Source organism: Ammospiza nelsoni, chromosome 4 (assembly GCF_027579445.1).
Source record: "Ammospiza nelsoni isolate bAmmNel1 chromosome 4, bAmmNel1.pri, whole genome shotgun sequence".
NCBI classification, from domain to species: Eukaryota; Metazoa; Chordata; class Aves; order Passeriformes; family Passerellidae; genus Ammospiza; species Ammospiza nelsoni.
This window is the reverse complement of record NC_080636.1, coordinates 32608072-32680160: the sequence shown is the minus strand read 5'-3', so window position 1 is coordinate 32680160 and position 72089 is coordinate 32608072. Positions and strand designations below refer to the sequence as shown.

The following is a 72089-nucleotide window of genomic DNA, read 5'->3' as shown; positions in this document are numbered from 1 at the left end:
CCAGAAAAAAGATGACCTGTCAGGGAAGGGGTGCTGGAACTTTCTGTAGGAGGTAGTAATTCCAGGAAGGTGGAAGAGGATGGAATATGAGTGCAGCCCAGCAGAACTGCACAGGCCTTTCAGCTACCGGTGCTTTTGTTCACCTTTTCAGTAGAATTCCTCACTCTTCCTCCCCATCAGCAGACTAAATGCACTCTTTGTCGACGTTTCCCTCTGTGTCATATGCCCAGTGACTTTTTTCCCCCCTTTTTTTTCATGTGCCCCTTTTTCCATTCCCATCTTGGAGTCCAGCACTTGGGAGATACCCTCACATCAGTTAAACCTGAGGCAAGAACTTGGGGCATTTCTAAGCTCCAGCTCAGGAATCTTTAAAGCAACATAGGGACCTAGCCATTCGGGGCTTTATCCCTCTTCACATAACATTTACTTTGGAAGCCTTGCATTGCTAGCTATCATCATCTTGACAACTTTATTTCTATGTTTTGACTTTTTTATCTTGCTTGGCTGTAGCTAATTTATTTTCTCACAGTGCAGCAGCAGTTTCCTCAGCAAAAATCAACCTGGGGTCACACAGCTGTGCCACACCTTGTGTCAGAGACAGCTAAGCCCTGGGGCCATCCATAAAGCTTCCTGTCCATGAGAGGGCAATCTGGACCGTGGTCCCCTGGGGTGATTAAAGGCCTGGTCCCCTGAGCAGACATGGGCATGTTCGAGCCTGGATGTGGAAGGAGCACACACAAATCCTGTGTGCGAGGGAAAGGCGCGAGGCTGCGTGACCGCGCGGTTGGTCCGTGCTCGGCCAGCGTCCCAGCCTGTGCAAGGCTGCCCCTGCCCTGCCCCCAGGGATGAGCTGCAGCTGCACCAGGCTGCTGCTGGAGACGTGACAGCCTGGGCACTGCTCTGGGCAGCTGCTGGCCTGAGGGATGGCACGTGCTGCCTGGCACACCTATGGAGAGTCACCGCTCTTCTCAGCCAGCTCCAGACCCCACGGGGTCTCAGCCAAGGATCTGCCACTTCATCCACGTCCTGAGGGGAATGTGCACATCCTTCTTCTGCTGCCCCTGGCTGGGCTTCCAGGATGGGAGGTAGCCCTGCAGAACTTGTGTTCGGATACAGCACTTCTACTAGTGCTCACTGTGGATTTTCACTATAGCAAAAACTGGATGTTATGGGCTCGGAGCCACCTGTAGTGTCATGTCTTGGCCAAGCCACTGTGGTAATTTATTGTGTCCATACTTATGTTGAATGAACTCAGAAACATGTCCAGAAATGGGAAGGGAAATATTATTATGCACCTCTTGGCAGACCCACGAGGTCATTCACATTGATGTCTTGGCTTGGCCTCTGATGTGTGGCCTCTGGGCTTAGCAGCAGGGCTCAGCAACAACAGCAGCTGCTGCCCATGAAGGAATGGGATAATAAAGGAGAGACAGTAAAGTGTCTGAGATGGACTCTCACCTTGAAAGGATGACCAGGTTTTTGAGGTGGTTAGACCAAGAAGGCAGGCTTCTATCATGAGATGGTACAAAATATATGTCTTCTTAACCTTGTAAGGCATTATGAAATAATGCCTTCCTTTCAAAAGGGTTGCAATCTTTTATTTAACAGCCCCTTAAGAGAAAGCTCTATCTGAGCTGACAGTGGCATGAGCAACAATTGGAGCAAGGTACCAGAGCTCAAAGTCTGCCTTCAGAATTGGAATTTACAGGTTTCCACTCAACAAATAAGAGTAAGGCCTGAGAGGGGTTAAAGGACTAGTGAGCCATGTAACCGTGATGCTGTATAATACCAACTTGTGTTTTGACAGACAATCCCCCTGAAGAGTGGGACTGGAGCCAAACAGTCTCTAGCTTGGCAGAGACAGATCCTAGCAATACATTTCATTCATGCCAAGCAATGTTGATTTGCTTTGGTTCACATTCATTTGTAAGCACCCTGTCTGCACAAAGCCCCAGATGGCCGTGGAGACTCCAGCACAACAATATTTTGATACAAATGCTCTTACAAAAGCTAACAGAGCCTGAGCTGGTGTCTAGGGAAAACAGTCCTCACTAGTTAGCTGTTAGGGTTTAGGAAGAAGCATGCATAAAGGAAAGAAAATCCCTCAACCCAAATTGAACATGAGGAGATACCCCATTGATCCAAAATTATTTGAGAAGAGATCCTCAGCCACTTAGATTGTTCAAGAAATCCTCTTGGCAGAAACTGCCTCCAGTAGTCCTTGAATCTATAATTTTTTTCCCTAGTCCTACAGAAATCACAAACATAACAATAGAAATGAAAGAAAATTCTTTGGGCTGACACCAATAACTCAATCTGCCTTGTCAGATACACCAGCCTTCCTGGCAGTGCAACTCTATCCGTGCTCTTAGGTCCAAGAGCACATGCAAGAACAACAGCTGCTAAAATAAAACATAATTTCCCTTTTCCCCAATGAACTAGAAAATCTAAGAAGAAAACTTGTCCTTCTTTCTCTTCTGAAAGAAAGAAGAGAAACCATAACATGACTCATTGACAGCTTGAAGTTCCTTTTCAATTCCTGTTCTCCTTCACACACAGTAGTAGTTGAACACTTTGGCCAATACAGCCTGACTAATTTGGTTGTTTCTTTTCTGTCATTAGAGAAGAATGCAGGCCATATCCAGACATATAAGCCTTGAGCTGCTTGCTTTTCTTTGAAGAAGAGGGTTTGTGCCAGTCTGAAGTTTTGATCCTGCTAGTCTAAGGTTCTTCTTCCTCTTCTGCCCACCAAGCCCAAGATAAAATAGTCACAGGTGGTAGTAGGCCCACTGCTGTCTTCCACAGAAGACCTCTGGCAGTATCAGCTTCTGAGCTGTCAGAAGGGCTTACCTTGGTAGAGATCTTGGGCTGCAGGGCTTTAGTATCCCTTTCTTTGCTCTCCTGCCCTGTGCCTTCTCACAAATGCTTCTGCGTGGAGGTGTGCATTAGGCAAGGCATCTGCTGTCCCTTCAGCTCTTCCTGGATGATACTTTATGTCAAGTCAGTTATTTCTGTGATCTTGTGGTATGCAGTAGTTCATCCACGAGGAATTCAAGACATAAGTGGTTTGCTCTTGCTGTCAGTCATGTACAGGTATATATGATAAAGTCACACACTTGTTAGCTACAGAGCATTTCAAAGCCAGAAACTCCAGTTTTCCTGGAGAAAATCAGGGATCTTTCCCTATTTCTTGAGGCAAAGTTTTTCCTCTGACCTAACTATCTGGTATGAGACTTGCCTTACTGAAAACATTAATGTGCTGAATAAGGAGTACATCAAAGTAGGACAGTGACCACCCTGACTGACAGCCAGGTTCTGTTTAATGTTCTTTGAAGTGCCTCAATTCAGGCAATTGTGACATTTAGAGAACACCTCTCCAAATCTCTTACTCTGTCTTTCACTACAACAGTCACAGGTCATATCAATAACTTTCCTAGTTGAAGATGATCTCCTTCTTGGGCATGAAAAAATTTAATGAATTAGTGGAGCACCCTCAATGGCTCCCAGTTTCCTTGCAAGGAGCTGCATGGGCTTGGTACATCATTGTCAGCACTGCTCTGTGCATGCTCCCTGACAATGGTGTCCTTGGGAAACAGGCTGTGCTTTCATTAATGTAACTAGAATGAACAAAGAGGGTGGCTCTTGGCACCATAGCCCTGCTCGGGTGTGCAAGGCCTTTTGCCTGGAAACCCTGACTGCTAAAACCTTAGGTGGGACAGATTCACAGGAAAAAAGGGCACCCAGGGCTGGTAAACACAATCAGCACACACTCCAGCCGTCCTAGAACTTTGTGTTCTTACAGAGGGTGAACAGGAGTATTTAATCACTGGGAGAACCTTTCAAGTGTTTTGCTTAGCACCTCTCTTAACCCAGCATTGTATGATCACTACCCAGAGCTCCAAGAGCACCTTCTCTAAGTGATTTCTCTTGGGCACTAACTGCAGCTCACTCTTGCCCACTCCACGCAGATATCTGAACTGCTGCAGTGCACAGTCATAGTCAAGAAGATAAGAGAAGGGTTCTGGGGCCAGCAGCAGGGGGGATGTGTCTCCAACAGGACTGAACCCAGCCGGTGCTGCCTGCTGTCAGCCCCTACATCAGCCAGGTGCTGCCCAGCAGGAGAGGCTGCACTTCTGCACACCTGAGGTGGGAAGGAGAGGACGCAAATATCGCTTCAAAGGAGCTCCCAAAAGAGGCCCCTAAGGAAAAGCATGTTTCATACAGCCAGTGTGGGCTGGAATAACAGTTTTGACCTGAACCCTGCAGAGCCACAGAGGGTTATGAATTACTACCTAGTGGTCGTGAAGGCAATTAAGAGAAATAAACAGTTCACCAGTGGGCTTAAACTCACTACACAGGGAACCTCTGTCACTGAAAGGTATGTAGGAGCTCAGGTCAAAAATCCCTGGGAAGCCTGCACCACCAGATGGCTGCATGTGACACAAAATCACCTCCTCCCTCAGTCTGTGATGTGGCAGCCTGAGCACAGCACTGTCCAGCTCAAGGGCACTCATTTTCTTGGACTGAAACTAGTCTTCAACCCGTCCAAAGAATTTGAGTTTTGCTTGGATATCAACCCATCTCCGCCACCACTATTTCCCCAACATTTCTAACTCACATCTCTGCAACATTACTGCTTAATTAGCCCAAGACTGTGCTTGTCTGAACATTGGTGTTCTGTAACAGGAGATAAAAACAGGAGGTTTTATCTCATTGAGGAAATCTTGTGCAATGCATTTCTCTGTTGAAATCAGAGAAGTTAAGTTTGCTAGACAGCAAAACCAGATAGTCACTCCTAAGCACCTGTATACTGTATATTTTACTTCATCTATGCTGTGTGGTCATTTCTCATACAGGGGGGACTGTGGTGAAGGTTACTGCTGTTCTAGAAACTGGTGTCAACATGTAATGGTGTGAGTGGGGATGAAAACTTGGCAAGCTAAGCAGGTAGATCAAGATTATTTTGTTTATTTAGTATAAAAATACAAAACTATGATCAGCCAAATAAAGTAGGTGTCACTAATCCTGCTGTGCAGTGACACTAACATGTTCCTAGAACTCAAACTCAACACATCCATTCACATGCCAGTGGCTCCTCCAAGAAAACAACAGGGTATTCTGCACGTCCACCAGTGCCTTGCACAGCAGTTCCTGCCAGTTTATGCTCTTGCTGGAGCATCAGCCTTAAAAGATGAAAGTATGAGATTAAATCCAACAACCTTGCACAATCTTACAGCCATCTAGTGCTAGTCAAATGTAGACCTATTCAGCGAAGTATTTGAGTTTCAGATTTTCCCATTAAATGAGGGGTAATTTGAGAGGTTAAAATATCTGGCAAATAAGTATTCCAGTGCCCACTTTCCAAGAACAAAAAAATTTCTATGTTTGATCTTTCTGCTAGATTTCTACACGGAGCACAAAGAGACTTAAAACATTGGCTTGAACTTAGTATACCTACAAAGTAAACTATCCAGGTCTAACATAAAATGTCATTTTAAAACTCAAAAAATATTTGGCATTTGGCATCCTTTGTAGCCCAGAGGTTACAGGGAGTTCAGCTTTAACTTTTGACATTAGTGTTTAAGAACTGAGGGAGTTGGGCTTGCATCATGATCTAACAAAGAAACAGGCCTTTATTCTGGCAGTAGTTATTTAAGCTAACCTGAGGATATTTATAATGAGGTGCCAAAGGCTGGTCTCTGACAGGCTGCCTGCAGCAAGCATGCCCTGTGCTGCAGAGAGTTTGCTGCCTACAGCTGCCCTCACTTTTTTGGTGTGCCACTGCAAATTGTCCATCTTGGCTTTCCTGTTTTTGATCTCACCAGTCCTGGCTTTTCATTGCTGCATCTTATTCAGTAGTAAGGCTCTGCTGGAGGTTGAAATCCTTATCTGGAGGACACAAATTAAAGTCTCAATTTTGCCCATTGTTCAGAAACTACGAGTGTCTGGTTCTCATGTTGCTGAGTGCTGAGTCACCCCTGGGGAGTTTGCTCCCAAGAGAAGAGACAGCTGTTTTACAACTCAATCACTAATCTGGGTAAATTCCCAGCTTTGGGTGTTTCTCCATCAACAGGCTACAACTTCTCAAGCAAAGCCTTATCTGCATCAGATTTCTTACAGACAAAGTCCCATCCCTGCCCAAGCACCATGGATGACGTCCTTCCCTCCAGGAAGGCAAGGTCATATCTGGGCATCAGGATCAGCTTTACTTTCTCTCACCAGCTGTGGGCTCAGGTTGGGAAATCCTAATATATTACTTATAGCTGGAGCTGGTCTCAGTGATGGCAGGAATCTTTGATCTGAGGACAGGAGCTGGAACAGCCCTCAGTCCTGGGGTATCTGATCTGATTTTTCCATCTGAGTACTCAGAAGTCTCTCTCTGAGACAAATTCCCTTGACTTCTGTCCTCATTATCTCTCACTGCAAGTCCAAGCAGACTTCAGCAGGATGTCAGTGGGATCTGGATGTTGCAGATGGGGTGTTTATTCTGCTCTGAATTCACTATGCCCCATCTGCATCCTATTTCTGTTACCTTGACTTTGTGGCTTTGTGTTACTCCACTTCTCCACAGTACTGAGATTTGTAATCACATCTTTCAATTCCAGTAGTGAAGACAGTCTGTCATTTGACATTCTTCTGCTCTCTGTCAAGGCCCTTATCATAGACTTGAGTGAAATCATACCTTTCTTTTCCCTGAAATATGCCCCCAATGTGGAGGCTCCTGTTTAGTGCTATGTAAAAATGCTTTTCTCTTTGTATGGACATCCTGAAGTTAATATGTTTTCAATCAATATCACCATTTCTAGAAAGCAACAGTTCATGCTGTCTGGAGAAACTGAAAACCTAAAGATCCCCCCCCTTTCCTTTTCTCCTTCTTTTGTAAATGACTCCAGGGGCCATCTCCTGTGTGTGGAGAGACCTCTCTGCCTCCAGCCAAGGGGATCCTGCTCATCCTGCTGTGTTACACATCCTCTGTGGCACAGCTTTTCCTCTAGCCCAGATAAGCCCATCTGGATACTGGCAAACAAGCCAAGGGGCAGCATGAGAGAAGCATGTTTGTACATGCACACTGTTGCCCCTGGTGTCTGAGTGACCGGGCTGCTCTTGAGTGCTCCCTTCAGCTGGAATGACTCAGAGAAGTTCAAGTGTAGATAGTTTTATGGTTTTCTTGGAGAAGAAGCTAAACAAAGCTCTGATTACCTGAAGTGAAGAGAAATAAACAGTAGGAAGGCTTACTTCTTCTTGGGCAACCATCATCCCAGGGGATCCCAGAAGTCACAGTGCTTTGCATTCTTTCTGAGGGGTGCTTTTCTTCTCCAACATCAGCTGCCTGATCTATCACCTGTTCAGGGGGCAAGGAAGGTTGTCATGAAGCCAAATCACTTCAGGCCCTTGTTTCCCCATACTGTTCCCTGTAGCTATACCTGAGGCTGACAGAGGGCAGGGAGGAGTGGGATGGGCTGGAAGGCACCACGCTGACCACTGACAGAGAAGCAGGTGAAAATGTGCCCTTTCCCCTGCTCAGGATAACCAGTAAAAACTTGCCATCCTTTTCATCCTTCCTCTTTTATCACCAAAACAAGTAGCCCACAAAAACGGCACATGCATCTTGACAAAATGACGTGCTCTCACTGCCACTTTAAGAGGGCACCCCAGAAAGCCATGGCAAAGTGGTTCATGTTCCCAGAGTTCATTTTCACCTTGTTTCCAGGGAACCCTGTGCTGTGCCTGTGAGTGTTGGAGGCCACAACTGTTTCCTCTGATATACTGTGTCAGAAGTAGTCAGCCCCCCACCCCACCATGCTTTTTGAGTGAAAACCTATTTGAAAAAATGGCTTCTTGTTTGCCACAGGCCAGGGCTGACCAGGACAGTGGTTCTGGGCTGCATGCTGTTAGGCATGTCCCTGGCCACCTCCTGTGCAGAGAGGAGGAAAAGCATGGCCGAGGCCACATGGGCAGAGCAGGGGCAGCTGGAGGCCCGAGATGGAGAGCGTGGGTGGCTCCTCCAGACCCAGCCCACTGGAGCAGCCTCATGCCAACCAAGCTCTTTGCTCAGTCTGTTTTAATAGCATGAGGCTCATATTTTCTGTGTTTTTCCTCCTGACATTATGCAGATGTGTTAATCCCCAGCATGGCAGCAAGAAACGTCTGAGATTTCCTGCAGCGCTCTCAGCTCCTGGAACTGGACACCCTGTAATAACCTCCAGGGCCAATGGCCCTCTGCCTCCAGTTCCCAATAAGGACTTATTTTCCTTGGCATAGCCAACACGTGCAAAACCTCATTGGAGTTTTTTTTGAAAGAGAAAATAGGTGGCAAAGTGCTTAGCTCTTTCAAGTAAGTTTGGAAACGATGGAGAGCAACCATGTGAGCACTGAGTGTGGCTGTCTGGCTTCCAGCACAGAGCTGTAAATCATCTCCTGAATGGCTGTCACAAGCACACCAGGTCACAACAAAGAGGCTATTTTTCTTTCATCAGGACTGCTCGTTCAGGATACAACACCACTGCTAGTGCATTTTGCAGGTGCAAGAAACATTTGAAATGGATATCTTTTTTCCAAGAAATAAGGTTAAGAGCTTGTTTGCTTTGCTTGTTTGGAGTTTGACTTATTTTGTTATACTTCCCCACAGCTGCAGTTTCCTCCACAAGCTGGAAATGGTCGCACCAGAGGCAGCAGAGTCCTGGGAAAACCAGGAATATTTCCAGTACCGCAGGCAGGGATTTACGACATCCTTTAAGGGAGCATCTCAAACTGTGTCCACCCTGGCTGGACTGGAGAAGTATTGAGGTCCCCACACCTGGGTGTGAAGCCCAAATCCAGGAGATGATCTTTGCTGTGGAAGCACAGCCTGTGCCAACATGCTGTCCATGCTTTGTGCACTGGAGTGCTGGAGTTATCCACTCCCTTTCCTGGGGGAAGGAGTCAGTGTCCCTGAGGCTGACACCAGCTCAGGTCTCTCTGATGTGGTTTGCTCTCATCTGGGGGCTGGCAGCTCACACTGCCCCTTGCCAGTCACTGTGCCATTCCCCAGGCTCTCCCTTGTGCCCAGCATCTCCAGCATTCCTCCTGGTTCTGGCAGGCTGGGAAGGTGAGTTCCAATTTCTGTTCTCCTTTGGGAACCATACTGCACAGGGGTCAGGCACATCCCTTGGGAGTGCTGTGGGGTACCACTCCCTGCTCGTTCAGTCCTCATCAGCACAGCACTGCTGCCAGGGTGGAATATGCCACAGGAATCACCTACAAGTTGTAGATTGGACCAATACTTTCTAAACATGAATTACAAGCATGTTATTTTAAAATGTGTGACATGAGCATCTATTAGCAAGACGCCGGATGAATAGTAATTAAAGATACATTGCATGAGCCATTAAATGTTTTCCTGCTGATGACACTTGAAGCACATCTGAAGCCAAAGAAACTGAAAGGTAAATGCTGCTCATACCCCAGCCAGTGTGAGATATTTTCCTTAGAAAACTCTCTGTGGGTGGCACAGCATTGTTGCCATCAGCCAAAAGGCGAGACTCAAAAGTGCCCTGTAAGCAAGTCAGCACTTCCAAGCAGCCAAAACACTGGACTGAGCAACTTCATCTGTGGGATCAGAGGAGCTTGGAAAAGCTCTTCTGAAGAAGAGAAGAGAAGCATTAGTCTCTGAAGCAAGTTTCATGCTGGATAGCCCATAGGGAGAAACTCATGATTACTCATCCAGAGTTGTTTTTTATGTGGCCCTTGTGCAGCTGCTAGTTTGCCTTTCCTCAAAACAAGAGCATTACATGGTTTTATGAAATGTGAAACCACTAATGCTTTACAGCACTCACTCTAAAAGAATACATTGTAAAAGAGAAGTGGATTTTGTCTTCTTCTTTTGAGCCAACACATCAGATTTAATAATTGAGGGGTGGTCTCAAAACAGCCCCTTGTGCTGCAGTTTGCCAAGGCAGAGGCAGTGTTTGCCCAAGTGGGTGCCTCCAGCAGCAGCTGGCTCAGGAATAAGGCTTATGGAAGAAAACTCTTATTCTTCAAGTGCTATAATGGCCTTGGTATCACAGAAGAGGGTTATGAAACCCCAACCTTTGCTGCTACCCTTGATGTATCTTGTTTGTGCTCTGTCAGACCATTTTCTCCCTGGAGGATGCACCATCCAAACCCCTTAGCATCATGGCTGAGCCAGGAGGAACCCTGTCACTGAAGGGTTCAGTAACTGCACGGCTTGGTGACAGGCTTGTTCCTCTCCAGAGGTTTGTTTCCAGTGGCTGTTTCTGCATGCCAAGATCAGCTCCCTGCTGTTTTGGTTTTGTGTTGGGGAGGCAGATTGCGTGTGGAGTGATGGCAGCAATGTGGCCATGAAGATAAAGAGAGGGTCTGTATCAAACATAAACAGTGCCCATAAATGCATATATTTGAATGTTTCATGAAGTAAAAGATACTGTAACTAAAACAATATGAGGGATGATTTTGTCCTTAAATGGGCCAGAGTTTAATATAAAGTATCTCTGTGTACATTCTGAAGTTCAAGTGTGTGTCAGAGCAAACAGTTTATGGTTGCACAAGATTCCCTGCTCGATCTGAACTTAAGTATGAATACCCTGGCTGTCTGAAATGGGCTATCTGATGGGAAATCTGACAAGAAAGACCACATATTTAAAGGTTAAACAGCAACAGGAAACTTCCTGGGGAAACTTCAATGGCAGGATGCCTGGTCTGTCAGGACGATAAGATCTGCTCCCTGACTGCATCTGACCCTATTAGCAAAGACAGCTCCTGCATAAACACTGTAGACTTTGACCAACAGGACCCAGGGAACCCTCTTTCACCACCCCAGTTTTCTGGGAAAAGTAGAGCACAAACACATTTTCCGCTTCCTTCACAAATTTATAAGCCTGAAGTCTGTTTCTGCAGCTTCAGATAAAATGCCTGCTACAACTTTTTTTTAATGTATCCTGTGGAAAGGTTAGAACAGGTCTAAATCAAAAACAGAAAAGTGGATGTGAAAGGTGACAGAGGGTGATAACTGTCCAGCCAGTGAACAACTGGAAGACCCCAGACCTGAAAATAACCACTGGAACAGGTGGGTAGGCTGTAAGGGTACAGAAGCCCAGGGATTCCTTTGTTTGTGGTCCCTCCCAGCAGCCCCCAGGCTGAGCTGCTCCTCTTGCTGTAGCAATCAGTTATCTCATGTTTCCCCCCTGCTGAAATCAGACCCCTGACACTGCTGCAGGAAATCTGGGCTAGAGAAATTTCCTTAACAATATTTATTTCCACTTCTGAGGGTTCTGTGATTATTTATTCTGTTATTATGATTCGGTCTTTAACGGAGCAAAGATACTCGCGAGTTTATGGGTCAGGTCTCTCACCAGATTGAAAGTACTAATGCAAGGGAAACTCCCTTTCATTCTTCCTTCCACCTGTAGGGAGGGGAGGCACCGCTCCATGCCGACGCTAGATGTCAGCCCAAACCCGCCGGAGCTTCTGCTCGGAGCCCGAGCGCCTCGGAGCTGCCCCAGCGCGGAGGGGCTGCCCGGGGATGGGGCTGGGACCTGCGCCCCGCACGGAGCGCCGGGGAAAGGAGGGGCGCTCCCGCCGCCTCGCACTGAGTCCCTTTCTAAATTAACATGCGTTTGTGCATTTTAAGGGGGGGGAAACTTGCGCCCGAAGTTCCTGCCCTTGTGCCAGGCGTGGCAGAAGGAGGCTGACATCTCCCGGAGACCATGAGCGGCGCCTTCCCCGCTGCCCGCCCAGGCTGTGCGGAGGCTCTGGCAGCCAGGGAGGGCCGAGAGCTGCGAGCTTCCCCGGCCATGGGGAGGGAAAGCGGCTGCACCGCTGCCCTGAAGGAGCTCTGGGCTGCTGTGGGCCAGAAACAGCCCCGGCTCTGGGCTCCCCTGAGCTCAGGCTGATGGGGCACCTTGGGTGTTACAGCGAGTGACAGCAGTGGCAGGGGAGCAGCACTCACCAGGGCACTTTTTGCAAGTAATTTAAAGCTCCATTAGTGTTTTTTTCCTCCTCACACGGCATTGTTATCCCAGACTGTTTAGCTCACAGACACCAGTTACCAAGGTTAGTGTTGACTGAAAACCCTGAGACAAAAACAGAAATTGCCCAGTGAAAACGCAGCATTTCCTCATATTTCCACTCTGGGGACAGAGGCAATTTCCCCTTCCCTTGTTTGGAAAACAGCCTTCCTTCCCCATTTCCCTCTCCAACTCACTCTCTGGCAGGCCAGCCTCGCAAGGGCTACGGGCTACAGGGCTGAGATGCCCTTGTGGAATCCAGGGATTAAAGGCTGGCAGTTAATACCCACTCCACACCTCTTCCTGCTTTTCCACCCTCTGTTTTTTCTGTGTTTTTTTTTTTTTTTTTTTTTTTTTAATGTGTGTTTCCCTGCGCAGCACCTGTCCTTCCTTCTGTCCTGTTGTGCAATGAGAGGCATTCAGGAATCACCCAGGCAGAACCCAGCTGAGCTGCAGCTCCATGGGGTGCAGTGCACTTCCCATATGGTTGTTTGGGACACCCCTGGCCTGGCAAGGGCTCCCCACAGCAGGGATAAGGTTGCTGCATCTGAGCTGGCTGGCACAGGAAGGGCTCAGGCATCCCTGCAGCCAGGCCTCCTGCTCCCTTGGTGAATTTGCCCCTCACAAAGACAAACCTAGAGACACCTTCAAGCTCTTGCACTTTTGAAAACCCCTCTTCTTTCAATCAAGGGATTTTCAGCAAAGCAAATGCAAACAGCTCTGGGTCAAAAGAACAAGTATTTAAGGTGCTCTGCAGCCTGGTATCCTCCAGTAGGTAGCCTGTTCTGCTGGCTTAGCTGCTCGGTAAGATGTGTTTCATTTCTGAACCACTTCCTTAAAGAACAGCTAGATGTGTGGTGGATACAATTTGTTCTTGATTATTGCTGAGGAAGAAAGAATACGGCAGCACAAACAACCACATGCGCTGGTTTGAGCAGTGACTCTTCAGCTGCTGCTCCTTGGGTCAGCAGTGGCAAGGCTGAATTGCAGGCAGCCCGTGTGGGAAAGCACATGTGACACCAGGGAGAGGGGGGACTTGGACTTCATTAGCTTGACATCATACCCTCCATGGCTTGGCTTTTTTTATTTTTCATTTCCTTTACGAAGATCTGCTCCTGGATCCTGGCAACACTTCATTACACAACAACAGTTGCCATGGCCACTGAAGCGCAGGCAGCAAACAGCACTGCTGCAGGGCTGGCAGAGATGCTGCAGGGCTGGCAGAGCTGCTGCAGGGCTGGCAGAGATGCTGCAGGGATGGCAGGAGGTTCTGCAGGGCTGGCAGGAGGTTCTGCAGGGCTGGCAGAGCTGCTGCAGGGCTGGCAGGAGATGCTGCAGGGATGGCAGGAGATGCTGCAGGGATGGCAGAGCTGCTGCAGGGATGGCAGAGATGCTGCAGGGATGGCAGGAGATGCTGCAGGGATGGCAGAGCTGCTGCAGGGATGGCAGAGATGCTGCAGGGCTGGCAGGAGATGCTGCAGGGCTGACAGGAGATGCTGCAGGGCTGGCAGGAGATGCTGCAGGGCTGGCAGAGCTGCTGTGGCTTCCTGGGCACACGGAGTCCTGGTGCAGGGGAAGGTGGGTGCATTGGTGTGCAGGTGCATGAATGCACTGCTGCATGAGTGCATGGGGTGGGAGTGCATGGATGCAAGGGCAGGCATCCCACTGGGGGCACAGCACCCTTCTGGTCACTTGCAGGCATGAGCATCCCACAAACAGCCACTAGCTGGGAGCAAGCCATGCCTCACAGCAAAAGTCTGATGTGAATGGGCTGGAATATTTTGCATGAGCTCAGTATGGGCATCTGCAGCTTCATGCCTGCTTTAGAAGTAGGCATGAGTGCTGGAAAGGGAGGGGGTGGAGCTGCAAGGATGCTCGACATGCTGCCAGCTCTCTGTGCATGTGTAGGTCATGAAGGTGACAAAACACAGGTCGGCACTCAGGAGCTCAAGGGGTGAGCTACTCTGAAGAGGCAGCCCACCCATCCTGTTGGTGCTCTCTCCTGGTGTGCACAGGGCTTGTGGAGGAGTGGGAGAGATCCTCTGAAACTGTTGGGGCTCGCTGCTCTGCTGATGCACTGCAGGCAATGCAGCCAAGGAGGAAAGCAGTGCCCAGCAGCTGCTGCTCAGGCAGCTGGAGGGAGCAGGTGAAACCGTGTACAGTCCACACTGGGGCTGGCAGCGCTCAAAAGAGGGGTTCTGGTGTGGGGCACCACATCAAGGAGTTTGCTTTTATTACCTCACCTCCATACAGATTTATTGAAGACCCCCACGGAGAAGCTGCTGCTGGGGGTTACTCACAGCAACAAGAAGCTCTTGCTGGGGTAGCTGTGGAAATTACCAATCACTGTTTCCCCTTCATCCCTGCACTACTGGAGATATTGGGGCGGGAACAATGGCAGCAGAGTGCACTGGCCACCCAAGCTCACCCAAGTTTGGCATGCCCTTCTAGCCTGGAAGAAGTGAGGATTTAAATCCTCCCTGCAGGGGGTACCAGTGGAGGGGAGGCTGCCCTGCCTGTCTTGCTGCTGCCCCTAGTGTAGCTGGGGTGCAAGAAAAAGGACTGGTAACTTAAATCAGGGCAGTGAGACAGCAAGAGTTAATTTTGCAGAGCTCTTTGTTACTCATGGCACATTAATTTTGTTTATATTCTGTTCTATAAAACTAAATAGTTCCTCTCTCAGTGGTTTTATAGTCTCTAAAGAGCTCTAGCACATTGCTCATCATTTTACATTTGTTTGCTTGTTTCTCAAGCCAGTTCTTCCAGTGTCTCCTAAATCATGTCTACTGTTGTTTGAATCCCTTCCAGTTTCTTGCCATCTTCCCAGTGCCAAATGAACAAAATATTCGTGGTTCATAGCAATATTCACTGTGACACAGAAACAGGAGCCTTGTGCATCGGAATTTCTGGGGCTCCCCAGTCAAACAGCATAAAGATAGTGCCTTTGTGGCTATAGTGACTGTACCTTTTTAAGCTTTTAACTCACTACAAGTACATAGGATTTCCTTCAGTTAGATTTTAAATCCTCTCCTTCCCTCCCCCTTCCCCTCTCCTTCCTTCCCGCCCATTCTTTTTCCAGAATCCAGGAGTTGCGCTTGTTTTGAGTTAAGAACCCACAAAGGCAAAGCTTTAGGCCTTAGCCCATTGCCTGTTCTGCCATTCCTGATCTCTGCAGCATGATCCCTTACTTGGGCAGTGGTATTGTGCTCTGCAGTCTCTTTAATGTAACACTTTTACATGGCTTCAGTTATATAGTGCCCTGAAATCTATCTCTGACCTCTGTGGTTCAAAATTCCATACGGACCTTTCAGTTGCTCTGGAGTCAGATGGGGTCCTGGTTTGCTACATTTCATATTTATTTTGCTGTCAGAGTCCCAAGAGAAGCTGTGCCCCTACAAAATCCTGAGCAGGCCACTCTTTTGATGTGTCTTCACTCACATTTTGCTCTTCTCAGATATCCTTAACATAATGTTCACGAAAATCAACCTAGCTGATCTTGCCATTCACCATTAATTCCTGGAAACTGTGAAAATAATTTTTTCTTTTAATCCAAGAGTGAGAATTCTCCCCAGGCTTTCTGTCTAATGACATGTCCCGTTGTGTTGTGAGAAACCTGCTTCAGAGCAAGACAGCCTGGGGCAGGCTCCTGGTCACCACAGCCCCTCTCCTGGGAGCATGAAACCTTCCGGGGTCGCTGCTCTTCCTTCAGGCAGCTAGGTCACACTCTCAGTGCAGATGAAGCTCCTCAGCCACACCAGCCTCACAATGCAGTGTCAGCTTTTGGCACACTGTGGGGCAGGGAAAGGCTGACCCATCAGAGACAGCAGCTTGGAGCAGTCCCTTCAAGACACATTGAGCAAAAGCTCCAGATTTTCCTTTTCTGGTAGTCTTGGGTTTCATAGCTGTTGCAGGACCAGGCAGAATTCTCTGTAAATGCTACTGTTTGCTGTGTCTGATTTATTTCACAGCAAATAAAAGTGCACATGACAGTTTTCCATTCCCTCAGAGAGTAATGTCAATTCTTAAGCCTTTCCCTCCCTTAGCCAAGACTTTTCCCCCCTGCCACTCGAAGTGTGACATTTTTCTCTGAGGTAGGTGACTTTACAGCTCTGTTGGCTAACCTTGGTGAAAACCTTTTCCCACAAGTTTGATGATGATTCACTGGCATTATCCAGAGCACAGATTCTCCTGTTTAAGCAACTCACACAATTTCTGTCAGCAGCATGTCTGAACACCAAAAATTGCCAAGTGATGACAAGCCCGAGAAGGGCTGCTGTTGGCAGAGTAGTTTTCTCCTGTCATGTTGAGGTTAAAGATACTTTAGTGTGTCTGCTGTGGGTTCACAGCTGTAGATCCCCTCAGGAAGCACCTTTTCTCCCCAGTAAGATTATATCAGAAAGAAGTATTGATCCGAATAACAGCAAAAAGATTAAAGCTGCATTGCAGAGCGGGGTGTTGAAAGAAGCCTCAAGTGAATGTCTGTGATTGTGTTCAGGTCCTGCAGTCTTCTGCTCTTGTTTCCTCCTGTCTTCAGCTCTGCAAGTGACAGCAGGGTTCAGTGCAAACATTGGACACTTTGTTCCACATATAGCTTCACATGTAGGTGGGGAAAGGGCCAAGGCTGAATTTTTTCTCTGCTAGTCTCTATAAACAACCTGAACATCTTGCAGCTGTCAGAGCTCAGACCATCACATCTCATAAACCATCTGCAAACCTCTATGTGATATGGAAGATTGAAAGAACAGGCGGTGTCTGTGAGTCGTTCTCATTAAAAATATCTAATTCAAGTCAGTCTGATGCAAAGTTCAGTTTTTCCAAAGTATGTACTGGCTTTGGTGGATGCCAGTGGGTCATGGGGTAGTCTCACACTGCCCTGGCAAAACAAGTACTCTTTGATAACCTTCCCATGGGGACATGCACTGCAAAAATTATCTTAACACTCTCAGCCTGCTAGGGAACACTAAGACAGCCTTGGGCTATGGGACAGTGACTTGGTTTCTGCAAAAGTTTGAGCAGCACAGCCTGAAAATAGAAATGGTGAAAATGCTTTGGTGGAGAGGGAGATGGAAATGCCCCCACCTCAGGACAGCTGTACCTGATTCTTCCTTACACCTCATCCAAGCACTCCTGTGGAGGAGCTGTTGCTGCTGGCGCTGTCTCTGCTGATCAGTGTCACTTTCATTTCTGTATACTCTGGTCCAGGCTGTGGCACACCTAATTTGCATCCAAGTCCACTTTGTCAAAGAGCTTGCAATAGTGGAGATCCCAGTGTTTCTTCTTCCCTCTACCCTTTTGTTAGAGATAAATTTCAGTTCCAAAATATAGACGAAACAAAACCCCAGCAACAACTTCACTGGCACCCTCCAATGTATCTGCAGAAGTGAGCTAGAAAAGGTTGCTCAGTTCATGTTCTACTGAGCAAAGCTCTTGCCTCCATGGCCATCACAGCCAGACTCAGACACACATCAGGGGATGGAAAGCTTGGGCTGGCACCAAGAAACCTATTTTTAAACTGTCTCTGCTGCATAACGTAATATGAGACTAAACTGCACGATGGTTCCTCCCTGATTGTTTGGGGTGATGGCACAGGAGGCCACAGGGGTGGCCCTGGAGCGTTCTGCCCCCCTGCATCTCCCCCTGCCTCCCAAGGGCTGCGGGAGGTGCCTCGCCCCCGAGCTTTCGGCGCTCACAGTCAGGCGTTCAGGGCTGCCCAAGAGCAGGCTTTTCACTTTCTCAGGCATGCAGTGACTTCTCAGCAAGATTTTCTGCATGGCTTGTACTTTCTAAGAAAGGAGCTGAAGCGAAGCCCAAGAGTGAAGAAGCAGCTCTGCTTACTGGCCCCAGGGACAGTAGGCGCTTTGCACACGCCCGGAAAGAATGCCTGCAGATCAGACAGAGATGTAAAACCCCATCAAACCACTTGAGAGAGGGAGTGAGAGGTGTTTTACACCATCAACTTGGATGAGATCTCTTTTAAACTTAGCTGAAATGAAAGGAGGGTGGGAAGTTTTTGTATTGCTACTGGAAGCATTTTTCAGTCTGCCCTAAAAATGACATGAAACTGCAACCTCAAAGTAGTTTATTTACAGGCTTGGGTTTAAAGAAATCTCTCTGTGAGGGGGAAAGGTTATTCCTCAGCCAGCAGGCAGAACTGGAGCTGGGGCATGGCTGATGGTTCTGGCTCCTTAGGTTTGAAGTAGGTGGGGTTGCTGTTGGTAACTAGAGCCAAGAGGAAATATTTGGGTGAGGGAGCTATAACTAGGCATGCCATCTAACCAGTCATAGGCTGGGTCTGGACAACAGAAAATGAGAGATTTGGTGTCTAACTTCCCATGAATGCCGGGGGGATATAACTGCTTTTTAAAATGAAGAGATGGTATTACTGCTTTAAAAATGTATAAAAAGTCAATGTGGCAGCAGGCTTGGAAAGCTAAAGATGGGGTAAGGCAGGGTCTTATGGTGGTATGACCTTCCATAGAACTAATAATAAAATTGGGGTTTTGGACTGACATACTCTAATGTCTATACCAACTAAGGGGTAAATGCTCCAGGATAATGTCTGGACCTGATGAAAAAAAATCAGCAGCATTTTTCACGTATACTTTCATTTAAATGGAGGTAAAACTGTGTAAGAACAAGGCCCCAGGGCCCTCAGCTGAGCACACCAGATGAAGCAGGTGCTGCCCCAAAATTGTGGGATTGGACTGACACCATGCTCATAGAGCCACCATCATCCCTGCCATGCTTGGCTGCCTATGTCTCTCTGTGTTCATGTGTTTACATTTCTATTTAAATTTACCTGCAAGTCTGATTTTTCTGGAGTTTTAACATACTTTGTTTTGATAGATAATTGCTAGTCATGTAGTATATTTTACTTTTGAAGTTTATTAATCTGCTTCCAGCTATAATTCCATCTTAGCCTAGTTTTGTCTAAGAAATAGGAAATGTTTCCTCATTCCTAGAGTAACAGATGTGAATATCATCTTAAGGATGGGAAGCTTATCAAGTGCCCAGTACAGTATTTTTCAATGATATTTCAAGAAACTCTTTATCCTGAGTCTCTCTGAGAGGAGACATTGCTTTTTGATCCCTGGATCACAATGAAGTTTTACTTTATGGAAGTTGTGGGGGAGCATGCCATAGTTTTCATTTATTTTCCCATGGAAATTGTAAATCTGTACATATTTCATGGCTTAGTCATATACATTACAGAACAATGCTTGTGGTTATCCCATTTTTTTTCCTTTGCAATCTGAAATAAAAGGTTACCTCTTTCGATCAAAACTGGTTTTGACCACATCTGGAACATGCAGTGATGAAACAAGAAGAAATGTCAGGGTCCTTTTCACACTGGAGCAGAGTTGGCAAGTGCCTGGTGATACCTGTGGGGTCACTGGTACCTGCTAACATGTTGTCTTCCTAGAGTTTAATAGGATTACAAGCTAGATTTGCACTAGAATCGATGCAAAAAACTTCCTGACCTGCCATTCAACCTTACCACCCACTTTTGAAAGTCCCACTGGGTTGAGCTCCCACTCTGCTGCTCTCAGCCTTCAGAACTGAAAATTGTATGAAGATCAGGCCCATGCTTCTCCTGTGCCAGAGTTTTGTGAGAGATGCAGGCACTGAGGAATAGTCAAGGTGCTGTTTCTTTTTTGGGCTAAGCTAAGGATGTGATATGTCATGCTAACCACAGTGGGTGTAGAAAGCTGCTCCTACATTCATCCAATGCTTCCCTAGTAACTCAGAAACTAAGACTTTAGTACTTTTTGCTAAATTTCACTCTAGAGATAGTCTGAGATTTCCCTCCGCATCGGAAGACACAAGAGAATGTTTCATATAATGCCAGCTGGTAATTAACACAGATTAGTGACAGGAAATATGGAGCTGGAAATGTTGCGCTGAATTAAGCCATGCCTCCAAGGACTGTAGCATAGGAACTACTCACTGTGAGGTTAGGAAGTTCAACAGCCTCTGTTAAAAACAGTCCCTTTTATTTAACTTTCGCTTCTGCTCTCAGTTTTGGGCTGATGTGATTCCAAAGAGAAGTTCCTGTTTCTCTTCCCTCCTCCCTTCCATTCAGAGGCCTGTGCAGTGGCTGCAGGAGGGGAAGGAGGGCGAGCAGGCTGTGCCTGTGCCGTGCCATGCCCAGGCTGCCCTGGCACTGAGCAATTCCAGCCCTGGGGTGCTCAGAGGGAACCAAGCCCCGCTCCTCACCCCGTGCTGGCCTTGCCCCGAGGGTCACTTGTCACAGACAGCCTGGGAATAGCTGATGGTCAGGGTGCTCCTTCCCACTGACACTTCCCAAGGCCACACAGAGCATCCACGTGGGCGCAGACATCACGGACACCCTGGCTCAGCACACACACAAACCACTGTCACAGAAGGGGAGGGTGGGTAGTGGGACCTCTCCCCACGTTTGGGAGTAATTCCTGTGTGGTGAAGCAGCATTTCATCCACAGCTGCTCTGAAATGGTCAAAGTATTGGTGGGACAGTGAGATGAAATAAATCTCTGGTTAAAACTGATCACCTGTCTTTATTTCTTTGAAAAGCCTGTGAATAAGAAGAAAAAATAAATGTATTCTGCCAGATTTGTGGAGAAGCAGGTGGCATAGCAGTTAGTAAATCCTGCCAAAAGCTTCTCAACCCAGTGGCCACTTTCATTCAAGTAGGAAAGAAAGGGTAACCAAAGAAAAGGACAGAGAAACAAGTCAGTATTACCTTCTTCCCCTCTCCTCCCCTTCCCATCCCAGTCAAGTCTAGACTTTTGGATAAATCTTGTGGGACTCCCCAAGTACAGGGTGCCATGTACAGCCTGTGACTGACAGTGACACTTGTTTCCAGGCCCGTTTTGTCACCACAGAAATGTCTCTTTTATCTCTGTTTTCGATTAGGCACTAAAGGTTGAGGAGAGCCTGCTGCCCTTCCCAGGGCAGGGGCAGCCTGTGTGCAGGGACACGAGGGCACGGGCACACACTGTGCCCCTCGCCCTGGGCTGCCAGGGGAAGGGGCTGCTCCTGCTGCCACCCCGCAGGCTGGGAGGCTGTGGGAGCCCAGGACATCCCTCTGGCTGGCCAGGATGGCCAAGACCTCTGCCAGGGGGCTCAAAGCCCTGGCACGGAGCCCAAACCACCTGTGGTTTTGATTATGATCAAATTACCAACCTGATATGAAGATCAGCAAGCCACAACGGTTTAAGTAGAATATTAGTGAAGTTATCACAAGGTGAAAAAGTAGATTTTTGGGTTTCTAGAATGGGGGTTCAGGGGACAAAATGGAGGGATCTGGGCATGTCCAGCCTTTCTCCTTCTTCTTCTTGGCCTCCATCTTCTGCTGTGATGTTGGCACTTTTGGATTGGTTTAGAGTAGAAGCTCACTGTCTAACATAGGTGGTAGGTATTGGAAAGTAATTGTAAACATGTTATATGTAGTTTTTAGTATAAAGACAAAACATCGCCCCAGGGGCAGCCAGAGTGCCTGGAACTGTCCTGCTGGACGGACCTGGGCAGGGCAGGAGAAAAATTTTTATAGATAAGATACAATAAACAACCTTGAGACTGAGAAATGAAGAGGTCTGACTCTTTCTTCAAGCACTCAGGGTGGGAAAAGAGACTTTTAGTATTCTTGGGGTCATGGAGACCAGCAAAGATCCTGAGAAGAGGGGTGCTCAGCACACACAGCTCTGCTGAAGGCTTTCTGAATCAGGCAAAGTGGGGCTGAGCTATGTCCCAATGTTCCTGCAATTCCCCCTCACTGCAAAAACAAATCCTTTCTAAGCACCTGCTTCCTCTTTGAAAGAAAGTAACACTCCTCAGTGAAAACCAGACAGCGGTCTGAAAGAAAAGCTTTTTGAAAAACCTCAATTATAGGTTTGTTGATCGCACACAATGGGCTATTTTTTTTGCATAGGTGGAAATACAGATGTACAAGACATTTGCATGCACTGTCTCTTTGCAGAGTGCCCTAGCCCATGGTCAGGCAGGGAGCTCAATGGCAGGCAGCTCCAGAATGCTTCCAGAGCAGCAGGGATGGGTGACACAGTGGCTGTGTAACCCATCTGAGAAATGTGAACATACAGGCATGTCATCACTTTCCTAGCCTGTATATCTGACAAAATCAGAATGCTTGTTTGATGGTTGAATTGTCAGGCAATTGCTCTGAAGCAGTTGAAGAGCAGTACTTTTTTACACAATGTATATCTGGATGAAGAAACTCATTGTCAGGGAACATCAGAGTGCCCATCTGTGCAAGGTGTGTCCATTGGGATTAAATAATCATTTGGATACAACCTCCAGCTCACAAACTCTTCAAAATGCTGATTAGCAAATGGCAGGGGGATTTACCAAGGACAAATTCACTTGCCCTGGCTCCAATAATCTTGTCCAAATACTTATCCAAAATCCTGGGGACAGGATACCGGTCCATTCAGGCCAGCAATCTGACGCACATCCCCGTCCTCCTGTTGTAAAAGCCACGGCATGGCTGTAATAATTAATCATCTGGAAAGAGCCCAAGCCCAAAGAACAATGTCATGGCACTGAGTACATATTTACTCAGTCAGGGAAAGCAATGAAAAAAGGAGTTTGACTCCAAGCACAGCAGAAACACCTACCAGAGATTCACAAAAGCAGAATGAGGGTGTGGTCTCAGTGGAAGATAGGGTTGGACTTCTGCGAAACTGCAGCCCAATTGTGACAAAAATGGAGTTGAGCTCAATGTTGTTGGGCAGGACTGCCCATCTGACAGTAACTGCACCCATATTTACAGGAGACAACCAGTTTGGCAGGATTTTAAACAGAAATGGGGTCAAAGCAGAATAATATTTCATTTTTAAAGAGTTTCTGAAGTATTTATACTGGGTTTTTTTGTAAGCATGAAGGTAGGCAACTTGGGAACAAGGTGGGCAGGCTCTTCCCTGGATCCTGGGAAGCAGAGGTGATAGGCAGTGTGGGATTTCCATTGGAGAAACAACCAAGTGTGAGTTTTCAGGGCAGCACTGCAGCAAAAGCAGCTACAGGAATTTTCTGGATGCATAAGAAGGTGTGCAGATTGTCAGCTGAAGGACATTACTGCCTGAACACAGGACTCTGAACTTTGTGAAAGGTGCTGCTGCTACAATAAGGAGCATGTAAAATATCTTCAGATGAAGCTGAAGGTCATGGACACCACTAAGAGTAAGGTCTCCATCAATCTGGCCTCTGCCAAAAATCCAGAAGAACTGGCCTCAGCCAATGCATATAAATTGTTTTAGGCAGATAAAGTTCTCAGCATAAATTTGGCACAAATTTTTCTTCAAGAGCATGATTTACCCTTCCAAAAAAGAGGGTCCCCACTCTTTCCAAACTGACACAGCATCCAGAAGGGTAACCTGAGCTTTGGCCAAGCAGACCTGGTTGGCTGCAAGGAGAGGTGTCTAGGATAAATGCATTTGGCTTGTGAGTTACAGCAGTTCCCACAGCCATGGACATCAAGGTCTGGCCATCCAGGCCCTGCACCCCAGATGCAGAGGCACCCGAGCATCTGAGCTGATGTGGGGATATCCTGGAGGATATCCTGGAGGATATGGTTGCTGTCTCTGTCCTAGCAAGGAACTTGAGGGGTCACTCTGCACATATTAAGGGACATACAACATGACAGCTGTTGTAGCTCTAAGGGACAAACCATGTTCTTGTCTCCAGATCAACAAAAGCCATTGGAAAAAGTGACAGAGGTGCTGGGCAGGAGGTCCCTCCTCAGATGCCATGACAGCAGTTCTCTGGAAACCCTCAAGCACACTTTTCCTCCATGCTTGGGCTCCAGCTGGGTACAGATTTATCTGGGGGCTTTGGGGTGGTACCTGATGACCTGACAGCCATACCTGCCACCTTCACCTCCTCCACTGGGGGCAAGTGGCTTGGGCCAGGCAGCTTGCTCTTCCTCACACCGCTCTTTGAAGCTGAAGCCTATCTTTGTAACAACTTACTTCAAGTTTGCACGTGAAGCAACATCCAAAGGAGGACCAAAATAACCCAGGCAGCTTCATGCCTGATGAAACCAGGCTTTCTTTTGTAAAGTAACAGAATGGCTTGGCATTGTGAGCCATTTAGCACAGGAGTAAAAGAAGCAGCTCTTGTCTGGAGGGTGCCAGCACTGTTGGACAGCGTGCCTCTGGTCACAGGCACCGCTCCCGGTGCGCCGCTGGGGACGTTTGTGCAGCTGCCAAGGGAAGGGAAGCCAGTGCACATCCTGCTGCCTCACCTGAGGTGACCCAGCTGGGACATTGTTTCAGCTTGGTGGGACTGTGGTGATTACGTGCACAGGGAGTGAGAGGGGCAGTAACTCTGATGAAGGGGGCTCGGATGCCGCTGTCCTGCACCTGAGTGCTCCGAGTCCCACAGAGCAGCGAGAAGCTCCTTTACACAAGAAGATGGTGTTCGGTTAAGTAAAGCATCTAAATAAAAATCACATCACCCTGACTTACTGGGATGGATGTTCCTTCAGCTAATCCCTTTTTTTCCCTTCATCGAGGCTATGTTACCTCAAATTAGCATTTGCTGCAGTCAAAGTGGATCAGTGGAATGGGATGATTTGTCCCTGCAGCTAAGCCTGCGGTGAACTTGATTTATTATCATCTGTCTGCTTTTAAGGACCTTGTTCAGATGGAAACTTAAGAGATTTAAGTAAAACTATTTAGAACCCAGTTAACCAGATTTCCATTAATAAATGCAGACTTGCTGTAAATGTAATTCCTTGCTATTTATTGTGCTGCTCTGGTTTTGCTTTTCTTCTATCCCATCTGGAATACAAAACCCTAAAATGAACAAGCTCAGGTGAGGATAGCTTCGGCAGAGGTGGCCACTTGGCTGTGTGAAGGAAGCCCTGCTGTCCCAGCGCCGTGAGCTCCCCAGCTCACAGTTACCTGTGCCAGTTGTGAGGACATTGACTCCAGCTGTGGCAGGGGCTGGCTGGGACATTTGGGTGCATTCCCCAAGGGAGGGTGTACTCAGCCTGACACAGGGCATGCAGGTGCCCAGGCAGACTCCCCCAAACAGCTGAGGGGCCAGGCATGGCAGAGTGGGTTGTTCATCTCTAGGTAACTGATTCTAAACTGATATTTCTCTTTTTTTTTTTTTCTTTCAGAAACGTTGCACTTATATTTTAGTCATAGAATCATTTACTCCTAGATCATCAAGTACAACCATTAACCTAACACTGCCAAGCCCACCATTTAACAACATCTCTAAGTGCCCCATCTACACACAATTCATTTTAGAATTATTCATTCTGTTAGAAAGGCCTTGAGGGGAAGCTGTGAGGAGTGACTGAGGTCTGGCTGAACTTGGTCTGTTCAGCTGGAGACTGAGGGGAGATCTTACCATGGTCTACATCTTCCTTGTGAGGGGCAGCAGAGTCAGGCAGTGATGTCTTCTCTGTGGTGACCAGTGACAGGACTAACAGAAGGGGCAGGAGGCTGTGCCAGGGAAGGTTTACATGGAATATCAGGTTCTTCATATCAGGTTCTTCACCCAAGAAGTGGTTGGGCGCTGGAACAGGATCTCCAGGGAAGTGATCACAGCACCAACCTGACAGAGTTCAAGAAGTGTTTGGACAATGCTCTCACCACATGGTGTGACACTTGGGGTTGTCCTGTGCAGGGCCAGGAGTTGGATTTTGAATCAGACTCAGGAGATTCTATTACTCTATAGAATCAATTTTATAAAATTAATTTTAGAAGAACCCTTTGAAATGCTCATGAAGAGGTCTTGTATCAGCTTTGGTCATATCAATAATTTACATTTTCTCTGTAAATTTTCCACTACCAATAACCATCAAATGCTCACAAAGTCTCTCTGTGATACCAAGAAACTCCAAATGGGAGAAGCAATATTATCCCAAAATGCACTGAGCCATGTCACTGTAAGGCCTTCCAGCAAAACAGGAATTGTCTCATTTTCCCAGCAAAGTATGGCAAATGCCAAAGGAAGCTGCAAAAAGTTCAAACACAAGATGAGTCACACACACCGCATGTGCGGGGGCAGCGGAAGCCTTTGGGGAAATGGCTTTTAGGGAAAGCACCTTGGATGGGCTCACCTGCAGGGCCTCTGTGCTGGGCCAGCAGGGATGTGGCTGTGCTCAGCGGGTACCACAGCACCCCATGGAAGGTGCAGCACCTCAAAGGCACCCCTGGGGCTGTGAGGGTGGTGGGGGGTGCACACCCCCCAGCTGGGCTCCATGAGCAGCATTGGGAGGAGCAGGGCAGGGGTTTGGGGCAGGGAAAGCCCCACACTGGTGAGTTCACCTCAGAGCTGCCTCATGCCATGTTTTATGCAATCCCTGTAATTGGTTTACCCTCTTCCATCATGTGGCTGGAGGCAAAAAGGCTTCAGTGGCACAGTGGGCAATTCTAATTCAAAATCCAAAACACAGCCTCCTCCTAGTACTGTGAAGAAAATCAACTCTACCCAGCCCAAACCAGCACATTCTCCACTCCTCATCCCACACAATTTATGCCATTCTTAGGTCCCACAGTATCCAATAAATCCTAATTAACCACCATCCCCATCCCATCCTTTGAAAGATATACAGATATCATTCCCTTGGGACCACCCCTGAAAAATGTCCACAAAAAGGCCACAAAGTGTCCACAGAATGTCCATTATGTTCATTTAGTCCAAGACTTTGGCCCCAGCCAAAACCAGCACACTGCCCCAAGAGTGGTAAAGGATGGAAATATTCCCTGCAGATGCCCAGAGCATTGCTGGAGGCTTCTTAGGAGAGGATGAAAGCACCAAGTCAAAGCTCTGGGTGGGGGGGTTGGCAGAGCCCTACAGACTGCTGGGGGAGGAGGGCAGGAAGGCGGCCAGGGAGGAGGGACAAAGAAGGAGCAGACTGGAAAGGATATGAGGCAGACTCCAGCTGCAGGAGTCACACAGTGCACATGTGAAACCTGGCTAAAGGAACCAAAGATGTGAAAGGAAAACAAATGGAAAACAAAAATGAAGGCAGGAGGAGCAGGGCTGGGCTGCAGCAGCCCCACAAATAAATACCCAGGTGGCTGAGTGTGCACATGAAAGCCATGACCACCTGGAAGCTTGACACAGCCTCTGGGGGCACTGAGACTGACCCCACCCCAGGCACTAAAACACACTTTAACAGCCGTCAGCTCTTCAGGGCTTGCACTAGAAACAAGCCCACACCCCTGTTTATATGTTTATATCTTTATATTTTCTTGCCCTCAAGAGAACTGTATTCAGAAAAGTATCTCAGCTGCTGGATCTGACAGACCTGTGCCTTGTCATGTGCAACAGGAACAAAAAGTGGCCTTTAAAATATTACAGTGGCTTGTGTGACAGTAATTTTTAAAGTTCTTAAAAAAAAAAAAAAAAGGGGGGGGGGCAGGAAAAAAAAAAAGAAATTGCCCAAGAGTAAAAATACTACCGAAACCTGAAACTTAACACCAGTGACTGTGAGAGATAACATCTCGAAACGGGCACAGAGCAGCCGCCCAACTTCCTGCTGCTCCCCCACCTCTCAGGGCACAAACTGTCAGGGGTTAATAATGCAGCACCTTGGCAGATCCCCATCCTGCTGCCTGGGTTTGGACACCTTAAAATTCACCTTTTCCTAAGAAACAGTCTGGAGAAACATACAAAGGCATTAACCTTAAAGGGCAGGATGAGGTGTAAAAGTCAGCTGAGAAACCGTACCTCAAAAGAGCAGAGGGAATGAAGGCAGTGCCACAGCAGGTGCTATCAGGTGCTCTCCAGAGAACAGCTACAGCTCAGAGGTCTGAGAGAGGGGCTCCTCACAAAATTAAAATAAAATCAGTGACTCAGATTCTTCTCCACTGTCTCTACACCAGTATTAGCTTGAATAAAACAAGGAGCTATTTCCACTGACATTTAACCTTCTGACACCAGTCCAAAATTAGCTCTGAACACAAATTCACCAAGAAGGCTGGGCAGTGCTTGAGTTGCAGTGGTGAGAAGCTTGGCAGCACACCTTTTAGCTGCTGCTGAATTATTTAGACCATGGGTGTGTAACTGAGACAGGACAAGCCCAAAGGAGCTACCTATCATCATCTACTCATCAAAAAGTAATACACCAAACTTTGAGAGGGCTTTCTGTGCCTTTGCTAAGTGATTTAAAGCTGCCACACACAGAGGAAAAGCTCATTTGAAAAGCTGTAATGTACCATAGCTGAATTTCATGCATCCCAAGCCTTTGTGCAACTGCCTTTGCCTCCTCAGAAAGTCTGGGGTCTTGGGCAAAGCACTATTTGTGGTCCCCATGGTTTCCTTCCTCCCCACTACTATTTTCATTGTTGTTGACAGAAACATTGTGCACCTGCTGCTGTTACTGCAGAGGTGGAAATCCCCCTCAAAGCACTCACCAGAAGTGTCATTGAGCTGTTTCTTCTGCTGTAGCATCAGCAGGGAGACAATGCACCCTCTCTGGCTTAAAAAACACCCACACATGTGCCAGCAGTCCCCTCACTAGCCCCTTGTAATAAATCCAGTTGACAAAAGTAATTAACAGACAGACTGCAAAAGCAGCAGGAATGAAGCCAACCTGGCCTGCCACCTGCACCACCAGGTGGGATGATGCCAGAGGGACACAGGGGCAGGGAGTGTTCCCCTGAGACTAGGGAAAACATCTAAGGAAGTGACATGGGTGTCCCAAGCATGGGCAGTGCCTTGGCCACTGTGTAGCTGCACAGGGAGAGCCTGGCCCTTACCTCCCTGCCAGCCTCCCATCAGAGATTCCTGCAGGCCTGTTGGCTGAGCACATCACAGCATGGCACAAGATTAACTTGGTATTGCTGGTGGTGCTCATGGACAGGCACCTGGCTCCCAGTGCTTCAGAGCTGAACTGGCAGGTCAAATAGCACTTTAACTGCTGGGAAAGGCTGGGTGGCTTTTATGGCTTTGTGCACATGGGTGACAAACACCACTGAACCCAGGATTTCAGAATGAATGTCTGATGTCCCAGCCCAGAGAAATCCTCTGTTGCATACCATCACCCCACCGTGCATTTGGTCTGAGCACACTGCAGAGGTGTCACTGTCTCTGCAAGGTGTGTGCTGCCTTTGATGGACCAGTGTTATGGATGCACACTGTAACTCCCATGCTTGGATAGCTCCTGGGAATGTTTCAGACATACAAGCCCCGGCAAGAGGGGACTTTGCCAAGCACACACACTGCTCCCAGAGGGGGGGTGTGTCTCCTATTGCTCACTTCTGGAGCAGGGTGGGGGTCAGTGGTTTTGCAACTCAGCTGCCCTCCTTGCAGGATCTAGAGGAGACCAAGCCAGGTTGCCTGGCCATCTGCATGCTGGTGGCAGCTCTCACATGGAATGTCCAAAGTGGAGATGTGACATCTTAACTTCCTTCAGCTATGTCAAAGTTAACTCATGGGTTAAGCTGAGGGTGCCTGCCTTTCCCTGCTGCCTACTCCTGAGTTTCAGATAGGTGATGCTAAGAGCAGCAAATCCTTCTCTTGGCAAGCAGTAGCTCTTACTTTGCAAACAAGCATTTGTATAGCCCAGGGCAGCCCTTGGGCAACCATCTTCTCACCCCAATGACCAGCCAGGCTTACTGAAGGCAAGTCAGGCAGGACACACAGAAAAGACAGCTCAGCCCTCACTCTGCTCTGGCAGCCCTGTTGGGGGTGAGGCTCTATGCAGGCAGCTGAATCAGCCTTAGAAACTAAGAAACTGGAAAGGTAAATGAATGACCAAATGAAAAGAACAGAAAATAGGAAGTTTACATACATAATTTTAACCCTTGCAAGTTTTTAGATCCATTCCAAGTACAGCTTGGACATTCCTCTTACTCCCAACTCCAACCAAAGCTCTAACCTTGTCTTCCCAGGCCACCAGGCAGTGGGTAACAAAATTACAAGTTTTACACGGACCTATGAAGAAACTTGGAACTGTAGGATCAAGTTAAGAACACAGCAAACATTTCTGTTGTTTCCTTTTTCAGTAGCCAGCTAGCCTCTCTCTCTGTGACACAGCCATTGCTGTGCTTGTTATTGCTCATCAGCCCAATACACTCTGCTCTCAGCTCACACACCTGTCAGGCTGGTAGAGAATGGTAATCACATCTGAAGGGCACTCTGTCCATGTATTTTATGTATCTGAATCAAACTGTGTCACACCCAACAGCTTTAAAAACTGCAAAAGGGTGAGTGCTCTCAACTTCTTTCTGTCCATGCCAGCCCAAAGTGCACAGTGCTTTGCAATGGCACAGCCTGCCCACTGCCACAACCATGTGAGTCACTGTGCACCCTACCTGAGATACACTACAGCTTTCCAGGAATCACAACTTGCCATCATGCAGCAATGTTGAAAGCCCTGGTCAATGCTAACTTGATTTCTGATTAATTCTATTAATTGGTTGAAGCTGCAAAATGAGATTTTTCCAGACAAGGAAACTGCAAGCAAGCCATGTGGGGATCTGTGAGGAACAGTGGGAGTACAGCTGGGCTTGCATTGGGTGGGGGATGGATTTTGACAGGATCCCTTCCATGAGGTAACTTGTTCAAAGCACAGCCATGGAGAAACAGCTGAAGAGGTGCCCAGCTCCCAGCCTCTACATTTGAGGCCAAACTTGAATAAATCACCTTTGAGTTCTAGTTGCTCTTTCCACCTTGAGCTGCCTCAAGCACAGCACTTCCCATCCTGTTGGATGGGTGCTGCAGAAATTGCACAGGCAGCTTATGCCAATTGCTCACTCTGAGAGGTCACATTCACCTATCAAACCCATACCATCTGGGGCTTCTGAAAGATTAAAAATGAGAGACAAACAAGAGGATTATTAAAAATTTAACTATATACCATATTTATTATCAATCCACAGGATAATCTGATTGCTACATGAGCTCATAAAAGCTATTTCACCTTTACAAAATTAAAAAAAAATGTGCCACAAGGATGTCATAACTGCTGATAACCAAGGACTGAATCTTAAAATTATAAATTTTGCTGTAGAAAAGATTAAAAAAAATTATATTCACTTTAGAATTTTACTTTGAATAAAATATTCCCCTGTATAAAAAATAAAAAAGCTTGCTCTGGTTAGAATTAGAGTATTTTTCTTCTTTTTTAAATCTGGGAATTTGCATAATATCTCTGTAATAAGTTTCTTTTCTTTTTTCTATTGTACCACGCGGCATTCAAGCATAGCAGATTAGAAACAAACATGATGAAAGCAGTCTCAGAACATATGAAATCCACATGGAAAGTTTTAGTTTCCTTTCCCTTCCTCTATTCTTTAAAGACACTTTAGCAAGAATAGCCTTGGAAAAGAATACAGGTGGAGAGGGACCTTCAATGTGCCATTAAGTAGAGCAAGGTAATAAAAGGCCTTTTGTAAGTGCTTTCTTAATAAGGTGCAGAAGCAGACTGCAACTTTGCTAGTACTGCACTATATACAATATTCACAATAGATTTTTCTTTATTTAAAAATATTCCAGCTAGTTCACATTTTCTCTCCCATTCTGAGGCTTTCAGTTCCATCACAGCCTTGACAGCAAGAAGCGCAGCAGCACCACTTCCCTTGTGGTGGGTTGGTCCTCTTATGAAACACTGGAACCTGTGAGTGGGCCAAAGTTCTTGGGTTCTTTTCCTATGTAGCAACCTTGGAAAGATGGGTTCAGGTCTACACACTGACTGCTGGAGTCCTGAGTTAAAACCACTCCGGCACTGGAGTCAGACACTGCAATGTTTTCTATTGCCAAGGCTTTATCTTAGGGCTTGTCTCGTGTGCGTCAAGGGATGAACCTCTCTCAGAGAAACGTAAAATACAAAACCAAACAAAACAAAGCTAAAAAACCACACTGTCAAAGGCTTAGCAGCTCTTGACTCTTGACTGAGTGATGTCTGACGTTTTCTTGATGACGCTGGCCCGTGTCTCACGGTCTGGCTGGCTGCTGCTTGTGGAGGCTGTGGACACGACTTGTGGCAGAGGGATGTCTGGGAAAGGAGGCCAGGAGCTGTTGTAAGGCAGTGGGCAGCTTTCTTCTTTGACGGTGACTTGGAGGTCAGGCTTGTTGGCTACAAAAGTTGCCATGCTGGGAAGCATATGAGAAGTGTTCCTCATTCCTAGATTGCTGAGATACTGTTTGCCTTCAATGTTTTTTTTCTGCCAATGAAGTCGTCCCTAGAAATGGGGGAAGAAAGAAAGAAAGGAAGACTGTGTAAGTGAATACAACTTTGTGAAGTACTCCAAGTAACAAGATGAAGAGAGAAATATCCACATATTGCACAGGAATTATCCTGCCTCTAGGAGCCTGAGCCTCTAGCCACTGGCTTAGGATGTCTCTCAGCCATTTCTCCTTTTCTGAAGTCATGTGCTTAAATTTTGTTGGCTCTCCAGCACTCAAGAGGCACTATCTGCTCTTCTGAATGGAAAATAAAGGCCTTATTCCCAGGATGCCAGAGACAAAAATGGATACAGACATTTAGAACTCCAAATGGTCGTGTCTCCTCTGTTACCAGAGAGAGCATCTTCCTGTCAAGAGGCAGGCACAGAGACCCAACACTACCCAAACTAGCAATACAGGTGAGGCTGCTGTGAAATCACTGTCACTGACAGTGCATCCCTCATCACAGGGAAAAAGTTCATCAAGGGAGGATGAGCATCCACTTGTTTGCCCACCACAGATGCAGCAATGGCATGTTCTGTTGGAGGAGGTCTGTGGAGTCACTACTGGCAGTCTACATTAAAAGGCACCAGAGACCAGGTGGGTTAGCTGTGTTGTTATACAACTGGTGGTCCTCCAAGAAGGAGGATTCAGAGAGCCTTTGGTGAGGGACACAGCAGGAGAGAGCTTTGCAAAAGGCCTTATGCAAAAATACAGCTGGAGCACAGGGCATCCAAGAGCCCTCAGTGAGCTTCACTTGGCCTTTAAGTACACATGGTACAGGTCTGGTACAAGGTCTGGTACCTTGATGGCAGCCCCAAAATAAAAGGCAAGTGGTGTTTTTGTATATGTGCAGCTTAGGTTATTCTCCCCATGGATTCCTTTCACTCAGCAATACCCAAATGACTGCTCAGGAAAGCTTTCAGCCCCACCTACCTCAAACATTCTAGCTTAATTTCAGTCATAAGTGTAAGCATTTCCTCCAGTTGTATGAGTTCAGATGCCATTTAAGGAAAACAAAGTGAGCAAGCTTTCAACCAAGATAAAATACTACCCAGCAAGGTCAATGCATCATGTTAACATACTAGCTGGCTCTGGTGATGGCACTGCAGAACACCTTACTGTGCAAACTAATCTTGTTGTTTGGACAGATAAGGAGAATTTAATTTGTAGAGACTCTAATTCTGTGACAATCATCCAAATGTCTGTATCCCCTGAACCTTCCTGGTCTGCTTTTCTCCCCTAGCTATTACCAAAATGAATATTCCACTGGTAGACAGAGCTGCAGTAGAGAAGGGGCAAAAATATCTCAGGGCATGGATCTTGAGACCTTGGTCCAAACTGCTAAAAATCCAGAAAGCACTTACCTCTGCATTTTCTTCATCGCTTGGAACACTGTCAGTTGTTTCACTTTCTGTCAAACAAAATAGAAACAAAAATGAAACTCATGCTGTTCTATCTATAGTAACAAATTCCAGCTCAGGAGGCCTGATGTGTGTCCAACAAGTGGAAGCAAACAGAGTCAAGTCAAACAACCAGAAAACAATGGAGAAGCATGGAGACCCTGCCACAGAAGGGCTAGACAGCACAGCTGCCTTGAACAACTGGGGTAAATTCACATGGTTATCACAGTTAACATGTCTATATTGTGGAAAAGACAGCAATAGAGAGGGAAGAAGTAGATATGTGCTTTCTGGGAAGAATCTCCAGCAAGCAGGGGGTGCCCCCTCTCCCTTGTCCCTCTACAGCCACTCCAAGCCCTGCAACAAAGTTCTGTCCAAATCTTTATCTCCTGGCAAAATCAGTAACAACTCCATCCTAGAGGAGATAAATGTGGTTTTGTTTCATTAACTGTTATCTCAGCCTGCCACCTCAAGGGCTTGCTGTCACTTCTGGGGCTTTATTACTATTGACATACTCTGGTACAGTTGATATAGTTTTGCTTTTGCTACCACTCCCCAGCTTTTCTCAACCTTTCACCCCTCACTTGAGCAAGTGGCAATACCACAGTCTCCAGCCCCACCACCTGTCCCCACTGGTCATGGCCTCCCTCACCCTCATCACTTGAACCAGAGCACAAATACAGGAGCACAGTTCCAGTGGAACTGCCATCCTCCTGCAGCTGCAGCCCTCCCTTGCAGAAGGGCCTGAAATGCGGGAATTTGTACTGTATTTTCAAGCCTGTGTGTGACTGAAGACATGTCTCCTAAGGTCAGGCTCCTGGCCCATGAGTGGTTGAGACTGCTGTGCCTCAGACACCTCTGAGACAGGGCAGAAATCCCTCTTTTCAGTCTGCAGTGATGGCTGCTGCCTTCAGCACAGCCACTGGGTCCCAGACTAATCCAGTGGAGGCCTGGACTGCAGGTTTTCTTCAGCTTGTGGGGTTTTGAAACACTGTGTCCTGTTTCCTGGGAGGATAACCCATGGCATCTATCAGGATACCAGCACTCCAACCCCCTGAGCCCTGCACAGACAGGGCTCATCCCCAAAGAACACAGAAATCCCACAATTCAGGGAATGATGTGATGAATTATCATAGAAGGCAGAGAGCTCTGAAGCCCCGATTTTCACCCACAGCTCTGTGTTATGCGTTTCAGTCCATGCAAACTGCTTTGCACAGCCCCTGCAACTCTGCCTTCCCAGAGCCCAATCTCATGCTCTGCACTGGACATAACATGAGTGCTAAGAGTGCATGGATCATGCCTCATGGATTGTGCCCCTGCACACCTTCAGAGAGACTGGCAGTACCATGCCATCCTCTAAAGGCCTGGCTAAGCATTAGGTTTAGGCAGGAGACTGCAAACCAATGGGCTGAACCACTGTTCCCCCAGGATCTAAACTGTACCCCAAGTCCTTTTAGTCCAGCCCAGCTACTCCAGACTGCTGCTTCCAAAGCCAGCACCTGTCCTGTGCCAGAGTCTCCACCACAGTGTGCAGTAAGCAGAGGAGCAGTCCAAAACATTAAACCAAGCTGCAATGCCCATGCACTGCAGGGCTTCTCCTTCACTAGCCCAGGCAGAGAAAGATGTGCCAATGTGACTAAGCTGGCTAATTAAGCCATACTAGGGGGAGGAGAGGAAAAATTAATTCACACAAAGAAGACAGAATCAATTAAAGGAATCCACATAGAGACAAGTAACAGATATTCCTGGACATGAAGAAGCATGTCACAACAAAAACAGACTGATGCAGCTGAAAAGGAATCCACCCTTGGTGTTTATACATAACAAAATGCTGAGTAAGAGATAGCACTATAGTTAGCAAAGCCAGGGAAGCTGGCCACACAAGCATAGAAAGTTAGAGAGGTTATTTCTTTCAAGAAGGGTATTTGAATCAGTGTCAAACATTGACAACAGCCTGGGTAATAAGAACCAAAAGGATTTCATAGACATCAGTGGATATATGAAAAAACTCACATGGGTAACTCACGTCATTTGCCTGAGTTACCTCAGAAAGGAACCAGGGGTGTTTTGAAATAAACCAGATTTATGTAGGACAGCTGACATATCTGGCTACTTTTTTTGGTTGTTGTTTTAGAAGAGCTCAGCTAACTGTTCCTGCACAGCTGTTATGGTCATACTCTTTCCTGCCATTCAGCCAGTAGCACCTGACAGAGCAAACCACAAGCACAGGGCCAAAGTTCCTGTGGTTCTATACAGGTCTGTGTGCAGCAAGACAAAGCAGAAATAGTCACAAGAGTATCCTAGAAATTTTAGGGTTCTAACACACAGACTTCTGTCCTTGCTCCAGCCTCAAGAGCAAATACATCCTTAATAAAACACTGGTTCATAAAACAATTCAGGTTGGAAGGGGCCTCAGGTAGTCTACAGCCCCACCTCTTGCTCAAAGCAGGGCCAGCTACAGGACTAGATTGGACTGCTTGGGGCCTTATCCCTTCAGGTCTTGAAAACTTCTGAGGATGGAGGCAGCACAATCTTTCTGGGTATCCTGCTCCACTGCCTGACTGTCCTTGTGGTGAAACAGGTGATACTTGTTCTTACATTCAGCTGGACCATATTTTTTGTTTCAATTTAGCCTGCTGTTTCTCATCCTATTACCATGCACTGCTGTGAAGAGCCTGGCTCTGCCTTCTCAGGAACATCCTTGCAGTAGAGGCAGCTGCTATGAAGTCCTCAAAACCATCTCTTCTCCAGGTTGAGCAAGCCCCAGTCCCTCTGTCTTCTCACAGAGTGAGAGGCCATACCCTGCATAGCCCTTCTCTACCCTTGCTCCAGTTTGTTTGTTTCTTGGACAGGGGAGCTCAAGCCTGGATGCAGTACTTTTAAAGTAGTGCAACCAGCGTGGAGCAGAGGAGGATAATCACTTCCCTAACCTACTGGCCATGCTCCTGAAATCTGGTGCCTTTCTCTGTGCCTGAGGAGCTCTGGTGTCTTGCACTCAGCTCACTGCCTACCCACCTTTCTGCAGAGCTACTGTCCATACCATCAGCCCCTGCTATTGCTGTAAAGATCTCTTCCTTCCAATGCACAGGACTCCACACGTGCCCTTGCTCAATTTCATAAGGTTTCTGCTGACCCATTCCTGCAATCTCTCCAGGACTCTGGATGATGGCTCTTCCCTCAAACAAACTCGTGCACCCTGTTTGGTGTCACCTGTGAAGCTCACAAACATGTCTCCAACATATCTTCTGCTCATTGATATATTAAATAAGACTTCCTCCAGGACAGACCCTTGCAGTACTTCACTTCTTACTGGCCTCTAGCTACAGTAGTCAGGATCATCAAGAGCTGCCTGGAAATGTGCTCAAAAGCATGCCAGTGGCATGCTTTTGAGTTTTGGGCTAGCAGGTCCAGGTATAAGTTAAGACAACTGAAGGCCACCAAGGTACTAAGACAGCGTAAGGGGATAGCAGAAGTACTTCAATCTTTTTCCTTTTGCAGGCTGATTGCAATGACCTAAGGGCAGGTAGGTCATGATTTGCTCATGTCAAGGTGGTCACCAGACCACCCTTCTCTATCATTCCAGTCCAAGAAACCACCACGACTTCCAAACCAAGACAGTGACTTCTGTCTGCATTTCAAGAATTTACATCCTGTAGCTGAAGATAAAAGATTGCATCATTGCCATGTTTGCAGAGATGGAAAAGTTTTCCAAGACGCATTTGTAAAGAGGAAAGATATTTCAAAGGCCCTTGTCTCCCTCCTGCTAATAAATTCAGGCACTCTCCTATCTCCCTGCCTTATGCTTTGCAGAGGTCTTCTACATGCTTTGGTCACTGCAGACTAAACACATTGGAAAGCATAATTGTTTATCAACATATGTGAGACTAACGGTGGACACAATCCAAAGGAACATCATACAATTCACTAGGGCCCAAAGATAAAAATTACTAAATACATACTTTATAAAAATGTGTCTGGAAGGAATTTCAGCCTAATAAGTCAAAGGCAAAACCATGTGTAAAATAATAAAATGCATGGAGAACTATTTATACTTAAATTTGCCTTAAAAGGTGACATTTGTGTTTCTACCCAGTCTCCTAAGGCTTGCAAATTAGCACCATGTTAAAACAGAAAGGACAGTTTGGATCTGAAACCTTTTTACTTTCAAATGTGGCTTTGTCACATTTGTTTTTTTCACATTCCTATGAAATAAGACTTATATGATTGTGGGAATTCTACACAGCATGTCCACACATACATTTGTGTCTGTTCACCCTAGAAACTTCTGAACACACTGTTAGACTTGGATAAGGGATAAATGAGTGCCAAAGACTTCCTAATAGTTATAAGAAAATAAGGGGCCAGATGAAAAGGGAAACCATAACCACTCTCACAGGGAGTAGGGGAAGCCTGTTATCTCATCCTCTTTTTAGGTATCAGAGAATCCAGATGGCAGGCAGACGTTGGGAGCCAGATGTCCACAGCTCTGTTGCTTGAAAGATCGCTTGTTATCAGTCACTGTATGGCTCTTCTAGTCTGCAGCAAGACAAACCCACTCCCCCCAGGCCCTCAGCTCCATATCTGCATATATACCATCAGTGCAGCCCTTAGCACTGCACACTGTGCTAGACACTGAGTAAACAGAGAGCAAAAAAGACCTTTGACCTTTAGTAAAGCAGGGGGCATGTCATTTGTACCAAAAATCCCCCTTTAAAAGATCTCTGCATTATACCTAATGCTCTTTTTCCATTACTCACAAGCTAAAACCTGCAGCTTACATTTCCAAACTGGGATCTGTCAAGTTGTTTCCCAAGGAAATGAGCAGAGGACTGTGCATTTTTGAGTTTCATTAACAATTCAGAAGGCAGATGGGTACACATTTCTGAATCTTCGTTAGCTAGCCTGGAAGAGCCCTCTTTCCCCCAGGGTCTTCCCAACATTTCCAGAAAAGGGAGTGCAAAGAAACACCAAGATGCTTACCTGCATAGGATGAAACAGGGGAGATCTGTAGAGGGTACAGCTGGCTCATGCTGAGGGGCTGTTCATCACTTTCTGTTGTCACCTCTACCACCTGACAAACATCAGGAGGGTTGGCAACTATCACCTGCTCCTCACTGCTGCCATCAAGGTGTGGCTGTCCTACAACTTGGGATTAGAAACAAAAAAATTGATTACTGACAACATCTCAACTCTGTTGAACCTCTAAGAGTCTGCTTGGTATCTGAGTCTTCAACAGTCTCAGCTCTTTTTCCCATGCCCACCACCTGCTTTCAGGGGATATAAGTTTCAGTGAGAGTTCTAAAGGAAATCTCTGATCCTCAACAAGCAAGCTGTAAACCATGGTCTCTGAATGCTCTAAGACCAGAAGACCAGAACTAGCATGCAAAAACCTTGCATGGGATCAAGCAAAACACTGTGGAACTCTGATGTATATATGACATGAATCTATGGAAAATTTCTGCTCCAGTTAGATGGCTACTGTCACTGACCCTCACAATACTATCGATGGTATGCAGAAAAGAAATTTGTAACTGCAATCCCCACAGTTTGTGACAGAAAGCTACAGTATGGTTAGATATTAACTGAGGGGTTTCCTATTCCCCCAGGCACATGATATTTATTACCAAAAGAGCACATGAAATTTAATATCAAAGGAGTGTTATGTATTTCTACAAAGTGAAGCAACCATGGATGCTTTCCAAGTGTCCTGAAATGCTTTGCAGATATTAGTTGTTCTACACTACAACCTTTTGAAAAAGGTTGACAAACCAAGGTACCAAGAAGTTACTGAGCAAAGCAAAAGTATGGTAAAAGCCAGAATCCCATTTGTCTGAAGCTGCTTTGACAGAATTTCCTGTCTTGTACAACTCCTCCTTTAATCCCAGCTGTATGAGCACATGACAAGTGCATTAATCCAGCACAGAACTGAAAGCCAACGAGTTAGATCAGAAGAATGCACAGGGATGGAGCCATCTCAGAGGATGGCTAACCTGAAACCATGGTTACCCAAGAGAAAGACTAGAGATATTCTTTCACTGAACATAAAGCTTCACAAGGAACAAAAGGCTAAATTCTGTACAAACACAACACTGTGTTGTTCAAACAGTCCATTTTTTCCCTTGACCCATGAGGGGAAAAACACATAGGCAATGAAATACAACAGATCTTGCAAGTTTTCAGTTAAGTAACCTGAATATATTAATTATTAAATTTGAAAAAGTCAAAAGATAGCATCTATTCCTTGATGAACTGAGATAAATAAACATGAATGCACATGTCTATACACACAATCCGCTATGGCATTCTATCTTTAGACAGGGCTTTTTGGAAAAGAAAAGTGACAGGTATTTTTCCCAGGGAAAAGCTGCATATTAGTTTGCTTTGTGAAGTGCCAGGTTACCACTGGAAAACCTTCACAACTTAGATGTGTATTTTAAGAAACAAAGCCAGCATAAAGAAAATTACATACATACCGGATAGACTTTTTAAAAGTTGATCATTACAATTAGTATAATTATGTTTCAGATATTTTGTTTCACCTTTATTTCACCTTTCCTGGTTCTGAAACAATCAGCTTTTATTAAGTGTGGTGAGAGTGGTGCAAGAGCACACACAGTTAATTTTTTATCTGGGAGAGACTGATATTGCGCAAGCCACTCGGGGAATGAGCAGGCCATCTGCACTGTTTTATCTCTTTCCTCAATACCTGACAAATTCTTATCCACCCTGAGAGATAAAATGCACAGCAAAAACTACTGCTCACTTGAGCAATATGCCACAGTTTCCAGTGAGCTGCACCTATGGCAGAAACTCTGCAGGTGCTGTTTGCCTTTCATCCACTCTGGCTGATTTCCTGTCTTTCTGCAGAACAATTCTATTTTACCTTTTCCTCTCTGTTTACATTAAAATCCTTCCTGCAATCCTAAATAACAGCTTCTTTCTCCAGTCTGGATAAGCAGCACAGCTCACATCTCAATAATTAAACAACACTGGGTGACAGTTTCCTACCTGATCCTCAGTCAGTGAACAGGAAGCACTAATAGCACTCTGGTGCTACTCCTTCAAGCTATAACAGTAGGAGCATGTTCTAATACTCTTACAAAGCAACAGCTGCTTAAATGAACTGCCATAAAGAGAGCAAAACTACTCACAAACTCCTCAGCCACACAAGTACTTCAAGGGAATGACTATGCAAAGCCCTTTGACGTAAGAAATGGGGATCAAAAATAGTCACTGCACATGATTTCTGCCGTCTTTCCAAGCAGAATACTAACATATTTGTCATATTTAAAAATGGAATTCTAGACAAAATGGTATGTGGGTCATACTGTTAGGAGCTCTTGCTGCAATGACAGCCTTAGCCAAAAAAGAGCTGTCAAAAGCCCAGTCCAATTATTCTACTGAGGACCAATTATTCACATGCTGAGATGACAGTTAATTTCTAATGTACTGGTTTCTAAATGCAGCCTTAGATGATACTTTTCGTTAACTCAGTGATGTTAAGAACTATCTCTGCTACTGAGGTGTCAGTGAAAAGAACCAAGTTTCTACATTTTGCCTGCTGGTTTGAACACCCAAATAAAATGGTATTCTATACAAACCTCTGCTTTAAGCAATGGGGAACTGCCATCTGATTGCAATTTAACTCCCATGTGACATTGGCTACAGCCTCTTCATGGCTCAGGACTATCCTGTGGAATAAGTCCCCACCATGAGAAGCCAGCTAAGAGTGCCTGGAAGTGCTTTACTCTCAAGGGAACCCTCCCAGTGGCACAGTACTGCTCACTGTCTCTGCAAATGGTGGGGCTGGCCTGCAACCACAATCTTGCATGGCCTAGGCTGCTGAGAAATGGGTCTACCTGACTGCAACTGTGGCATTCCCTGAAGTGCAAAATGCTGATGGAAAGATAAGTCTGGCAGACCAGAAGAGTTTTTGAAGTCATCTGTGTACTTAGTATGTAAAAAAGCATAGGAGTACTTACCTACAAAGTTCACTGTGCTGTCAACTTCATTTTTTATACTGGAGGACAGGAAATAGTCAGAAGTGACAGCATTTAGCCCATTCATCCCAAAAGATGATTCAACTGGCTCTTGCTAGAATGAAAACAGTACAGTTGGGTCAGGACTACTTTATTTTAGGAGATAGCTTATCTCTTTGTTCTGAGATGGTAATAAATCCCACCACTTCTGCCTGCCATATACCCCCTGCTCTCTGCAGGACACTGTCTTAGAACAAATATTTCTCTGAGGAGAAGACTGGGACTAATTCATTTCCAAATCTTGTGCTTTGAAAGGAAAGCTATTTTTAATCTTCAAATTTAGAGTAAGCCTTCAGAGAGCAAGGAAGCAGCAAGCTATTTACTACAAGAGATTAACATTTGAAACAAACAAGGAAGAAACATTGCTTTAAAACAGTACTCTATTTAATATTCATCCTAAGTCCCTTCCAAATATGCTCTCTTTTCACTCTCTAAAAGGAAGTCTTAGTTTCTGTACAGCAATTAGGAAATTCTAGCCTTAATTTTTCTCTACAGCAAGCCTGAAAGCAAACCAAAGTGTTTACACTAAATACAGCCTTTTAGATCACATCATAAACATTACCACAGGGCAACAGCATTTGGAAAACACCACCTGTTCTACCCAGACTGAACTTTCCACAAGATGCCTCTCTGTAAGCCTGATACACTCAAGTGGGAATCTAAAAAATCCCTTCAGGGTAGACACCAAAAAATTAATTCCATTAACTCAGGATTTCTTTAAAAGGATTATTCTACACGTGCAACTTCCTCCCCACTATTGACTCTCTCACAGGTTTATTGGTTACAATGTCTAAAGTCTTCTGTTCTTACTCTACCAGCCCTGCAAGGCTGCAAGTTGTCCCCTGCTTGCTGAGGACTCACAGAGAGGACTCACAGAGCTGTCCACACCGTGCTCATTTTCACTGCTCTAAAGCATTTCAGCAAAGGCAGGCAAAGGTGAGCCTCAGGACCTGCAGTGCCAGCCCATCCCAGTACTGCTGAACTGCTATCCTTGGGACAAAATATTGGGGGCACTGTGGTAGGTTTTCTCCTGGATGTCACGTGCTGTGATGGTGATCTACTCAAAAAGAATTGTCAATTCCACACAAGCACCTCCCCAGACAGTAAAGCAAGGCAAACAGCACCCTGTCACAGCATTCCTGGCACATCAGAAGGGTGGAGAGTTAAGTGTTAATGGCAACTAGGTCTTTGATGAGATGCACCAGTTCTGCTGCCCTACAGGTCAAAGACTTGGAGAGCTTGAAAAGATAAAATTAGCTGCTATTGATCCATTGAGGGTCACAACTGCAAAGATAGGTTCGGGCTGCACTCTGGAGCCCTGAGTATCTGGTCCTGTTTGCTTTAATTCACAGCAAACTCAGCAGCCCCCATGGAAACACTGTGCAGGCAGCACTTGCTCAACTTTACTGAGGCTTGATTACTGACAAGTTTATTTAGTAGCCCCTTTCAAGCTTCAGAAACAAATATGCATCTTAGAAAAAAAATATGCATCTTAGAACTCAGGTGATGGTGCCAGATCCACAAAGAGGCTTGGATACTCGCACAGTTGGTGTTAAATCACCTAAATTTTGAGTGTTCAGATGTCTACCCTAAACCAGATGCATGGAGAAAGCTGTCACTAGGATTTTAAAAATAACTCTCAATGTGGAACTGCATGGTCTAAAGGATACATCTAGGATAAGGTAGAAATTAAGCCTCAGTTCAGTTCTTTGTTTCATAAGAGACTGGTTTTATCTGGGCTGCTCTGACATTTCCATTTCCTTCCCATTGTTGAGAATTCATTTTAAAAGAATTTAATGAATTGCAATGACAGACTCTGTTTGCCCAAAAGCACAGTGACAGATCTACCTGTGGGGTGGGAGATTTGCTTGCCCCTTTGCTAAGGTGGAGCAGGGATATGGTAAGGCTCAACACTCTCATGTGCATAGGGATAAGCAGTGACTGCCCTGAGCACTGTGCTCAAGCTCAGCCCACCAGCAATTGCTGTGGGTGCCCACAGGGTCCAGCAGTGGCAACAATGGGAAGCTCACTGCAAGGCTCTTGCTATGCAGATCTGTGCTCAGATTCTCAGCTTCTGCTGCTATCACCCCCCTGCAGTTACCAGGCAAAGTGTGGAGTAACCTCCCACTGGGCTCCACTAAAAAAAATTTTTCAGGGTAACTGTAAGGCATTCAACTCAAAACATACAACTTGGATCTCAGGAATTCTCATCACCAAGCAAAGCTTTCATGCTCAGAAATGTGCATTTGCTTTAATTCACCTACTACCCTTCTTCACTACTAGAGCTTTCAACATCCAACAGTCAGCCTAAGAGTGGCTGAGTACAGGAAGAGCACCTCTTCAAATCCAAACTAGTCACTGCACACTTCTGTCACAATGGGGGAACAGACAGGAATACTACCTGGCCCCAGCTCAGAGCACAAGAACTAGCAGGAGGTATCACTGGTAGGCAGGTGTATGTGCTGGCACACTGCTCTGCTCTGACCAAAGCAGTTTTACTGCCTCCCTCTGAACATCAGCTACCACCAGAGTCACTTGATAACAAGCACATGTGGCTGTAAGAGCCACACAGGAACAGGATAGTTACAAAGTGGTTCTTTTATGACAATTTAAAAGTCATAGCATTCTGACATGTATATGAATGCTGTGGCAACTGCTGTGGCAGCACCTGCTTTCCAAACCCTTTCAGTGGAGGACTTTTCACCACATTTCTGGGTTCACCTGGCCCAGAGAATCTCCTGGCCAGAGCCTGCAGAGCCTGAACCCAGGCATGGGTGGCACAGCCCTTCACAGGTGAGCAGCAGGGGACCAAGCTGCCCTTGCACTGTAGACACAGCTGCTACACACAGCCCAAGGACACCAATTTTACTGAAAGCTGAGAGTCTGAAATCTCTGAGATTTGCTTTTTGTTACAAATTTGAAGGTGGACTAGCTCCTGCTGCTGTGTAATACTGACCACCTTTCAGAGGCCCTCGGCAGAGGTGTGAAAGCTAGGAAACACCATGCCTCACAGGGAGGGCAGACATCAGTCTGGGCCCACACTCAGCACGAGCAGAAATCTCAGGCTGCAACTGAAGAGCTTTACAGCTGAGGCCTTCTAACTGACAAAACATGAGCACAAGGTGCAGCTCTGACCCTTGCCTAAATGAAAATGCATTTCCAGTGCTTCACACACAGAAATTAATTGCTCCAAAAGGTAGCTCTATTGTTCAGAAGCATTCTTTCCCTAATTACTATATTTCTCCTTATAGAGACAAACAAATGGCAAATGTATTGCTGAGACTGCCAGTTTTCCAACCTCCAGGCATTGTAACACAAGGGCTGTGTCCATTGATGACGTAAGTGACGGCTTTAACAGCCTTCACATTTCAAAAAAAACAACCCCAAACATCCCGGGTAACTGTAGTTACTTAACCAAACCACAAGCATTTGCAAGTACCCACCACAATATACTGTTGGGGCTGTTAAAAAATATCTGCAACAGATTGTATTCACAAGCACTTGCACCATTAAACAGACACTTCTTACCTTAATCTGTTTGAATTTGTCATCCTTCTCAGATTTCGTCTTTTTTCCTGCAACAACAGAAGGGAGATTTCATCAAGTCCTGTGTGCCATGAGTTATCCTTCACACTTTCTATATTCACCAGCAAATAGCCCCAAAATGAGCCTCAAAATAGCAGGACTTCCTAGTTAAGGGAGAATACATTTTGCCTAATTTTACCCTTCTCTTAAGGCCTGGGCAGCAAAAAATTCACCTTGAATTGTTGGCTTTGTGTTTCTTTTTTAAAAGGCTACAAAAGAGAACCACTATGGGACCAAGGAAAGCAACGGCAGTCAAAAAATCAAAGTGAAAATATGGAAGAATGACAAATTAAAACACAAGACCTGTTTAAAAAAAGGTGAGGGGAGAAAAATATTCTTAAAGGGAAGAAAAATCAAAATATATGCCTCATCACATTTCTGATGCTCTCTCTGTAGCTACAGGAAAAGGGAGATTGTTAATTGATTTAATGTGAAAAGAGATCACAATAAACTTCAACCAATATTTTTGTAAATAGTTGCAACCTAGTAAGGAAATACGATTCATGCAAGAGTGGTGTATGCAATCATGATGGGCTTGGGAATCACAAAAACCATACTGCATGTGACCTTCACAAAATGTCATGCACCTTGGAAGACCCTAGTGCTGCTGCCCCTGCTCTGATCTGATGCAGAAGCTCAGACTTGCTGGTGCAAGCTCAGCTGTGCCCCAGTGTCATCACAGACACGTCCCAGGAGCTTCTCCCATCTCTACTACATGATACCACAGAAAATTAGAAACGTTTGCAGCCAGATTCTTTTGCTCCCACAAATGTTTAGCCACATGACACAAAAAAGGGCATGTGAAAATATATGTGAGGTCCAAACTATCTCAGGGTTTTACAGTAACTGGATTTTCTGCAGAATCTTCTCCTGCTACAGCCCCTGTTCCCAGAATCTCAGCTTTAAAGATGAACTTTTGTAGCTCCTTCAGGAATCTACTGCCAAGAGACATGTTATGGTCCAGGGGAATGTGTTTAAACATATAAAATACACTATTGACAAGAGACTGGAAAGAGTTTCAAGATAAATGTTCTACCTTTTGCACATTGATCTTCCTTTCACAGAATGATTCTGCCCCAAAAATGCCATGGTTCATAATTTCCAGTCACACTGACTTTAAACTGAAAATCTGCCTTTCACTTCTCAATCTAAGGAAGTAGCAAACTGTAGCTACAGGTGAACTGAATTGGAATTTAGACGAACACCTTGTGTCTGGTTTGCAGGTTATCTTTTAATCCAAAATTCTAGACAACAGAGGATACCAGAGGACTAAGGAAATCACTGTTCTACTGCATAAACCAGTAAGGAAGCCATATAAAAGCTAATGAGACCTAAATCAAGCAGCAATGTTTCTACTTTGAAAGAAACCAAATACTCATGAGATTGACCTGGTGGTTAGGCCTTCTCCGGGCAGGCAGGAGATTTAATTCCTAAATTTGGGGATTCAGATGATTTCCCATTTCACCATTATTGTGCTCTGTGGCTTGGTTTTCCATGGTCTTTGTAACTAACAATGTGGTTTCGTGGTTTAGTGTTCTGAGTGAGTGTACTGCTCTCAAGACACAGCCAGTTTAATTGTACCCTTGCTTGAAAAAAGATACCAAAATGTCTGCCACCATATTCTGAATGACCCCTACTGAGTTCAATGTGTTGAGCTCTAATACACTTTAATCACATTCCTTGACTGAAGGAGACCCAGGAATAAATTCTGAACACAACTCCAGCAGCTTTAACAGACAAATATCAACAGCTTGGGGATATCACATCTCATTGATCCTCTCTTCTGAATGCAGCCCATTTTTCATACAGGTGTTCCTAAGTTCCAGTCATTTCCCAGCCAGCCAGGGCACCATGTGCAGCTTGCATTGGTGGCTTGTTGCATACTGAGCTACCTGCAGTAGGTGTTTTTCTCAACACAATGCCCTCAAGAGCATTTCATGTTGACAAGCTCTCCCCTGTACCTTTTTTGGAAGGTCTTTCAGATAAGGGCAGCATCCGGTACACCCTGAAGGCATTGTTTCCTTTCTTTATGCTTTTGTCCTTCACTTCTTCTATGTCAGGCAGGGAGTTCATAGCACAGCGGAAGTTTGCCTTCCATGTCTTTGGATCAGGTTTATCTACTCCTGACTGGTATTTCCCTGAGCAAGAAAAGAAAAGTTAGGCACGTATGACATGCGATTCAAGATTTGAGGCAAATTAATAACAGCGCAGGTTAGCTTCAAGGTATCAGCCTTTGGTTCCCATGGCAAGCATTCTAACAAATAGATGAAGTTGCAAGAGAGTGCTGTGATCTCATTCTCATGCACATTTCTAGAACAGATGATGAATGGTTTGCGCTCAAGAAAGACCCAGGGCACTGCAGATCTGATGTGACGCCATAACAACATGGAAAAGCTTGCACAGCATTTACCTTTATTATGTCAGGTTCAAATCCATAGAAAGGCATAAAATGCCTAAAGGCCTATGTCTACAAAGGGCTGACTGTGCTCTGCTCCTGACAGTTTTGAACCCAATTGCTAACATTTAAATCAATTAAGTTTTACTGTGTTCCTCAATGCAAATGAGTTATGGCACTTCAATTAAGCTAGAGAGTATCATAGGCCTTGAAAAAACACTTAGCCTCCCACAAATTTGGAAACTTAAGTTCACTCTCTGTGTTAATAAAAGCAAAGACAAGAAAGAAGGAAAATGTAACTTTAAAAGGGAAAACAATGTGAAAATCTGTCCTGTAAAAAGAGAGTTCCAATACCTGTGTGAATTGCCCAGTTTCTAAATAAGGGAGCATCTTTTTCAACATCCCAACCGTGTCTTGCAGCATGCATCCATGGAATCTGAAAAATCTTCTTCTCCTGGAAGGGAAAACAAACAGGAAATGCCAACACTGATAGACTTGAGGAATCTTCTGATGATTTTAAGTCACTAATTTATAAGCACAGTTTCAGCATCTCCAAGTGTTTTGCTCCCTTCTAGTATCACTGAAATCAGCAGGAAAATATCCACTGGCATCACCAAAGCAGAACAGAGTCCAAGTGTATGAAATACTCAGAAGCCACTCCATGGAAGACGAGCCTGGCAGCTTTCCGAGCTGACACATGGAACAAACATGCAGTGCTACATATTTCTAAGCTTTCATACAAAGGGTAGTTTTGTCAGCACAGACACTTTTATGGTTAGCAAAAATAGATCTGAAACAAAACAACCATAGGAACAGAGCAAAATCAAGGATTTAGAATTCAGCCAATAAATACTAGTATGGTAAAGAAAAGAGGTCTTGCAAATTTGTGTGCCAAGAAAAAGAATATATCAGCAGTAGACATCTCTCCAGCGAGGATAAAAAAACCAGACATTCATGTGAAGTGACACTCATGAAGAAGTGCATTGAAGATACCTAAACAGTTTAGTTCAGAAACTTTAGACCAAAGAAAAGTGCACTTAAAGAAATGCAAAGGAAGGTTTTTTAAAAATTTGTTTTTTTAACACACAGCTAAATCAGGGCATGCCTTACATGGTGTCAGTATAGTCATTCCTCAAGGATCATGGAAGATCCCTGGCAACTATTAAAGATGATAGTTTTAGCATGTAGCTCCAGCTCTAGGGGCCCAATGACTTTCAGAGCTTGAATAAGGTGTTTCCTACACTCCTTCCACAAGCACTTAGCACAGAGGATACTGGGCCAGAAGGATGCTGGATCAGATGTGCTTTAATGTCATACAACATGGTAATGAATTCCTTTGTCCTGACTAGAGGGCTGCTTCAGAACTCTTCATGCTTTTTTTCTGCAAAGCCATACAAACTGAGCTTGTTCCACAACACTTGTTTTTTAATCCCCTGTTGGGAAGAATACTTATCTGGCTTCACATGCAGACATCTTGCACTATAAACTGTCACTGCAGGTTCACATCCAATTATCAGTCTCTGAAGAGAAAAGTACTTCCAGGGCAAAATGCACCCTCCTCCTGCAGCAGCCACCTAATCTATGCCGCCTGAATTTCACCCTAAAAGAGCCTATTTCTCTCTACTGACTACATACAACTCTAGACAGGCAGCTCTCACTTAAATGACTGCATTGTAGATATCTGGCTGGGTGAGATGAATCCTACACCCTTTCCCCTTCCCCCAACAACCACTTTTCTTTCCTGACTGTCTGGTTAATATTTCACTCATGCCAAGGCTAGGTTTATTTCCCTTCCTTCCATGTGATCTTTTCTTCTCCTGAGCCTGCCTTTTGTCCTTCAACTCGTCTATAATCCTTTCTGTCATATTTGCTTGTTCAGAATTGCATTTTTCCCTTCTTGCTTGGCTTCATCTTTAATTTGGTGCAAACACTTATTTAACATGTTCCTCATTCCCCTCAAGACCTCACACTCAATACTCCTCTTAATGTAGTTACATCACTTCTGTCACGTGTCTTTTGCCTCTTTACTCTTCCCTCTACATATAAGTAAATCATCAACACAGATACTTCTTTCCCCAACTAAAAGCAGTCAAAAGAGAGCCTCAAAGCCACTGTTTGGGGTCCACAACACTACTGCATTCATCAGACCTAGAATAAGCTTCCCTGCCTTTACTCTTCATAGACTATAATAAGCATGGGAAAAAAAAATCATCACTTCAACAGAAAACAGTTTCTATCAACAAGAACTTTAAGAATAGATCAGATTAAAATAGATCATATGATAATTCAAAACCTAGCAGACTGAACAAGACTCCAGACATAGCATCCTGTCATCATCAACTGTACTCACTGCTTCAAAAGAAGCTGCAAGGACACTCAACAGCAGTCTAAGTGGTCATTACAGTGCTTCTGCTCATTACAGAAAGTTCTTCCCAATCCCAGATGTATTGAAGCACAATAATTATATGAACTTACAACACAAATTACAAAATCACAGAAGCTATGTGTATTACAATTTTATAATACACATTTTATTCTGTCACATACTCTGTGACAGCTCAGGTGTTTCTGTTTCCAGTGTTCAGAGGAACACTGACCTCTCACACTCCCCCTTCTCATATCCCTTCTGCTGAACGATGTTGTTTCACTCACAGCTCCCAGTTTTGTCTCTCTGGGAAAGTAAAGAAATTCCCTTCCTCCTTCATGCCACTCAGAAGGATAACAATTTCACCAAAGAGGTCCATAAGTATTTATGCTTTAAAAGCCCTGTAAGGAGGGGCTTTTTCTGGAGGTATAATGATGAACTGACAGTAGGGGAAAGAATTACGTGTCACCTGTACCTGATTTGTCATTTCTAATTGAGAGAGGTTTAATTCTTTCTTCAGTTCAGAAAAAGTCCCCAAGAACAGACAGCCAATGACAACCCAGAATGGTAATCATTTCTTTCATATTTAAACCTTATTTCCTTAAAAGCTGTGCACACACATGAGTTTCATTCTCTTGATTATCTGACACACCTTCTTATCTAAACTGTGAACTATCCTTTACCAAACTCTGATTAAAATACTACAGCCTATGAAGTTGATTCTGTGAGTATAGAACAGGCTGTGATACACGTGACACTTCATTGATTCCATGCATAGCTTTGTTTATGGTCAGGATTTAAAGCAAAAATAGAAATATTTTTGGTTTAATGAATGTGCAAACATTTTTTAACAGAAATGCTCAAGAGTGCAATTTTCTTGTTGAGCATAGTAAAGACAATCCAGGCTGATGCCAAATCAGAGGGTAGAAGTGGAGAATCAGAGTTTAATAAACCTCAAGGCAGAGAAATTATTTCAGGATTAGGCAAGAACACCCAGCAAAGGGCAGCAGACATAGACTGTCAGTAGGAAACTTAACACCAAAATAGAGATATTCAAGGAGAAGGACCCGAACATGGCACTCAAATTACAAAGACAACAGTAAAAACCTGTCTCCTCTTCAGCTATGACCCCATTATGCAAGATCAAGGACCTACTCAAATTCACAGTGCAGCTGACTAGGGAATGGATAAAGCAATATTTATTTACCCAGCCACAGCATGAGACTCACTGATGCAGGAAATTACTGAGAAACAAGGTTCATAGATGAAATTTAAAGCACTCCTTATCATTTCAGTCATGAGCATTTCTAGCTTTGAAAGATGAAAGAAAAGGTAGCAATTTCAATTGTCATTCTTCAACTTTAAAAATGAGCACCTCAGTACCACAGCTACTACTGCTATAGGGAGGACACCAGACTATTTGTCCTAGTCACTTAACCAGACAGGCAGTTCCTATGTTTCTGCCCCTGATTTTGTGCATTTCCACCCATTCTGATAATAAAGTAGCCTCTGTAGCAAAAACAACTTCATGCTTTTCAGTGTGGTGAATTACTCTCCTGCACAGTGCAGAAAGCATGCCACATTTCCACAATTCATTACTATTCAAAGTCTCAAATACACTCCTAGATATTACTCAACCAATCATAATAAATTCAAATTGGGCACCGACATTTTTGAATTCTTGACTGCACTCTCAAAGTGTCTTGAGCACTTAGTAAGAACTCAGGACCAGAGATATTAGGTTTGAGTCAGACAGGGGAAAAGTCACCCTATTTTCTCTCGAGTTGAGAAGTGTCAGAGAAGCCACACAAGTCTGAAACAGCAGTTAATTCAACTCAGAGTCTAACACAGAAGAGTATTTTGAACACATCCCTCTGATGCTACTTGTTGAACAATGTGTTCCCAGGTTAAAAATAAAGTCCAAGCAGAGCCTCCAGAAACACTCACTTCAACAACAAAGAGTTGGAAAATGCTTTTAAATGAGCCACAAATCCACCAGGCCAAAGCAGGACGCTTCAGATCTGGCAGGCGAGACTGGAGGAACAGGTTCAGCAGGAAGCATTCAGCTTTGCCCTTCCTCCCCGTCACCCCTTTGAAAACCAGGAATGAGCTCATTTACCTATGCAGACCTCAGCCACTGCTATCAAGTTCCCCTTCAGCACATGCATGCACCCCCCCTTACCTTATTTAGCCATTTCAGCCCCGGTATTCTGTTGGAGTTGATTTGTTCTTCCAGCCAGGGCCGCATCCGCATCCTTTCGACAGGCATTGTCACCCACCTAGGAAGGAGCTGCAGGGAACAAGGGACAAGGTTACTGTTTGCCAGGCAGAACTCCCAGGCAGCTCCCCCACCTCTGCACACTACACTTATTACAGCTTTGCAGGCACTGAGAGATGGTAAATGTAAACATTATTGTAGCTCTGTGTGTGAGCCTCCCCTAAAAGCAACTTAGATGAAGTGTCCTTTATGGCAGAAAATATTCTTCTGGTACACTTGTATTAGGAAAACCTTCATCTGAAGATGACACAGAATATCAGCAAAAGTTTGTCTGCTGATACAGGTGGGATACCAGAAGTCACAAAGAAAAACACTTACACTCTTGGAGACACCTCTTTTCAGTCCACATACCTGCATTTGCAGACCTTATTTTGCCAAGGAAAAAATATGTAATGAAAGAAATAACACATGCAGGAGGCATCATTGTACTAGCTAAAATGATGCTTCTGCTAATGAAAGGGCTTTCAAATGGCAGTTTCAGTCCCATGAACTTGACTGGAATTAATAAAGGTACATATTACATCACAGCAATTTAGCAGACCACTTTGATTCTAGCTGAGTAGTTTGACCCCCTCCCTCCAGTTTTCTCTGATCAATCCAGTCACTGATTTTTAGCTGTTATTTTACATTTCAATGCTGTTCAGCTATGAAGTGAGTTCTTCACACACCCCTCAATTACACTATGCCACCTTTTATTATCCAGTTAAGACTTAAACTGACTTCTTTTTCTGTCTCTCTCTCTCTCACACACATGCACACATGACCTCAATGCCACTTCCCTGTTTAAAGCTGTAAATTATTGACATAAGAGTCCAAAGTCTTGAACCTGAGGAAGAAAATTTTAAAAACATTAACCAACTGGCACTAGGTGCAGATTAAAGCACCACATTAAATGCCTGTTAAGCACCCTGGAACCCATCATTTCCACATTCAAGTACTTGCATTTAGGCTGCTGCTTCTCCTTGCCCCCTCTGCACTGGGCTCAGCTCCTTCCTCTCTCTTTTGCTCTTCACATGTGTGTTCTCTGCATCATTTGTAACTTCTCTGCTCCACTGTTCTTGTCACCTTTGATCTTAAAAATAAAAAAGAGAAAGAAAAATTTGAAAGCACGCAGGAATGGCACAAATGTAAATGGGTTCGTTCTCGCTTCCTATGGGAGTACAGGCATGGGACAGACTAACAATTAGGCAGTACCAAGCCCACACCCAGCACAAGAGGAAGAAAAACGTTCAAAGTTTCCTCTCATTGCTCTGAGGACATGTATTTCCTTGAAACTAATAAGGAATTAAAATCTGAATGTAACAATAAGGTTCTTTGATGTGTTCAGAGAATTTACCAGCAGCCACGCTCACACTAATCTCTCAGCAAACATATGAGTATTTTGTTTACTACTCTGTGGAGCTGGTCACTCATGCTTCAGCTGCAGCCTCTTGCAGTAAACTACCAATTTCTAAAATAGCTCAGAAAACGGCTGCAACTGCTCAGCTCCCTTTCAGGTTCACTTCAGATATGAAAAAACAGCCAGCCCCAGGAATCCAACAGCAGACAAGCCCTTGTGCATATCTCCTCTCTGTGTAAAAGGGAAGCTCTTTTCTGGACAAGGGTGATGTGGGTTCAACTTTTTAGCCCCCAGGTTGGTGGCAAACAGCCACTGCAACCTCCTCCCCTTGGAACCAAAAATCCTCATCCAGGTTGCAGAATGTGCACAGGGGATCTCTACCATCTTCCCCTACTACAGTTTGAGTCAAAGCTGAAAAATGCAAATGGCAATGTACTAAAAACATGAGCAAATTTTTATTTGTCTGACAAGGCAGAAACAATTATCTACAACAGATGCATTTTTTTGTAAGGTATCTTTGAGTATGCATGCACTTTGAGACAATTCCTGGAAACACTGTGCATGAGGTTCAACACTCAATATAAATGTTCCCATTTAGCAGTCCGACTCATCTTCTGGGTAATGAGCCCCTAAGACAAATTTCAAGCCCATCTGAATGAACAACTTAGACAGAAGGCAAAAAAGTCATCTTGAAAGCAGCAGCAATGGATCCCACTTGGGACAGGCAACATGGAAGAAAAAGAAGCTGCCTTTGCACAAAAGCAATACATCTCAGGAAATGAGAAAGCTGCCAACAATTGCTACCACAAGGAAGCCAGTCTTGCCCAAAATGGCAGAGTTGAGCCAACCTGTCTTTTCCCTCCCACATCCCTGCGGGCTTCCCCAGCTGCTCCTCTCTAGATGCTGCTGAGAGGTGCTCATCTCCTTTTTGTCACCCTGGGATTCCTCTGGGATTAGCAACTGCAGCTGTCAACACACACCTTTCCATCCATCACCCACACCAAAACAAATTAATCCCAGGTAATCAGGGGAGAAGTCTGGCTTGTGAGAAGAGAGGAGTGGCTCCCAAGACCTGTTCATCTGAAAGTAAATTCAAACCCAGGTAAAAATAATCCACAATGATGTTCAGCTGGAGGGAACAGCGAGAATCTTCTGCAGTTATATCCTTCACAAAGGAGCAAGCAGAGCTGTGCTTCTGCTCATCAAAACACATTCCCTAACCCATGCTCCTTTAAGAGCACATGCTGATGAAAATAAAGCTGGATGGCATCAGAAGACATTCCCAGACCTATCTGCCTCAGGACAGCAATGACCACAATGGTGCTAAAATGTGGCAGGGTTTTTATCAGTTGCATGTTAACAAGATTCTTTTGATGAAAATACCAAGTCAACTCTACCCAGTAATTGCCTGTGGGAAATGAAGGTGCCTTATCTCCATCCAGGGCTGTCAACTGCATGATTTATTTGTACAGAAAGAAACATCAGCATCTGCAGTCCCTTAAAGAAGCTCCTGTCTGTCCATAAATGGCATTACTGGGTGCACTTGAAGCCTTATTTCACTGACTCCAGGTGGGAGGATCTGGTGTCCATCTTTCAGTGAGTACAGATTAAATCACCTGACTTTAAGAATCATTCCAGTTTGTAAAGACATTTGAAATGCTCCAAAATAGGCAGCAAATACATGTAAAGTTTCAGGGGCCATTGCCTAACACCACGCCAGCTTCACCATCCATCAGGATATATCAATTATTAAACAAACCTACAAAGTCAGAAACTAAGGTAGGCCCTACAAAACAGCAGGTATGCCAAGTTTCTTGCCAGCCTCTCTCCAGTGTTTACCCAGCTGAAAGAAAAAAAGGTAGAAACAGTCAATCCTTTTAATGACAACAAAACATCAACAAGTATAATCTGGAGCTGGCTGTAAAACCAGAAGCACTTACCCACCTATCTCCCACTTCTGGTCAGCCTCAATGGTGCACTTCCCCTGCACATTCACACTTGGAAGAAGTTACATACATCTGTTGGAGTTTTTTGTACCTGGGCCAAGTGCATGCCTAACAATATTTTCAGAGATGCCAAGGCATCCAGGTCCCACTGGCTTCACTGCTGTAATCTCCTGTGGGTACCCATCTGCTGGCCCAAGCAAACCTCTCCAGAAGCCTGGTTACTTTTGGCTGCCTGAACCTTCACCCTCTGGTTAACTAGGAGAGAAATGGCTTAATGTCTGCCTTGGGTCACTTGGCACCATCCTCCTCCACTCCGCAGAGACCATGGATGGAGGCAGGGAGAGGAGCAGAGCCGGCTGGGAGGAAGGAAGGAGCAGAGGGGAGGTGCAGCACCAGCTCTTCCAGTGGCAAAGAAGCACCTTGTACTCCACCACCCTTCAGTCCCATCCCAGTTCTGATGCATGCTAATGCTACTCTTTACCTTCTCAGCCTTCTGAAGAAGTCCAGGAACTTAGCAGGCTTCACAGGAAAATTATTAATATTCCCAGAGACCCAAACTTGAAGTCTTTCTGGCACTATGTTGATAATAATTCCTGTTTGTTTTTTTTCTGGTTTCTCATGGTGGAGGAAAGGAAGACTAATCACCAAGAAACACAGTTAACTGCAGATGGGACCTTAGAAAGCTTTTTTCACTCTATCTGAAAAGAGGAGCTCATTTAAGCACTGTAAGTAAGACTACCTGCTAGGATATCACTCTACAATTCTTAGTAAGGCATTCTTAGTAATGACAGCCAGTCTTCAAAAATCAGTATTTTAAATTGTGCCTCCTACAAATGTATTAAGACTGGTAGCTCCAGAAATTAATTTCCTTTTCTTGCTCTATTTTAACCACTTGTCTTAATATTAGAGGGGACCACAGTCAGGGGCATTTGCTGTTTCAGAGGTGGGAGCTTAAATACATCGATGGACATGAAGACATCAATAAAATTATTCCCAAACCGGTGGCAAGTGGGCAAGACATCAGCCCCAGCTCACTGGGATTTGCATAGAGGGGGAGCCCACTGGGAACCTGTGAAGAGCCATTCCCACACAAGAAGCATGGCCCATGGATTGGCTGCCACCACAGTTTATGGAGGGATTATTTTGATGTTCTCTGAAGCTTTAGTTACTGCACTATTCCTGCTAGTCCAGTGGTCAGTTCAGCCTATTTTTTGCAATGAGAAACTTCAAGAACATGGTGAAGGCTACTCCCCAACAAGGTATAAACTGGTTGTAATATGCATATACACATATTTTCACTCCATAATGATTGATAAAGAGCTTGCAGTCCCTCCCTACTCACCACAAGAACATTCTAGTAAGTCTGACTTGTTTTTTCTTTCACAGAGATAACACTTCTGCCATACAGAAAGTGTAACCTTTGAGAATGAAGAGCTCTTCACTAGAATTACAGCAGCTGTAGACAGAAAGTGAAAGCAATGGCATGGCAGGCATTACATCTGAGCAGTACACAATGTTCTCTTTCCTTCAGTTTCACTCTGGCAGCATCTGGATAACTGAAAAGGCACAAAGGTTACCCCAAAACCACAAACTAATCTGTATCTGTGGGTACTTTCTTAAAAGTATGTTCCTATGGAAAAAAAAAAAAAAAAAAAAAAAACCAAAAAACCTCTGGAAAAGCAGCTCTTCTTTCCCTATCACAAGGTACCCAGTTAAAAGATTTGTCAGTATATGGAAATATTATTAACAGCTGTGAAAAGTTATGGTGGGACAAGATCTTGGAGGCACATTTGTGAAGCAGGACACAGCTTCTGCTCAAAGCTGTGGAAAAACATCTGTTCCTCAGAGGATATGTGCACAACATTGCATGGTATCAATTTATCTTTTCTCTGCAAATACAGAACGGGTAATACTATTTTTTTTGAGAAACTATATTTACTTGTGCTTTGCTGATAAACTTTTAAACTATTCCCTTTGTTTACTAAGACTGATGCAGTCAAGAAAAGCATCGATCACCCCATGTGACCAAAGAGATATGCTGAAATGAGACCATATGCTAAATTTAGGATTCAGAGAACTGGGTTCTGTATTTGTGTCTCTGCCAAGACTGTTCCAGCATATATGGAAACATGATCTTTTTTAAAGAACAGTACTTGGAGCAAAATTCTGCTCTGGTCACAGACTGAACTCTGCTTTCATATAGGATTTTGCAATATGACCACCTTTTTCAGCTATTCTGCTGTGAATACCACTTTCAAACATTTCACCATCTGTACTCTGAGAAAAGTCCTGCTTAGAAGTCAAACTCATCAGAGGGATAGAGCCTTCTCTCAGGTAAAAAACCCGTTATACTCATCTGCCCAGAAATACTTCAGAAATGTGAGACTGACACTGAAAATAAAGCAGAAATGCACTTTACTCAGTTGCTTTGATGTGGACGCCTGAATTCCCCCTGCCTGCAGTGTGTGGGGAGACAAGACCTCTGCCTGGTACCTTTCCTATCTGCCATGAGGTGGAGGAGGCTCTTACCATAGGTGCTGCAGAACATGCCTTCTTTCTGATAATACCAAATTATCCTACATCTGTTTTTGGAACCAATGGCAAAACACTTCATTAAAGAGAAGTAAATGAGGAAAAGTGGGCATTGCCATTCTTAGAGGTACAAGGGTTACAGGTTCAAAGTGAAATCCTCACTTAGAAACGAAGCAAGAAAACCCATAAAAACCAGTAATAGACATTCTGGAATCATAGCTAGTTAGAAAGCAAAACCTACACTCTCTGGTCTTTTAACTGCATGTAATGGTGCCTCTTTTTTCTTCACCATTATTCTGTCAGTGATGCCCTGATGAACAGGGAGAGATGGGGAGACAACACTGGCAGATTTGTTTCTCACTAAGCACCTCTTGCTGTGAGCTCCATTAGAGTATTCACCATGGCCAGTCTGCTCCACAGACCCAGTTCCTGTGTTGGCTGCAACACCTTGATCCATATTGTAGCCACAGCAATATCTTTCCTGCTTTTCCTGACGTTTTGGTGGCAGCAGAAAAGACTGTGTCCTTCCTGTCCTTCACCAAGAAAGAGTTCACTGCAACCAGGAAAGGTGGTACCTTATTTACTCTGGTGCCTGCAGGAAGGACATAACTTCATCAAGAAAGGCTAGAAAGCCAAGAATTGGAGAGCAGGCAGGATGGGAGAGCACAGGTCCTGGGCAGAATGGTGTAAGGCATGGCCTGGCCATTAAGAAGAACCTGTACAGGCAACCACCAGGCAATACTTCACCTGCTTCCCTAGATTCCCAAACAAAACGTGACAGGGCTACAACAGGACTATAGCTGCTAAGGGGAAAGCTTTGTGGGGTGAAAACCTGGGAAATCGAGCTCTCCATGACAGATTCATGCTAGCAACAGCTACCCAAGCTTCCAAGGCCCTGCAGTGCAGTGTCCAGGTTGTGCCCACCTCATTGCAAGGCAGATGGAGGAAGGCATTCAGCATGGACTCCTCTCCTGCTGCTGTACCCAAGAACAATACATAAGGTAGAATGAAGAAAAGCACTTTTATCCTCAAGCAACAGAGAGCAAAAAACAACCAACCCGTCTTTCCCTGAAAACAAAACAAAAACCAAAGAAAACAAAGGCAAAAGTAACTTAAACATGTACTGAAATCAGCATTACAGACTGCACGTTAAACACGCCCAGGAAAATGTTCTGTGAGAACTCCTACTGTATATAGAGTGTGTTTCATCAGCCCTATAGCATTTCTGTTCCACCCAAAGGGTGTTAACGTGCCCTGGCTGCGATTCAAATGTTACACATCAAAACACACTCTTTCCTTTGGTTTCCATGCACAGCTTATTCTCCCTCAGCAGCAAAGACATGAGTTGTTACTTTGCAGTGATCTCAGGCTTCATTAAAGTTAGCCCTTGGATTTGCAGACTAGAAGTTCACCGAAGAAAATCCATCTTATTTTAATACAATAACCCAGAAGATTGCTCTTTTTTTGCTTCTGGACTAAGCCATGATGAAGCAAGGCTCCAGCCTCTCAATACCCACAATGAAATTTCCTTTGTGATGGCTCTACCTATCACAACACTTGAAGAACACAATGTCTGTGGCTGAGCACATCCACTTCTCTGGCATTGCAGCAGCCTACATCAGCTGGGAATTTGGGCCAGGCTTTTAACAGAGTGCTAAAGATCATCTCCACAGTATCCTTGCCACAATGCTCATCTACACAAGCATGAATGTCTGCTAGTCTGGTGACAATACAAAACAATTGCTTTCATTTCAGCTTTACAAGAATACTTTTTTTCCTGGAGGTTTCTTTCATTTTTTTTCCTCAGGTGTTCAGGGAGTGAAGATAGGAGATGCCAGAATCTGCTGGCATCAGGATGACAACACATCTTGCCAGCTCCTCCAGGAGTCTCAAAAGCAGTCATAAATCGATTATTTATAATCAGTCCAATATCTGATTAGTTTTCTTCTTAAGCTTTGCGTTACATCTGACGATTGACCATTATTTGTCCTCAGTATCTGGGATTTCTAAATATTTTTCTCTCAAACACTGCCTAAAAGAGAGGTGGTGACTTTTCTGTACTTCACTCAGACAAGTTTGGGAGGGACTTGTTTACAAGAAGAGATTTGTTGTCATGGTTGTCAGGGAGTAATTAATTCCTTGCATTGGAGAGTAGTTATCCTCAAAATAATCAATTTTAGTCTGGAATTAAGCACTCACATGCGAATCCACTCCTGAATACCCACAGGTAATTGCTGCTCCTGCTTAGCTGTCATTTGGAATCCATGGAAAACAAACTCTGTGTGTTCTTTAAAGCTGCCAGGAAAACTCAGCACTTGACACCTGATTCATAAAGAATTTTCCACCAAGGTGAAAACTAGAAGGCTATTAAAGCTCAAACAATTATAAACAATCACTTCACTGATGCAACTCGATGGCATGGTCCTGTTAGACCCCTGCATTCTCATGAGCTCCATGACTAAGTTTACAGGAGACACCCCTAAAACTCTTAACAAGCACTTTTACTACTTGGATTCCTCTGAAAGCAGTGGGAAATTGTGCATGCACATACCTGCAGGATCAGAACTTAAACTGTGAGAGTACCTTTTAAAGCTGGGACAGTTTTTATCTCAGTGTCCTCCCTAACATTCCTGTGCTAAGTACAGGGTGAGTGCCTTATAGGGTGCTATACATTAGAAAAGAGCCATTGTAAAAGAAAAGTGCTTAATCTCATTGTTCCCACACTGATGGCTTGTGAGGCTCAGACAGGATTGCAAGAAGTCAATGATATTTTGGAGGCACTCATGGATGCAGAGAAAAATTATTCCTGACAGCAAACACTGAGAAATGTGTTCAAGGAAGAGTTTTCACATTCACTGGCCATGACCTGCACCTGATATAATCCACCTTGCTTGGACTGGGCTTGCTTCCCACAGCTACCTTTGTTTGTATAACATACTGTTCTGCAACACACAGCAAGAACTATTTGCACACTACACTAAAGTGTGATTTAATATTTGCTTAAAGCATTCATTTTATTGTCTGGGCAAGGGCAGTTTCTACCACTGAAGTTAATAGCTAACCCACAACTACACCTTTGCTATCCAAAGTTGTAATTGTTAGCACAGCACCCAGATCCAGCAGCAAAAGGCATAAACTACCTCTGCCTAACTTCACTGAGAGAAGCAAAAGCAGCCCTTTCAGCAAAGCAATTTCTCCTATACTTCTAAGAAAAGATATTCAAGAAAAGTATACACTATTTCAGATTTGTAAAAAATACTCTTATGATTACTTAGACACTTTCTTTACAGACAGATCATGGCAGGCACATACTTGGAGGTTGAGATCCTCTGAATCACCCACTCTGAGCTGGAAACATGTCTGTCACATGAACTTATTTACAGTTACAAAAATAGCACCATGAAAGACACAGATGTGTTGAGCACAAAAAAGAAATTGAATTAGTTATTACAGAGATTCTGCTGGACACTGGAGAATTTAAGAAAGAAATATCTTTCTCTTGTACACACAGCTGAAAGAAGTGCACTTAAAGTGTACTAAGCATTAAATGCTTGTACTTATGCTTGTTGAAATGATATGACCTAATGCTCTTTTTTCTATAAGTGCTACTCTTTCCTGTGCCACAGGACACACAGGATATGAATAGTTAATAGCATTGGTTACAAATGCTTTTAATTTAAAAGTTTTGTGTTGACCGCAGACCAACAGCAATTAGCCTGACTTTGTGATCTGCAGCAGCTATTTCTATCTTGGAAGTTTCCTAAAATACTACTGAGCTAGAGTGAGGCAACTCAACTCATCTTCATTTCTCATCTAAGCTGCATAAATATTATTAAACTAAACAAAGTTAGACTTCTTCATATTCTCTCATCAATCTCAAATCTCAGAATTGTTCTGGCATCCAAAAAAATTTGTTTTGTATGCTTGAATGCAATGTGTTCAAATGTGTGAGAACTGGACCTCTGGAAATAAAACTTTTCATTTCACCCCAGCACAGCACTAGCAGAGATTGTACAAGCTTCTCATCAACATCCAACCTTTTTTCAATACAGCCCAGGAGCATGCATCTCTAAATAGGAGAAGGAGAAATGAAATCTCAAATCTAAATAGGAGAAGGAGAAATAAATCTCAAATTAATGTATTTGAGATTACACAGCCATCCAACGTTTGTCCATCTTCTGACTAATTCACCAGGTAGTTCTCAATGTCACAAAGTACATTCTAGCTGTTGACTGATCTGTGGAAATTGAGTGAAACCATTCACAGTCATTTCATACCATAAGCAAAACTGATACTGGATTACATCTTTTGGTTACCGTTGATCTGGCCCTGGTCTAAGTGGATGACCTCAAAGGTGAAATTAAAAAAAAAAAAAAAAGACAACCATGTATTTTATACCCAATTTTATTAGCAACTCAAACCTCAACAAGACTAAAGCTCGAGTGCTCTGGCCAGCTGAGTTACTGACTCCCTTTCATCGTCCTGGACGTCATCACTTCCACTGTACTCCGTGTACGTGTTTGCCACAGATTTCAAAACAGCACTTCTGTTACTGGAGAAGACAGCACTTCCCATATTGCAGGGCCTTTGCCCAGACCTCTGGCTGTGAGAAGTGGTACCTGGATAAACCAGGAGTGCAGCCCCTACCCTCCATTGTGTAGTTTGCTAAGGGAGTGCTGCCATGCAGCAGTCTAATTTAGATGACAGATTAAATAAATGGTAAAACTGAATTAATTTTTCAAGCTCTCATGCTTCTTTGCTCTGTGCTTATTTCATTTTTGCCAACTGGGAAATGAAAACCAACGGAGTCGGTTTCACTTTTGTTTATATTTGGTTTCAATTTTATCCTCAAGTTTTGCTTTCATCTTTTTCACGTAACACTGTTGGGATTTCAAATGCTGCAGGCAAACTCTCAGTAATTTAAAAACACTGCTCTCCTATCCTGCCTGTTTTCTTATTGCAGAATTATTTTTACCTTAGATAAACTTTTTAAGATGCTGTCACAATTTTAGAAAGTGTTTTGTGGCAGAGCTGTTTAATTTTGATTTTACAGATTTATATGCCTCATCCAATTAAATTCAATACTTCACTATTTTCCACTTGATTCATGTCTCAGTTGCATATAAAGTCCTGAATACAGGAGTCAACAAAACACCTTAGAAGACAGCCAGTACACCAAATGCACAAAAGCCCACACCAGGCATGAAATGTGTTATACATATATGTATGAAATGCACATAAAGAGCTGAATTTATTGCTACCTTAATTTATTAACCAACAAAGGCAGTGTCTTGCTTAGATAAAGCTGTAAGAGGCTTGCCTGGAATGCTGTCAAGCAACATGCAATATCAACAGAAATATCACAGTCCAGGCTTTGCCTTCTGTGCACTTATTAGGCCCTTCAAGTCACATATATCCCTCCATATGTATGAGAAAGCAGAACTTTACCACAGGTCACACTTTTCAAAACCAAATGCGTAAGCAACCCTTCCTTCTTTTGTGCTGCATTAATCTTAAGCATCTAAGTCTTTTAAAAGTACTTAAAATAATTTTACAGCAAAAGGGAAATGGTTGGACAACATCCACTGTCACATGCAGTTCAGAACAAAGGACAAATTTAACTAGTTTTGACACACCCTTAATGCCATTCCTAACACCAGAAATATGCTGGGAGCTACAAACCAAGCCTGTCAACGTTAGCTGAAAAACCACCAAATCTGCCCTCCTCTTTAATAGACAGGAATATGAAAATTATTACTTCCAAGCTTATCTTGAAAGATAGCAATCTATATAGCAACAACTGAATGTTAAAATAACTTAAGAGTTAAAATTTAAATTCTGCACCTGGGGTGAAACAATATGCCACATGCAGGCAGATTTGCTCCTGGATGTGTGTCCAAGGTGCAACAAGATAAAATGTTTGCTTTGTCCTAAAGACTGCTGTACTTGATCTAATGCAATCTGCTCCCAAGCAAACAAAGGGATCAGAAGATTTCCGGCATACAGAAAGCTGGGCTTGCAATATATTACAAATAAAGAAATCAAACATTACTGTACTGCTTACCACTTCTTCCTTTCTTCTCTGGGTCATTCAAAAAACCAGAAATTTTACATGAGCTTCCAAGAAATTGCAAACATATCCAGCACTAACTGTAAGAGCAAATTTTAAAACCTTTTCACAGTTTATTAATACGAAGTATGTGCTGTACAATGTATTATTAATGCTATATACAAACTATCTTAATTTGATATATATCTAGATACATAAATATGTACATCTGTATATATATCTATTTACATACACATAGGTTGATATTAAACTCTAAACTGTTCTCATAGATTTCATTCCACTAACTGTTAATTGTTGATTTCAGTTTTTTTAGTGGCTATTTTAATCTTAACACAAGAGTTTACACATACTCAATACAAAAAAAGAACCTTCATACATTCCAATAAAACTTCTGAAAAAAATGAAACCAAAACAAAACCAAAAAACACCAAGAGGAATTTATTTAATTAAACGGAATAATATTTTGCATAATGCTATTTGTACATGAGGAATATGCACCTTAACAAATTTGTTCCTCTCATTCACTGTATCCAGAGTCTTTTAAGCTTACTCATTCTTTTGTTTTGCACTTGAGATCTCAAAGGACAAGCCAGAAAATGTTTTGCACTAATCACAGTTAGTAACAGCACTAGCTACAATAAAACTTCTGTTAACACTGTCTCATGGTTTATGTCCTCAATATCACAATCATTGCAGGCCTTTGAAGAATCAGGTTTCAAAAGAACAATCTTTACAACTGAGACACAGAGATAAGCAAGAGTAACACGTGATTAGTGTTGTATCTTTACCTAGAAACGGACCATGAATTTAATACATGATGCACAAAATACAAGCTGAGGTTCTAATCCTGCAAATGTCAGAGGGATTTTGCAGGGGTACTGCTCCAATGCAGTGTTGAATGCACACAGGATACACTTTACCTGACTGAAACTGGTGTCAGCTTAACAAGGGCTGGGGTAGCAAGCCCACCTTAAACAGAATCAGCATAGGCTATTTTTTTTCCCTAGAAGTTTGGTAAAATCTTATGTCACAAGTTTCACAAAACAAAGTGCAATAAAAGGCCTTGCTTCTCTCTGCTATCTGCAAACAGATGGTAGCTTACGCTTCTCAGTGGAAATTTCTACTAGCAGTTTTCAGCAATTCTCTGTCAGCAGTCAGTGCCCAAAATTTGATACTGAACTGTCCTGACTGCTAAGTTGCACAGCAAGTTTCTCTCCAAAAGACTGACTAATCACTCGTGAACCCGAGTAAACCCCTGACAAACAAAGTGGTTGTGAGCACCACAATTTACCTATTGCAGGACAAGCATCTGGTTTTTTGAAGTTGCCTCCCAATTGTTTTATTTGGGTCTCATTTATCTTGCCTCTTCACTTTCTTCATGACACTAATGATTTTGAAGAATATCCCCACGGTCCCTTCAGTCACTTCTTTTCCAAGCTACTTGCTCTTTCTCAAAAGCTCATTGCTATCCTTCATCATCTTTGACATCCTCCTCTGTAGCTCAGCAAATTTCACTACTTCCTCAATCAGGAGAGGGGAGTAACATGCATTTGTAGTGGCACGATGGTGCTTTTTATTTCTTTTTTTAACTCCTTCCTAATAACTCCTAACCTGTCCTGTCCTTTACTAGCCACATCTTGGCACAGAGCTTATATTTTCATTGGATTTTACAAGCTGTATGATTTTTTTCCCGAGTAGAAAGTCAGTTCATGCTTCATTTTTGTGTACAGAAAAATTAGGATTGCAATCCATTCCACATGTATTACATTGAAATTGGTCTGTACTGAACTTCATCTGCAAACTTACACCCACACTTTCAAAATAAGATTTTTCTGCAGACTTTGTGGTTCAGCCTTTGGGATTTTCATGCTCCAAATGAATTAATAATACTGGAAAATTTGCCACATTCCCACCTGTCTCTTCCTGCATCCCTTGAGTCGCACAGGCCCTGGGCAGACTTGGGGTGAGGGGTACAAACTCTTTTCAATGAGCAAACTGGCCGTGACTACACAGCCCAAAGCAAACTGATCCCACCTTGAAACTGGCCCTGCATCAACCAGACAACAGCTCAGTAACACCTTCAGAGAATGCCACAAGAGTCATGACACTCACCTCCCTGGCAACATAAGCCAGGCCTAGTCTTTGTCACTGTTTCACATTTATACCCATGTTCACCAATCCCATTCACTAACCCTTGGCAACCAACCAACCAAACAAAAATGCCCATCCTCGACTTCTGGGTCTCCAGAGAAACCCTGGAAAAGGGACAGATCATTTGTTACATTCTATTTCTGGAGCACCAAAGCAGGCCCACACAAGGAGTTACACACAAGAGGCAACATTTCAGCAACTTTCCATTTCGGTTGTTTCAAAATTCTGCAACAAGTATCACCTCCTGCCCTCTGCTTCATCCTTCCCAATGGTTTGTTCCCATACCCTCTCTCACCGACGCTTGACTTTGGAGAGCTCCCCGACATGTTCACTCCTTTAAAAAAAGAAAAAGCCTCTTGCAAAAGAATCTCTTTAAACTCTTTCTTGGTGAAGCAAGGCTCAGAGAATCTGTTTCACTCTTACACTGACTTTATCTTCCTTGGGCACTCCTTCTACACATGGATAACTTATCAGCAAGCTTCCTGGGTTTGATGAGCTGCAAAGAGTATATTCTAATTGTTCTCATGCCTTTAGCTGCATGACTCTTTGGCTTATCTAACTGTGTTTGGCACATTTGTTATATTCTTTTCCACCTTTCCGATTTGAAAACAAAATCTTAACATTTGAAAGAGGTCTTTTTACTTGTACTGAGCTGCTTTGCTTGTCAGCCTGCTTGGCTTTTTTGGTATTTTTGACAGCTGACACACAATTGCTTTGAGCCTTTACTCTGTCTTTGAAGAATTACATGCCACTTGCAACAATTTTACACTTTTGGCTGCCTCTCACCATTTGATTAACTTCTTTTCTCCCTATATGAAGAACTACTTTGGAAGAGTAAACACTGCCACAACAATCCTTGCCTTTGCAGCTCCTGAAACAACATTGATTTTAAGGACATTATGACCAGGGTCATGTCAGAACTTGCTGGGATTTTGAATGAAAATTCTGAATTTAATTCTTGCTGGCCAGTATCTTGTCCAGAGTTGTTTCCCCCAGTGTATCTGTACAAGCTACACCCAGAAAGCAGGGGTTTTGGCACCTGGGCAAATTTCATGTTGGACTATGACATAATCTACACAGGGGCAACTATGACCCCTCATTGACAATCACATTTTCTACTCTTGGAGCTTCTCTACACTCCTTTAATATATGACATTTATTGTCAACATCTAGTTTGGGCAGTCACATAGCCCTAATCTCTCTGCTCTTCCTACACAGGCCTAGGACATCAGGGCATGGGACCCTGTGTTACTTCCCCAAACAGTCATTTCCTCTTTAACAAAAAGTTTCCCACATTATGTAGTGCAAGCTACTCAGTCCTACTCAGTCTCCATGCATCCACAAAGTTTTGGCATTCCAAGTATTCTACCATGAAGATGTTTTAACACCATGAAGGTGATGCATCACTTCAAGAGAGAGTATCATGGCAAACCTTACAATCCTTATCCATCAGCTTTTTCCCACTGTTTGGTTTTTGAACATATATTATTATATATACTGTACATATAAGCACATGTTTTCATTGAAGGCATACATAACCTGGCTGCAAATTTATTTACATAAAGCCTATTCTTCTAATGTAGATTCTATTTATTCAAATAAAGATTTTTATTTTCTCTTGAATTTTAGCAGTTTTTTCTTCATCATTTTCTCAACTCTGTATTAAAACTGCCCCTAACTCCACTTGGTCCCACACATTTAGGACCTTTCCTCAATGGAGAAAGGGGCCTTTAATCCCTCCTTCCTAACAGCCTGCATGTTACTTCTCATACCTCTTGACTACCCATTTCCACACGGCATGGCCTGTGATGAGCAGCTCTTCTCTAGAGACTGACTTGACAGCCCCTAAAATCTGTCACTTCTGTCATCAGCAAGTAACTGGCTAGCAGCGCTAATACATGTGCCAAACAATGATAGTGACTGCCTGCTCTACCTGCCTCTGCCAACCTGCTGGGACCCCCAGCCTCAGGGAGGTAACACAGGCTCACAGGCTGGCACCTTGCCGTGCCTGTACCTCACTGAAGAGCTGCAGTGTGGCACATGAAGTGATACTGTGCCTGAGGAGTTGGAGCTCTCACACCTTTCATCATGGCTTACCAGCAAAAAGAAAGGGGCACATGAAGTAATTCCCTGGCAGCATGTTACCAACAGGGCCAAAGAAGGACACTGATGCATCTGAAGGGGCTGGCAGCAAAGAAAGACTGCGATTCAGACTGAGACCATCTGCTCAGAGATCAGTTCTGCTGCTTTTGTGTAACTGTCTCTGTGTTAGGGTGAATTTAAATGTTGCTGCTTCACTCCCTTTTTATGGTACTAACACGGGCATTCTGCAAAGATTGTTAAGACTTAAACAAAATAACTGTAAACTTAAACACGTTGTATTTCATCTCCAGAAACTGAGGTTATCTTTTACAACTGCTCATACCTTCAAGAGAATGCTGTCTGCAAGCCCTAATCACGGTAAGGTGAGCTATAAATTACAATCGTACACTCACCGGAAGGAAAGTTCTGCACTCCGGAATTCCTTTATCTGAGCTCTGTCTCTAAAGAATAAAGGTTAAGACACAGACTGCTGCTTAGGAGCTCACACTTATCAAAACGAGAGTTAAAGACCTAAGTACCTCTGGGAATCTGGGCCGAGGGATCCAACCCTTCAGGTACTTGCAAATTCGACCCCAGCCATGGCAAGACGCTGGACATTTGACCCTGCGTACTGCGCACAAAGGAAATCCTTGTTCCTAACTTCCCTCTGCCGTTACACGGCAGCGCTGGGCTCTGCTCGCTGGCGTGGGGCAGGACAGCGCCAGCCGAGGCGGCCGCGCCGCCGTGCCCGCACGGGAGGCCCTTCCCGCCGGGAGCCGAGCGCCACTTCCTCCTTCCGCCGCTGCCGCGGAACCCGCCTGCCCAGGCCCCGCCGCCTCTGCCCCTCGCACTGCCGCGGCCGGGCCCTCACGAGGCGGGGATCCCGGGCCCCGCTGCCTCCCGGGCCCGGCGGGCGGCGGCGCCGAGGGCCGGGGCCCGGCCCCGCCCCGCGCTTGTGTAACGGGCGCTCGGCGAGGCGGGCCGGGCCCCGCCCCTTCCCGCCCCCGGCCCGCGGGGGCAGCGCTCCCCCCCCCCGCACACCGACCCCCGCCCGCGGCCCCTCCGCCCGCGCCGCCGCCCTCCCCTCATCGGAGCCACCGCGCCCCGGCCCCGCAACAAGTGCGGGGCCCCCCGGCCTGGCCTGGCCCGGCCCGCGGCCCTCCCGACCCTGCGCCCCCGCCTTTGTCCGTGCGCCCGGGCTGCGTTCCCACCCGGCAAGCGGCGGTACCCCCCGGCCGCTCCATCTCCGCCGCGGCCGCCTCTTCCCTTCCCCCTCAGTTCTCAAACGTAGCGGCGGAATCGGGCTCGGCCCCGGTCGCTGCAGCCCGACCTTTTGTTTTTAAAACCGATGCGCATCTGCCCGGGAGCCCCCGCTGCCCCGCACACGGAAACGGCAGCAATGCGGAAAAAATGAAATGAAAATTAAACGCGAAGAAAAGAATAAATAGGAAAAAATTAGAAAATAATTCAAAATTACCTTGCCGGCCCGTTTTCGCGGCCCTTATATAATTCCTCAAGGTTACCTCCGTTGCCAGGGGACACGAAATGGAAATGAAAACAGGCGCTGAATAATCGCGGGAGCAAAACTAAAAGTTCAGTGCCTCCGCCCGGGCGGAGAGAGGGCCAGATCGAAAGCAAAACAAGGAGAGGAAGCGGCGAGGCCGCCGGCGCTTGGAAATCCCCCCGCCTCTCCGCCGGGCCGGGCCGGCCGCGCAGGCGGCGGGGGCAGGGCTGCGGCGGCGGGCGCGGAAGCGCTGAGCCCGTCACCGCCGCGCCGGGTACAGCACGGCACGGCACAGCACGGCTCAGCGCTAGGGCACGGCGCGGCACAGCGCCGGGGCACGGCACAGCCCGGGACTCCCCCGCCGACCCCCGCCCGGCACCGGCTCCCGCTGATCCTCGACCTCCCGCAACACGCAGAGCCGCACCGAGAGCCGGAGCCAGCCCCGAGGAGCGCTGCTCTGGGACGTACAAACCCAGCCCTCAAAGCAGGTTTTCCCGGGGACCAGAGAGGAATTCCTGCCGCTCAGCTCCACCAGCGCGGACTGAATCGCTCCTTGTGTCTCCAGCCCCTCTGCTGAGGTGGGAGTCTTGGTTTCGGTCTGATACACGCGCATGCGAGAGCTGTCATTGCCTTTGGAAAAGTACAACGTCGTAGTTCCACAACGAGGACAATTACAGATCAGATCCTTTGAACCCAGCGAGGCTCAAGCGGCTGGCTTACTGCGAGAGAGCTCTTGGATTTCAACGATTTTACAAACTGCCGTTAGTTGTGGAGTCAATGTAGACACCAAAGCTTTCTACAGGGTTTTGATAATCCCGATTCAAACTACAGTAAATAAAATCCACTGAGGTTGCAATGTGCCATTCCTAGCCCTAGCCATAAATGAGAAAGGAAAAGAGCACTTGGAGGCTGGCGGAGATATGAAATGTAGTAATTCCAAAGAGCTGTATACGGAGACAGAGAGGTGTATATATCTCCCTTGCACACATATCCATCTATGTGTGTGCTGTATGCACAAACATCCAAGGCACTCAGGCAGCCAAGCGGTGCAGCTCCGTGTGCTGCACACGATGCACGGGGTGGGAGAAGTGCCGGGACACCGGGGGTTGTGTGAGGAGTGGCATTAGAGGAGTGGTTAAGGAGCTGTGTGCTCTCCAGCTGTGCAGCAAATGGAGGGGGAGCTGTTCTCCCGGTGCTGTGGGCACTGAGGATCCTTTGTGGCAGCATCCCTGGACATGCCGAGGACACCGAGCTAACAATGAGATAGGGAGTCCACCCTTGTGGGTGACGAGACCTCCTGTTGTGAAAAGGCTTTCCTTGCACTGAGAACATAATCACAAAACAAATTAGGTTGGCAAGACCATGGATGTCAGCAATCTACCACCTCCCAAAAAACCACTGCGGCCTAGAAGGTGGCTGTGGTCCACATGTGCAACAGTGAAGTAGGAAAGGTCAAGGAGGAGGTTTGGGAAGTAAGACAGCATGCCAGGTAGAACAGTAAAATCAAGCATCTCCTTCTAAACTTCTCTAGAAACATTCCCAGCAGTAAGGAGAGATCCACATTCATGTGGAGGGACACAGGTTCCCAGAGCAGGGGCACAAGAGAAGCAAGAAAGGTCCTACTCACATGGCTGATACTCCCGGACACTTCCAGAAGAGACTGATTTCCATGGAGCCACAGTGGAATGACAGTGAGGGTTATGGGACACCTGGCTCAGATTGGCATGTTGACTGAATAGATGTGCAGGGAAAAGAAATGTGCAGCAAAATCAGCAATCTCCAATAACTAAAGGCAAATTTTCACAGACTGAAGGTCCAACTAGGATAACAGTAGGGTATTATTGCCCTCTGACCAGGCTAGAGATGGTTACTATGGCCAGGTTGGATTAGAGAGGAGTAAAATGATGGAAAATGAGAAATTTCTAACCAACTTGTTCCCACTCAGAAATAAGATCTAACAGTTGCAATAACTCATGGAAGAATTGGTTCAGCACTCAGAAGCTGTCCCAAAGCTGGTGGAAGACGGCAGGATGAAATGCAAAGAACAGAATGGGGAGGGCTGCAACATGCCTCCATTGCTCATGTGTAACAGGAACAGCAAAGATCCAGAGAAAAGCAACAAACATGGAGCCACCCTGATGTTAGAGTGATACAAGGATTTAAGTGACCAAGATTATACATGATGGAGAGGTGATAACAGAAAACAGTCAGACCAGAGAGAATAATGAGTAGAGAGGAGTAGGGGTGGATTATTTACTTTCTTTTCTA

General features: G+C 45.0%; 1 protein-coding gene across 6 annotated transcripts; it reads right to left on the bottom strand.

Annotated features, from left to right (window-relative positions):
* Window positions 1-30802: 30802 nt before the first annotated feature.
* IRF2 (interferon regulatory factor 2) lies at window positions 30803-70056 on the bottom strand. Of its 6 annotated transcripts, none has more exons than XM_059471118.1 (11): window positions 69795-70056; window positions 53140-53269; window positions 52980-53023; window positions 52102-52212; window positions 47909-48008; window positions 47121-47297; window positions 45103-45149; window positions 41518-41629; window positions 38516-38680; window positions 33500-33546; window positions 30803-32149 (listed from the first exon to the last, which is right to left on the bottom strand). In XM_059471118.1, the coding sequence occupies exons 3-11, from the start codon at window positions 53001-53003 to the stop codon at window positions 31838-31840; spliced, it is 1095 nt and encodes a 364-aa protein (XP_059327101.1). In that variant the 5' UTR covers window positions 53004-53023; window positions 53140-53269; window positions 69795-70056; the 3' UTR covers window positions 30803-31837. The 6 variants fall into 6 exon arrangements, with proteins under 6 accessions (XP_059327101.1, XP_059327102.1, XP_059327103.1 ...); XM_059471119.1 differs by lacking the exon at window positions 69795-70056 and adding an exon at window positions 68857-69117; XM_059471120.1 differs by lacking the exon at window positions 52980-53023 and having other exon boundaries at window positions 52102-52209; window positions 53136-53269.
* Window positions 70057-72089: the final 2033 nt, after the last annotated feature.

Coding starts and splice junctions, on each gene's coding strand:
- IRF2 (XM_059471118.1), bottom strand. CDS start 53,003: ATGTCAATAATTTACAGCTTTAAA. Junction 33,547..38,515: donor CCCTGTTTCATCCTATGCAG/GTAAGCATCTTG, acceptor TTTGTTTGACAG/AAAGTGAAACAACTGACAGT. Junction 32,150..33,499: donor GCGATGAAGAAAATGCAGAG/GTAAGTGCTTTC, acceptor CCCCATTTCTAG/GGACGACTTCATTGGCAGAA.